General features: G+C 39.5%; 1 protein-coding gene across 1 annotated transcript; it reads right to left on the bottom strand.

The window, feature by feature from the left end:
- Positions 1–54339: 54339 nt before the first annotated feature.
- On the bottom strand, positions 54340–55047 carry LOC132524403 (nuclear transcription factor Y subunit alpha-like). Its single transcript, XM_060156226.1, has one exon. It carries the CDS (start codon positions 55045–55047, stop codon positions 54340–54342), a length of 708 nt encoding a protein of 235 aa, XP_060012209.1.
- Positions 55048–72089: the final 17042 nt, after the last annotated feature.

Raw genomic sequence — 72089 nt, 5'->3', positions numbered from 1 at the left:
GTGCTTTCTCTCTTCTTTTGTCCTGGTCCAACTACAACTGTGTCCATCATCATATGCTCCATCTGTCACAGGAGTTATATGGGTAGCATGCTTCATGCAGCTCCCTCTTGCATTCTGAAATAGGTGTGTAACCTCTCTAGGGTTCTGGGAGTGAATGTTACAGGAGCTCTGTGGTGCCTCCACAGTAAGTTTCTATATTCTGATTTTTCATTTTTAACAGGCCATGATTATACTCATTTCTCTGATGCAGAATTCCCTATCTAGCTAGACTATTTGTAGATAAATTCCCAGGAACCAATGCCAGGATGGATTCCCCTCTAAATATGGAGGCCAGGGCTGCTTCCTTACATCCAGGGCAGTGAAATGATTTGGCACTGGTCATCAGAGATGATAAGGATGGAAGAAGGGCTGGCAACTGCAAAAGAAGGAAAAAACTCCCCTTTCTTGTTCACTCCAAGGGAATCAATGGAAGAAGAAAAAATAACGTTTAATTATGAAGTTACATTTTCCCATATGAGTTGGTGCTTTGGTTCAAAAGTTCTCCTTTTTGCTTTGGTGTCTACTTTCCTGGGGGAAAATTCAGAATTCACAAAACAGTAAAAGACCTGGGACTCTCTTGGTAGATTAATGTACAAGTTTAATGTATAAGATTTCAGTGCTCTGCCTCAAATAGTTTCCAGTTAGATACACACATATAACAGATGAAGAATCAACAACTAGGAAACTGGAATTATTTGAATTTTTAAAAGCTTTAGGTTGGATATGATCTTTCAGATGTTTGTAATTATTGAATAGTTTCAATCAATGGCAGAAATATTTATGACAAACTTGCTGTTATCTTTGTCTAAATATACTTTTTTAAAAATTTATTTTACTTTCCAAAGGAAACAGGTAAGTAGGGATTGCCAATACATAACATTTTTTAGACATGATCCCTCCAGAGAAATCTGATTCTTCGGTGCTAAAGGGAATTGAGGGAATTTGATGTGGATGATTGTCCTATTTCTCCAGTTCTACAACTGTAAGTTTCTTGTGCATAAAATGCTTGTCAAATGCATCTCTGTGTTCTCCTGGTGCCTTGCACTCTGTAGGTCTTTACCAATTAGAATAGAATTATGGATGTTTCCTACCTCATTGACGTCCAAACAAATGCTGAGGTGATACAAGTGATCTATGATGTAACTAAATAAGTGGCGTCATATGAGAATTAAAAGAAGAAGAAATGTCTCATTTTTAAACCATTTTTTTTTATAACACAGCGAGAATTGACAGTGTTCATTATTTCTGTCCTGTGTCAAAGATATTTTTTGAAATTTTATTTCATTTATTCTTTTATACAGCAGGTTCTTATTAGTTATCCATTTTATACGTATTAGTGTATATATGTCAATCCCAATCTCCCAATTCATCACACCAAAGCTATTCTTAAATATCCTTTGAGTAACACTCATGAAATAGATGACCTCACATAGTGTCAGTTTCCAGCTTACTTGAGCATTTATACCACAGATCCAGCCATATAGAGTGACTGACACAGCATGTTCTTTTCCTGCTCAGAATTCATGGAGGAGGGAGTGTGGTCAAGGTGATGGAGTAGGAAGGTTCTGAGCCTACCTTCTCCCATGGGCAAATCAAAATTGCAACTAATTGCAAAGCAGCTATCTACGAGAATGACCTGAAGATAAGCAGAAAAGATTTTCCACACTTAAAGATATAAAGAAAGAACAACAATGAGATGAGTAGGAGGGGCAGAGATGCAATAAAGACCCATACCCCTGGGTGGGTAACCCACAAACAGGAGGAAATCACAATTTCAGAGGTTCTCCCAAAGGAGTGAGTGTCTAATCCCCACATCGGGCTTCCTAGGCTGGAGATTCTGCACCAAGAGCATCTGGCTTTGAAGGACAGTGGGGCTTGCATATGGGAGAGCTGGGGGGTCGTAGGAAACAAAGACTTTGGTCTTGAAAGGCTCACACAGAAGCTCACATGCTTCAAGACCCAGCATAGAGGCAGTACTTTGAAAGAAAATTGGGTCAGACCCACTTGCTGACATTGGAGAGCCTCCTGGAGAGTCAGGAGGCAACTGGGACATCCCTGCGCCCTGCCCAGGAACATAAATGCTAGTGGCAGCCAAATTTGGGAGCTCGTTCTACCAGAAGGACACTGGTGTCAGCAAGCACCATTTTGGAATCCTCCCTTTGGTCTATTAGTGGTGAGGGTTTACCTGCCAATCTTCCAGTTAGTACCAGTCCTGGGACACACCAGGCAGAGTAGCCAGCCACCTGGAGACTCAGTCACACCCACAGTGTGCTGGCACCAGCCCTTGGACTACCTGAGCCCTGCAAGCAACCACCTTGGGAGCTGGTTCCAACCACCAGCAGGGATGCTCCAGGTAGCACAGCCAGACATACAAGAATGCATCCCAGCCCACCAGTGGGCCAGTAGCATCTTCACAAGGGAGAAGCTAGCAGCCAATCAGGCCAGGGACTAGCCCCACCTACCAGAGTGCCCATAGTAGTCAGCCTGGCCACTACAGAAGGTACCATGAAGTCCACATAAGAGGCACCCCTAAAGCATATAGCTCTGGTGAGCAGAGGGGAGTGTGCTGCTGGGACACATAGGACATGTCCTACATAAGGCCACTTCTCTAAAGTCAAGAAACATAACCACCCTACCTAATACAAATAAAATAAAACAAAACAGATAATTAGGTAAAATGAGGTGATAGAGGAATATGTTTCAAATGGAGAAACAAGGTAAAAAGAAGAACTAAGTGAAGTGGAGACAAGCAATCTACCAAATAAAGAATTCAGGGTAATGATCATAAAGGTGCTCAATGAACTTGGAACAAGAATGGATGAACACAGTGAGAAGTTTACCAAAGAGAAAACATAAAGGACCAAACATAGCTAAAGAATAAAATAACTGAAAAAAAAAATAGGATACCACTCTCACCACTTTATTCAACATAGTACTGGAAGTCCTAGCCACAGCAATCAGGCAAGAAAAATAAATAAAAGGAATTCAAATTGGAAAGGAAGAAGTAAAACTGTCACTGTTTGCAGGTAAACACTATATATAAAAAAAAATCCTAAAAATGCCACCAAAACCTATTAGAAGTAATAAGTGAATTCAGTAGTTTCAGGACACAAAATTAATATACAGAAATCTGTTGCTTTTCTATACATGAACAATGGACTATCAGAAAGAGAAACTGAGAAAAAATCCTATTTACTATTGCATAAAAATAAAACACTGAGGAATAAATTTAACCAAGGAGGTGAACAATCTGTACTCTGAAAACTATAAGACATTGATGAAAGAAATTGAAGACAACACAAAGATATGGAATCATATACCATGCCCACTATGTTGACACATTTTTAAAGCAAGTTAATTGACAATTCTTTTCTGTGTAATAATTTATCTACTTCAACTCATTTTTAATTCCCCTAACCTAGTTGGTATCCCAGAAAATCCCTGACACAGGGATTCATTCTGTTACAAAAGTTACTTTGCAAGTCTTTTCCTGGTTCTTAGATTGTTTTGAAAATTAGTCATGCTAGAAAGCTTGATGATGTAAGAGAGAAAAAATGGTGGAGGAAAATTCCAGAGGAAAGTCAAGGTGATGAGATGAAGAATGCATGCACATAGAAAACTCTAAACAATAGGAGAAATTTGACCTTTATGAGATGAAAGAGAAGGTGTTGATGGAAATGATGAAGTGTGTGTGTGTGTGTGTGTGTGTGTGTGTGTGTGTGTCTGTGTGTGCCTGTTGTGTGTGTTGGAGGTTGGTGAGAAGAAATTAATGCCAGACTCAGAATTGCACAAATTACAAAAAATCATCTCATCTGGGTGGACCAATTGCCAAAGAACTCCATCTCACATCAGACAAATTAAACAAAATGTGGAAACCGTGTGCCTCAGTCCAGACTGGATTGTAGTTTCTGCTCTGACCCTCAGCCAGTTGCTGTTGTGCAGTTCACATACTGCACATCTGTATGCAGGAGTCCCTTGATACTCTATTTTATTTTTAAAATTAAAAATGTGGATCTGCATCTCAGATAAAGAAATTGATAGATGGTTGGAGGGAAATTTTATATATTTAATATAGCTAGTGAGTCAAATAGGGGAGTGGTACCTTATTAGGGAGATGCAAATGAAATTGTGGCTACTCTTCAATTTGGAAGAAAAGGGTCTCTTGTGGCAGCATTTGTGTCTGTCTCTGCCATGTTAGACACCTGAGTCATGGGGCAAACAGTGGATGATTAAATGATGAATGTGAAGACATGTGGGGGAAGGACAAATGGAAAACAGTTAAGTGTTGGACAGAGGGTGGTTCATGCAATGGACTATGAGGGGAAGATAAGTCAGTGAGGATTGTAGAGATTGCAAACACAGAGGGGTCACTGGCTGGCAGATGTGATGAACCCAGAGAGTAGAAGCTGTGGAAGCATGGAGGAAAGCAAGCTGGAAGTTCAGAGCTTGTGGTGGGAGCACAACAACACTGGGCCTTGGGACTCCAGGTGTTGGTTACTTGTGGGTGATGACAAATCATGGGCCCCTGAGTGACCACTGTGTTGTGAGTTGGAGGGTCACTGGAGCAGAGTGTTGGGGAACCAAGATCACATTAGTTGGATCAATCTAGTTTGCATAGATACCAGTCTTCCAGCATGATTTCCAGAGATGAAGTAGAGGAAGGCTGAAGGGGGTTTGTGGGGGGAGAGGGGAGGCCAGGGAGTATGTATCCATGTGTCTTTGTGTCATGTATCTCCACAGAGGAGAAAAGTGAACTAAGAAAATCACCCCTCCTCAGTAGCCTTATTGGCTTAGCTGGAGAGGTCAGCTCTTCCTCCTTCTCCCCTCCCATCCCCCTTTTCCTCCCCTTCTTCCTCTTCTCCTTCTTCTGTCCACAGCTGCTTTAATCATAATAGCCCCAAACTGGAAACAACCCAAATAGCCAAATAAATAGGTGAATAGGTAAACAAATTGTGGAATATCCTTAAATGAAATCCACAATCATGATAAAGAGGAATCAACTCTTGATATATATATATACTTAAATGTGGATAATTCTCAAAATAATTATGCTGAGTGAAAAAAGCCAGACATAAAAGAATATACTGCATGAAGTTACAGAAAATGCAAACTAATCTACAGTGACAGAGGAAAGCAGATCACAGATTGCTGGGGTGGAGGGTCAAGGTAGCCTAGAAGGGAGGAATTACAGGAATTACACAAAAAATCTTTGGGAGGGTGATGGATATATTCATTATCTTGGTTGTGGTAATGGCTTCACAGGCATATACATATGTCAAAACTTATTAAATTATACAATTTAGACATGTGCAGTTTATGATAAATCAATTATACATCAAAAAGTTGTTAAAATAATACTCCCTGCCTCCATAATATTAATAAACCCTTTTGAAATCTTATTTTCCAGCCTTGGTTTTCTTCTTTCAACAGTAAATATTTCTCTCCATTCTCTTGCTTGCGTGATTTCTGATGAGAAGTCTGCTATAATACTTACCCTTGATCCTCTATAAGTGAGATTTTTTTTTTCCTTTTGGCTTCTTTCAAGACTTTGTCTTGGTTTTTGTTTTCTGTAGTTTGAATATGATATGCCTCAGTGTAAATTTTTTTCAGTATTTATCCTGCTTGATGTGCTCTGAACTTCCTGGATGTGTGGTTGGATGTCTGTCATTAATTTTGGAAAATTCTTAACCATGATTCCTTCAAATATTTAGCAACAACCTTCTTCAGGGAAAAGACGCTTCCAGTGAGGTTTAGGAGGAGGAGAGTGTACATTTGACAGGACTGGGGTTCCAGTGTCAGCCCCCCAGAACCTAAAGCCCTCAGACAGGTTTATTCCTGAAGGAATCCCTCTCCCTCTGCCTTCTCAGCAGCATCAAGAGTGTAGCTAACATTTTCTTTTTCAATGCTCTTGCTTGCTTTCCTTTGTCTCAGAATATTCTACCAGATTTCCAGAGCAAAATCTCCTGCTCTCAAGGTTTCTGACTATTTCTAAGCACAATAAAGTTGTTTCAATGACAACTGTAGCTAAAGTAATGTCTCTGCCCTGAGCCTGGAAATTTTGTACAGCTGACTGTCTTATTGGGAACAAAAACACTGGGAATAGCTGGGTGGGTGCCTGAGCAGTGCCAGGCTGGATTGGGCATGGGTAAATGGTTGGGTTCTTTGCTTCTGTTGTGGTATAAAAATAAAATCTGCATTGTATATTTTTAGTAATTTAAAACACAATAAAAGTGATCAGAGTCCTTTAAAAAATCTCCAATGGCTCTTTGTTTCCTGGTGCACGAGGAGAGGGGATTAAGAACGCTGCTTGAGAGAGCTCCAGGGACAGGCGCGAGCCGCGGCTAAGAGTGCGGAGCCCAGAGACGGACGTGGGACACTAAGGCCGCTGCTGCCGCAGCCAGGAGGCCTGTGTGCGAACACAGGTCACTAGCCACACGCCCTTCCGGGGAGCCTGTGCAGCCCGCCACTGCCAGGGTCCCGGGATCCGGGGACGGCTCCCCCGGGAGAGCGCTCGGCTCGCCTCAGGCTGCAGCGTCACGCCGGCCTCTGCTGCTGCAGGCCCGCCCCGCACTCCGTGACCCTCCCTACCCCCCGGCCTGGGTGAGCCAGAGCCTCGGAATCAGCGGCTCCTTTAACCCCGTCCTGTCTGAGCAAAGAACAGACGCCCTCCGGCGACCTACACACACAGGCAGGGCCAAATCTAAAGCTGAGCCCCTGGGAACTGTGAGAACAAAGAAGAGAAAGGGAAATCTCTCCCAGCTGCCTCAGAAGCAGCGGATTAAAGCTCCACAATCAACTTGATATACCCTGCATCTGTGGAATACTTGAATAGACAACGAATCATCCCTAATTAAGGAGCCCTGTGGATGAAAGGCTCTTGGTGCTGCAGACAGGAGTCAGTGCTGTGCCTCTGAGGTGGGAGAGCCAACTTCAGGACACTGGTCCACAAGAGGCCTCCCAGCTGCACATAATATCAAAAGCAAAAATCTCGGAGAGATCTCCATCTCAACGCCAGCACCCAGCTTCACTCAACGACCAGCAAGCTACAGTGCTGGACATCCTATGCCAAACAACTAGCAAGACAGGAACACAACCCCACCCATTAGCAGAGAGGCTGCCCAAAATCACAATAAGTCTACAGACACCCCAAAACACACCACCAGACGTGGACCTGCCCACCAGAAAGACAAGATCCAGCCTCATCCACCAGAACACAGGCACTAGTACCCTCCACCAGGAAGCCTACACAACCCACTGAACCAAACTTAGCCACTGGGGACAGACACAAAAAACAACAGGAACTACGAACCTTCAGCCTGCAAAAAAGGAGACCCCAAACACAGTAAGATAAGCAAAATGAAAAGACAGAAAAACACACAGCAGATGAAGGAGCAAGATAAAAACCCACCAGACCTAATAAATGAAGAGGAAATAGGCAGTCTACCTGAAAAAGAATTCAGAATAATGATAGTAAGCTTGATCCGAAATCTTGGAGATAGAATGGACAATAGAATGGACAAATTGCAAGAATCAGTTAACAAGGACCTAGAAGAACTAAAGATGAAACAAGCAACGATGAACAACACAATAAATGAAATTAAAAGTACTCTAGATGGGATCAATAGCAGAATAACTGAGGCAGAAGAACGGATAAGTGACCTGGAAGATAAAATAGTGGAAATAACTACTGCAGAGCAGAATAAAGAAAAAAGAATGAAAAGAACTGAGGACAGTCTCAGAGACCTCTGGGACAACATTAAACGCACCAACATTCGAATTATAGGGGTTCCAGAAGAAGAAGAGAAAAAGAAAGGGACTGAGAAAATATTTGAAGAGATTATAGTTGAAAACTTCCCTAATATGGGAAAGGAAATAGTTAATCAAGTCCAGGAAGCACAGAGAGTCCCATACAGGAAAAATCCAAGGAGAAATACGCCAAGACACATATTAATCAAACTGTCAAAAATTAAATACAAAGAAAACATATTAAAAGCAGCAAGGGAAAAACAACAAATAACACACAAGGGAATCCCCATAAGGTTAACAGCTGATCTTTCAGCAGAAACTCTGCAAGCCAGAAGGGAGTGGCAGGACATATTGAAAGTGTTGAAGGAGAAAAACCTGCAACCAAGATTACTCTACCCAGCAAGGATCTCATTCAGATTTGATGGAGAAATTAAAACCTTTACAGACAAGCAAAAGCTGAGAGAGTTCAGCACCACCAAACCAGCTCTACAACAACTGCTAAAGGAACTTCTCTAGGCAAGAAACACAAAAGAAGGAAAGGACCTACAATAACGAACCCAAAACAATTAAGAAAATGGGAATAGGAACACACATATCGATAATTACCTTAAATGTAAATGGACTAAATGCTCCCACCAAAAGACACAGATTGGCTGAATGGATACAAAAACAAGACCCATATATTTGCTGTCTACAAGAGACCCACTTCAGACCTAGAGACACATACAGACTGAAAGTAAGGGGATGGAAAAAGGTATTTCATGCAAATGGAAACCAAAAGAAAGCTGGAGTAGCAATTCTCATATCAGACAAAATAGACTTTAAAACAAAGACTATTAGAAGAGACAAAGAAGGACACTACATAATGATCAAGGGATTGATCCAAGAGGAAGATATAACAATTGTAAATATTTATGCACCCAACATAGGTGCACCTCAATACATAAGGCAAATACTGACAACCATAAAGGGGAAATCGACAGTAACACATTCATAGTAGGGGACTTTAACACCCCACTTTCACCAATGGACAGATCATCCAAAATGAAAATAAATAAGGAAACACAAGCTTTAAATGATACATTAAACGAGATGGAGTTAATTGATATTTATAGGACATTCCATCCAAAAACAACAGAATACACATTTTTCTCAAGTGCTCATGGAACATTCTCCAGGATAGATCATATCTTGGGCCACAAATCAAGCCTTGGTAAATTTAAGAAAATTGAAATTGTATCAAGTATCTTTTCTGACCACAACGCCATGAGACTAGATATCAATTACAGGAAAAGATCTGTAAAAAATACAAACACATGGAGGATAAACAATACACTACTTAATAATGAAGTGATCACTGAAGAAATCAAAGAGGAAATCAAAAAATACCTAGAAACAAATGACAATGGAGACACAACGACCCAAAACCTGTGGGATGCAGCAAAAGCCGTTCTAAGGGGGAAGTTTATAGCAATACAAGCCCACCTTAAGAAGCAGGAAACATCTCGAATAAACAACCTAACCTTGCACCTCAAGCAATTGGAGAAAGAAGAACAAAAAAACCCCAAAGTTAGCAGAAGGAAAGAAATCATAAAAATCAGATCAGAAATAAATGAAAAAGAAATGAAGGAAACAATAGCAAAGATCAATAAAACTAAAAGCTGGTTCTTTGAGAAGATAAACAAAATAGATAAACCACTAGCCAGACTCATCAAGAAAAAAAGGGAGAAGACTCAAATCAATAGTATTAGAAATGAAAAAGGAGAGGTAACAACTGACACTGCAGAAATAAAAGAGATCATGAGAGATTACTACAAGCAACTCTATGCCAATAAAATGGACAATCTGGAAGAAATGGACAAATTCTTAGAAATGCACAACCTGCCAAGACTGAATCAGGAAGAAATAGAAAATATGAACAGACCAATCACAAGCACTGAAATTGAAACTGTGATTAAAAATCTTCCAACAAAGAAAAGCCCAGGACCAGATGGCTTCACAGGCGAATTCTATCAAACATTTAGAGAAGAGCTAACACCTATCCTTCTGAAACTCTTCCAAAATATAGCAGAGGGAGGAAAACTCCCAAACTCCTTCTACGAGGCCACCATCACCTTGATACCAAAACCAGACAAGGATGTCACAAAGAAAGAAAACTACAGGCCAATATCACTGATGAACATAGATGCAAAAATCCTCAACAAAATACTAGCAAACAGAATCCAACAGCACATTAAAAGGATCATACACCATGATCAAGTGGGGTTTATTCCAGGAATGCAAGGATTCTTCAATATACACAAATCTATCAATGTGATAAACCATATTAACAAACTGAAGGAGAAAAACCATATGATCATCTCAATAGATGCAGAGAAAGCTTTTGACAAAATTCAACACCCATTTATGATAAAAAACCCTGCAGAAAGTAGGCATAGAGGGAACTTTCCTCAACATAATAAGGGCCATATATGACAAGCCCACAGCAAACATCATCCTCAATGGTGAAAAACTGAAACCATTTCCACTAAGATCAGGAACAAGACAAGGTTGCCCACTCTCACCACTCTTATTCAACATAGTTTTGGAAGTTTTAGCCACAGCAATCAGAGAAGAAAAGGAAATAAAAGGAATCCAAATCGGAAAAGAAGAAGTAAAGCTGTCACTGTTTGCAGATGACATGATCCTATACATAGAGAACCCTAAAGATGCTACCAGAAAACTACTAGAGCTAATCAATGAATTTGGTAAAGTGGCAGGATACAAAATTAATGCACAGAAATCTCTGGCATTCCTATATACTAATGATGAAAAATCTGAAAGTGAAATCAAGAAAACACTCCCATTTACCATTGCAACAAAAAGAATAAAATATCTAGGAATAAACCTACCTAAGGAGACAAAAGATCTGTATGCAGAAAATTATAAGACACTGATGAAAGAAATTAAAGATGATACAAATAGATGGAGAGATATACCATGTTCTTGGATTGGAAGAATCAACATTGTGAAAATGACTCTACTACCGAAAGCAATCTATAGATTCAATGCAATCCCTATCAAACTACCACTGGCATTTTTCACAGAACTAGAACAAAAAATTTCGCAATTTGTATGGAAACACAAAAGACCCCGAATAGCCAAAGCAATCTTGAGAACGAAAGAAGGAACTGGAGGAATCAGGCTCCCAGACTTCAGACTATACTACAAAGCTACAGTTATCAAGACGGTATGGTACTGGCACAAAAACAGAAAGATAGATCAATGGAACAGGATAGAAAGCCCAGAGATAAACCCACGCACATATGGTCACCTTATCTTTGACAAAGGAGGCAGAAATGTACAGTGGAGAAAGGACAGCCTATTCAATAAGTGGTGCTGGGAAAACTGGACAGCTACATGTAAAAGTATGAGATTAGATCACTCCCTAACACCATACACAAAAATAAGCTCAAAATGGATTAAAGACCTAAATGTAAGGCCAGAAACTATCAAACTCTTAGAGGAAAACATAGGCAGAACACTCTATGACATAAATCACAGCAAGGTCCTTTTTGACCCACCTCTTAGAGAAATGGAAATAAAAACAAAAGTAAACAAATGGGACCTAATGAAACTTAAAAGCTTTTGCGCAGCAAAGGAAACCATAAAGAAGACCAAAAGACAACCCTCAGAATGGGAGAAAATATTTGCAAATGAAGCAACGGACAAAGGATTGATCTCCAAAATTTATAAGCAGCTCATGCAGCTTAATAACAAAAAAACAAACAACCCAATCCAAAAATGGACAGAAGACCTAAATAGACATTTCTCCAAAGAAGATATACAGAGTGCCAACAAACACATGAAAGAATGCTCAACATCACTAATCATTAGAGAAATGCAAATCAGAACTACAATGAGATATCATCTCACACCAGTCAGAATGGCCATCATCAAAAAATCTAGAAACAATAAATGCTGGAGAGGGTGTGGAGAAAAGGGAACCCTCTTACACTGTTGGTGGGAATGTAAATTGATACAGCCACTGTGGAGAACAGTATGGAGGTTCCTTAAAAAGCTACAAATAGAACTACCATATGACCCAGCAATCCCACTACTGGGCATATACCCTGAGAAAACCATAATTCAAAAAGAGTCATGTACCAAAATGTTCATTGCAGCTCTATTTACAATAGCCCAGAGATGGAAACAACCTAAGTGTCCATCATCGGATGAATGGATAAAGAAGATGTGGCACATATATACAATGGAATATTACTCAGCCATAAAAAGAGACGAAATTGAGCTATTTGTAATGAGGTGGATAGACCTAGAGTCTGTCATACAGAGTGAAGTAAGTCAGAAAGAGAGAGACAAATACCGTATGCTAACACATATATATGGAATTTAAAAAAAAATGTCATGAAAAACCTAGGGGTGAAACAGGAATAAAGACACAGACTTACTAGAGAATGGACTTGAGGTTATGGGGAGGGGGAAGGGTAAACGGTGACAAAGCGATAAAGAGGCATGGACATATATACACTACCAAAAGTAAGGTAGTTAGCTAGTGGGAAGCAGCCGCATAGCACAGGGAGATCAGCTCGGTGCTTTGTGACCGCCTGGAGGGGTGGGATAGGGAGGGTGGGAGGGAGGGAGACGCAAGCGGGAAGAGATATGGGAATATATGTATATATATATAACTGATTCATTTTGTTGTGAAGCTGAAACTAACATACCATTGTAAAGCAATTATACTCCAATAAAGATGTTAAAAAAAAAAAATCTCCAATGGCGTAACCAGGATAGAAATTTGCATAAATAGGTTACAGCAACACAGAAACTGCATTTTCTGTCTCAAAAAGGAGGAAATAAAATGCAGATATAACTAAGAAAATAATATATACAATTCTGTAGTGTTTCATATGTAAAATATGAGTGTATAAGTGTAAGGAGAGGTAATAGTTCTCTAGAAAATATTATCACCCTGCTAAAGGGAAGGAATTATGGTTAAACTGCTATTAATTCTCTGATGAAATATTTAGAATGGCAAAATGTCTTTGAGAGATATGCACATTTTGTTTTATTTTTTTCTAAATCTAACTTCTGAATATGTCCACTTCCATTCAGACTAACTCAAAGGATAATACAATGCAGTTTGAAGGGCAGTGAAGAACAAAGTATTGGAGTGACAAAGAAAATGATCCCACAATGTTCTATAGATAGCACAAAAGAGTACCATTCACTGCTGCTTTTTCAACTCATCACAACTTGTACAACCCAACTCTGTTAGCTAATATCTTCAAGAGGAAAAAAAAACCCTTATAAAATGCATTTCTAACAGTATTTTCTAATCATAAAATAGATTCCAGAGAAGATTCAGAAGGTGTTTAAAAAACTGAAAATGCATCATTTACAACAAGAGGAGTATAAATAAACAAAGGCCTCTAGATTCAAGAAACACAACCGCATCTCGTGGATGAAATTTTTTGGAGTGGGGAGAAGATTGTTCCAGAGGATGTTACATTGAGTTCATTCACAGCCTAGCACACAAGGAACATTATCTTTCTAAGAATTCAGGAACTACTGCTCTAAATCTATATATTTTTCCCTTTCATTTCCCTTATCATTTTTTTAATTAAAAATTTTAAATTGAAGTCTAGTTAATTTACAATGTTGTTTCAACTGTACAGCAAAGTGATTCAGTTATATATATACGTGTATGTATATACATATTCATTTTCAGATTTTTTTCCATTATAGGTTATTACATGATACTGAGTATAGTTCCCTGTACTATACACTATGTCCTTGTTGTTTATCTGTTAAATATATGGTAGTGTGCATATATTAATAGCAAACTCCTAATTTATGCCCCCCCCCGCCCGCAGCTATCCCCTTTGGTAACAATAAGTTTGTTTTCTGTGTCTGTGAGTCTGTTTTCCAGCAGTATAAGAACAACTGACAGTGTGAATACACCCTACATCATGACACAGTACTCACACATATGTGTGTATCTATGAGATGAATGCTCATAATTTCATTTTTTTCTAGTCTTTTCTCTTCTCTTCCATTCTTTCATTTTAAAAATGATGATCTTGACCCCACTTCATTGATTTCACAATCCATGAATATGCGGCCACTGTAGGTGGAATACTGACCTGCTTATGATATGTTCTTAATGCTGATTTTGTTTTCTATGTCCCACCTTTTCCTTCCCCTTTTTGAAGGTCTTTTTCCCCTGCCATGATTCAGAAGTGTTTCTCTACCTTTATCTTTGGAACTCTATTGTCTCTGACCACCAGTGAGGGCAGGTCCATGGGCCACGTGTGGATAAAACCCCCTTGCATCTCTGAAGGGCTACCTTCTGGGATGGGGTGGGAGAAAGGAGCCTCTGAAAACTTTTCACTTCATTTGAACACAGCTGGGCCCAGAACCCAGGATTCACAGCTCGAGGGGTTGAATCTACTTACATAAGACTCTCCAAAAGTGCCATGTTATAGCTAATGGTCCTGCCTCACACTTTATGGAGAGAAGAAATGATGGGTAGAAGCTTATTTTCCTGCCATCAAGTCCTCCGATTCCACACATCTGCATCTACAGTCTGGATGCTCTGTCCTGGACAATGGCAAAGTGCCCTTTCTCTACCCAAAGGCTACTGCTGCTCTACTACTTAGGGTACTAATCCTGCCCGTGTTGGTGACTATTTTGCAGCTGCAACTAATCTCTTTTCCCCTTGATTACTGAATTCTCTCTTCCCTTAGACAACAGACATGCCAACACTCCACACTGAAACTAAACGGCACACCTACTCCTGAGTGTGGGTCCTCACCAGGTGATGCCTCATTTCTTTGCTTCTCTGCACAGCACAGCTTGAAAGGGTTGCACGTATTTGCTGTACCCACTTAACCTCATCTCTTCACAGTCAGTCTTCTGGGCACTGGTTCCTGCAATCCCAGGGAATCTGCTCTTGATGGGTTACTATGACATCATAGTACACTGCTGACGTCACTCCCTTGGTCCCCATTCTGTTCACTTAGCAGCATTTGACATCTCTGACCACCTTCTTTATGAAAATCTCTCCTCAGAATCTTCTGATTTCCCTCCCTTCTCACTGGATGCTGCTGCTTAATCTTTGTTTGTTCAGCCCTTTCCTGCTCTTTTATTCCCTGTAGTCCTTATACTTTCTGTCATTTACTAATTTAGTTAGTTTATTGTCAGTTTCCACCACTAAAGTGTATGTTCTGATAGGACAAGGGTTTTTTTTTCTGTTTTGTTCCTTGATAATCTCCAACACTTAGGACAATGTGTGATCTATAATTGTCATTCAATGCTTTGTTGAATGAATCTCGCAGTGTCTTGGATGTATACGTTTTAAAATTTTATAAGTGCTATTGTGCTGTAGACGTTCTTCTGTCTTTTCTTTTTTTAATACATAACCCTAAGCATTTAAGATCACCAGTGTTGCCTTATGTAGATAGAATATATCTGTTTTAATATTTCAAGGTATTCTCTTCATGAAAACATCATATTTTATTTGTCTATTTTCTTAGGAATTAACATTTAAGTTGCTCCAAACTTGTTATACCACAAATATTGAAGCCAAGATTAGTCCCATGAATGTTGCCTTGTGGACATGTGAATTTCTCTGGGAGAGGTATACTCAGGAGAAGAGCTTGTGAATCATAGGTTATATGTCTTCATTATCTCTACATAATAAGTACTGCCATATTGCTTCCCAAAAATGATGTACAAATTTGCATTCTTACCTAAGGTATGTGGATGCTTATTTTCCCATATATTCCACCACATTTATAATTACCTTTCTTGTTTTTATCAAGCTGATTGGTGTAGAATATCCTTTTAAAAATAATTTAAAAAAATTTACATTCATACCACTTTATATGGACACTGAACTATGAATTTCAGTAATTTTCACTTTATGAAATATTATTCTTCTTTTGATTTTTCCTCCAACCATTTAAATACATAAATCACCCTTAGCTTGTGTACTGCAGAAAAACAAGCAGCCTGCTTGTTTTTGCTACCAAGCCATGAGCTAGGTGTTTGGCAGAATGATATTTTACTGTTGCTTTTCTTTGAAAATATCTACCTACTAATGAATTTAACCATCTTTTTCTGAACTTGTTAGCTTTTTAGGTTTCCCTTTTATTATTAACTTATTTTCTGTCTTTGATGAATTGCATTTTTATTAGTTTTCCTGTATTTCTTTACATTTTTAAGACTCTGATATATTCTTAAATATTAGTCTTGTCAAGTTTTTACATTTCAATTAATCTTCTCTCAGTTTATCATCTGTCAGGTGGCCTCCTATTTGTCTCTCTTTGTTGAACAGATATTTCAAAGTTTGGTAGAGTAAGCTCCAGTAAGTTTTTGATTTTCATGGTTTGTGAATGTTTAATATTACCAAAGAGGCAATTCCTTACTTCTATATCACAAAGATATTTTTCTATATTTTCATCTCTTAGTTTTATGTTATCTTTCACTTTCAAGTCCTTAATTCTGCATCCATCTTGTAGTTAATGAAAGATACAGACCCAGCTTAAATTTCATGTGAGGTGAACAGTCTCCCCCAAGAAAGCTAGTTAATATTTTTTCTTTATTATTGATTTGTTGGTACCACTCTTATATCAAGTTGTATCTGTTTTATGAGCATTTATTTCTGAGCTTGCTTTTCTGTTGTGAGTCTATATTTTAAGTGGTATCATAGTATCATGTTATTTTATTATTATTAACATTAGTATTAGCATTATTACATTACATTCTATCTTAAATTCTTGTATGACAATTCTCTCTTTTATTTTCTCAAGACTAATTTATTGATGGAACTTTATTCTTTCCTATAAAGTTTTAGACAACTTCTTTTCAAAAAAGCACTTGAAAAAAATCCAACTGAGTTTTTAATTTGATTTCATTAAATTATAAATTTATATGTGAATTTGTGGTTAAATAATATATTTTTCTTTCTTTGTACTCTAATGTTTTAAGAATTTTCTTCAGAGAGTAGTTGTGCTTTCTCTGTGGGCTTAGGTCCTAGGTATGTATTTTTGCTCTTGCCAGTGTAAAGGAATGGTCTAGATTATTTTAAAATCTGTGCTAGAAAATTTGTTGTAGTCTTTTTACTTTTAGTAGTATATCCGATATGTTTTCTGTACTTGCCCATAAGAATCTATAAATAATGGACATTCTACTTAATTTTTTTAAAAAAACATACATGCTTTTTCTCTTTTGCTGATCTGCAAGTGTTATCCAGAACTTCTAGTGCCATGCATAACAGCAGTGAAATCAGGCATCTTGTCTTTTTTCTTGCATTTAAAGAAGTACATGGAGATTTCTGGGTTTTGGTCTCACATGTAAGGAGCTTGAAGGTCAAAACTCTTGTTCTACAAATAAAATAAAATAAAATAAAATAAAATAAAAACATAAAAAGCTGAACAAACTGAACATCAAGAATTCATCTTAGATCCTTAGAGAACTGAGGACACAGGGCAGATGACTGCCCACAACACTGAGAGATGGGCAGGTGGAAACAGAGAATCATAACTCAGTAGCACAAAAGTCCAGGAGAACAATGTAAATTGTGATTAACAAATTTATGGAGGCACCATATGGAAGAGTTTAAAAGCTAAAAACCCACAGGCCCAGTGTGAGGGGAGTCCCCACAATTGGTGAGTTTTATCCCCAAGGAACCTGACCAGGTTTTCCAAGTAAAGGGCAGAGAAAACCCCATTTATGCTTTTGGCCAGGGGAGGGAAAATTTGCCATTTAGAAGTATGCCCAGAGCATTCTGACTTTCTTACCAAGGCCTGGCCTCAGAGAAACTATTTTACCAGAACCTAACCAGCCCGGTGAAGGGAACTATCCAACTCCAGCCTTTTCTAGATTTCCTGTCTCATCTAAGAAAGAATAAACAAAAACCCAGAGCTGAGAAGCGCAGGCTCACTAAAAGACTGATACACAGTTATATAAATAAATAGTTTCCCTGCTTGCCCTTTTTAGCCAGGCCAAAAAAAAAATGTTTCTGGGGAAAAAGTTAACATATAAAGTGGTTTTATATAAAATATCAATTGTCTTCTATATTTTGAAAAGCATCAGTACCAGTTCTTTCATTTGAAAAACAATTTGTGGCATTGGAGGAAAAGGATTCTGTGATTGTTGAAGTGAATTTTGTCATAAATGCAAAGAAAAGATACAATATAGAAAAAATACTTTCTAAAAAACCCCACCATATCACCATATAAATAGAGATACTATGTGATACAATGAAAAGAGCTGTGCATCTCAGACACTGTTAAAGAAAAAAAATATCTAAAGGAAACCTGAGGACAGCCAGAGAGACAAAAATAAGGGCACAAGGGAAAATATTAGCCTCTGATACCTACATGTAGAGCAGGCAGTAAACACTGCATATCCCCACCATGTAAAAGAAAACCTCCCACAAAAGGATTTTAAAACTTATTTTCTCTTACCCAGGACTTCATGTCCAGATTTCAGCAGTTACCAGACACACTAAAAGACAAAAAACATAGTTGTAAGAGACAGAGTAAGCAAGAAAACCAGACTAAGATATGGCAGAAATTTTGGAATTATCTGGGAATATAAAGCAACTACTATTATAAGCTAAAGGCTATAACAGAAAAACTGGGCAATATGTAAGAACAGATGGGTAATGTAGGCAGAGTGATGTAAACTCTAAGAAATAATCAAAAGGAACCTATAGCAATCAAAAACACTGTCACAGAAATGAAGAATGTGCCTTTTTTTGATTGGGTTGTTTATATTGATGACATAAAGTCACATGAGCTGTTTCTAAATTTTGGAGACTAATCCCTTGTAAGTCACATAATTTGCAAATATTTTCTCCCATTCTGTGGGTTATGTTTTCATTTGGTTTATGGTTTCCTTCACTATGTAAAAGCTTTTGAGTTTAATTAGGCCCCATTTGTTTATTTTTGTTTTCATTTCCATTACTCTGGGAGACAGATTGAGAAAGATATTGCTGTGATTTATGTCAGAGTGTTCTGCCTGTGTTTTCCTCAAAGAGTTTTATAGTATCCGGTCTCACATTTAGGTCTTCAATCCATTTTTTGTTTTAACATCTTTATTGGAGTATAATTGCTTTACAATGGTGTGTTAATTTCTGCTGTATAACAAAGTGAATCAGCTATACATATACATACAACCCCATAGCTCCTCCCTCTTGTGTCTCCGTCCCACCCTCCCTATCCAACCTCTCTACGTGGACACAAAGATGATGACTTCATCCCAGCTTACAATTCCCCCTCTGCATGTCCTCAACTCCATTCTCTACGTCTGCATCTTTATTCCTGTCCTGCCCCTAGGGTCTTCAGAACCCTTTTTTTTTTTAAGATTCAATATATATGTGTTAGCATGTGCTATTTGTTTTCCTCTTTCTGACTTAATTCACTCTGTATGACAGTCTCTAGGCCCATCCACCTCACTACAAATAACTCAATTTCATTTCTTTTTATGGCTGAGTAATATTCCATTGTATATATGTGCCACATCTTCTTTATCCATTCATCTGTAGATGGACACTTAGGTTGTTTCCATGTCCTGGCTATAGTAAATAGAGCTGCAATGAAAATTGTGGTACATGACTCTTTGAATTATGGTTTTCTCAGGGTATATGCCCAATAGTGGGATTGCTGGGTCGTATAGTAGTTCTATTTGTAGTTTTTTAAAGAACCTCCATACTGTTCTCCATAGTGGCTGTATCAATTCACATTCCCACCAACAGTGTAAGAGGGTTCCCTTTTCTCCACACCCTCCCTGGCATTTATTGTCTGTAGATTTTTTGATGATGGCCATTCTGACAGGTGTGAGGTGATACCTCATTGTAGTTTGATTTGCATTTCTCTAATGATTAATGATGTTGAGCATCCTTTTATGTGTTTGTTGGCACTCTGTATATCTTCTTTGGAGAAATGTCTGTTTAGGTCTTCTGACCATTTTTGGATTGGGTTGTTTGTTTTTTTGATAATGAGCTATATGAGCTGCTTGTAAATTTTGGAGATTAATCCTTTGTCAGTTGCTTCATTTGCAAATATTTTCTCCCATTCTGAGGGTTGTCTTTTGGTCTTGTTTATGGTTTCCTTTGCTGTGCAAAAGCTTTGAAGTTGGAAGATTTTTAATCACAGTTTCAATTTCAGTGCTTGTGATTAATCTCTTTGTATTTTCTATTTGTTCCTGGTTCAGTGTCAGAAGATTGTGCTTTTCTAAGAATTTGTCCATTTCTTCCAGGTTATCCATCTTATTGGCATATAGTTGCTTGTTGTAACCTCTCATGATCCTTTGTATTTCTGCAGTGTCAGTTGTTACTTCTCCTTTTTCATTTATAATTCTATTGATTTGAGTTCTCTCCTTTTTTTTCTGGATGAGTCTTGTTAATGGATTATCAATTTTGTTTATCTTCTCAAAGAGCCAGCTTTTAGTTTTATTGATCTTTGCTATTGTTTTCTTCATTTCTTTTTCACTTATTTCTGATCTGATTTTTATGATTTCTTGCTTTCTGATAACTTTGGGGTTTCTTCTTTCTTCTTCTTTCTCTAATCCCTTTGGGTGTAAGGTTAGGTTGTTTTTTGAGATATTACTTGTTTTTTGAGGTAGGATTGTACTGCTATAAACTTCCCTCTTAGAACTGCTTTTGCTGAACCCCATAGGTTTGGGGTCATGATTCCATTGTCATTTGTTTCTACATATTTTTTATTTCCTCTTTAATTTCTTCAGTGATCTCTTGGTTATTTAATAGGGTATTGTTTAGCCTCCATATGTTTGTATTTTTTACAGATTTTTTCCTGTAATTGATATCTAGTCTTACAGTGTTGTTGTCGGAAAAGATATTTGATACGATTTCAATTTTCCTAAATTTTCCAGGGCTTGATTTGTGACCCAAGATATGATCTATCTTGGAGAATGTTCCATGAGCACTTGAGAAAAAAGTGTATCCTGCTGCTTTTGGATGGAATGTCTTATAAATACCAGTTAAGTCCATCTTGTTTAATTTATCATTTAAAGCTTGTGTTTCCTTATTTATTTTCATTTTGGATGATCTCTCCATTGGTGAAAGTGGGGTGGTAACATCCCCTACATTTATTGTGTTACTATAAATTCCCCTTTTATGTCTGTTAGCATTTGCCTTATGTACTGATGTGCTCCTATGTTGGGTGCATAAATATTTACATTGTTATATCTTCTTCTTGGATTGATATCTTGATCATTATGTAGTGTGCTTCTTTGTCTCTTGTAACAGTCTTTATTTTAAAGTCTATTTTCTCTGATATGAGAATTGCTACTCGAGCTTTCTGTTGATTTCCATTTGAATGGAATATCTTTTTCCATCCCTTCACTTCAGCCTGTATGTGTCCCTAGGTCTTAAGTGGGTCTCTTGTGGACAGCATATGTAAGGGTCTTGTTTTTGTATCCATTCAGCTAGTCTATGTCTTTTGGTTGGAGCATTTAATCCATTTACATTTAAGGTAGTTATCAATATGTATGTTCCTATTACCATTTTCTTAATTATTTTTAGTTAGTTATTGTAAGTCTTTTCTTTCTCTTGTGTTTCCTGCCTAGAGAAGTTCCTTTAGCATTTGTTGTAGAGCTGGTTTGGTGGTGCCGAATTCTGTCATTTTTGCTTATCTGTAAAGATTTCAATTTCTCCATCAAATCTGAATGAGATCCTTGTTGTGTAGAGTAATCTTGGTTGTAGCCTTTTCCCTTTCATCACTTTAAATATGTCTTGCCACCCCCTTCTGGCTTGCAGAGTTTCTGCTGAAAGGTCAGCTGTTAACCTTATGGGGATTCCCTTGTATGTTAATTGTTGCTTTTCCCTTGTTGCTTTTAATATTTTTTCTTTGTACTTAATTTTTAATAGTTTGATTAATATATGTCTTGACATGTTTCTCCTTGGATTTATCCTGTATGGGACTCTCTGTGCTTCCTGGACTAGACTGTTTCCTTACCCATATTAGGGAACTTTTCAACTATAACCTCTTCAAATGTTTTCTCAGTCCCTTTTTTTTTTCTCTTCTTCTTCTGAGACTCCTATAATTCGAATGTTGTTTCATTCAATGTTGTCCCAGAGGTCTCTGAGATTGTCCTCAATTCTTTTCATTCTTTTTTTTCTTTTTTCTGCTCTGTGGTAGCTATTTCCACTCTTTTGTCTTCCGGGTCACTTATGCGTTCTTCTGCCTCACTTATTCTGCTACTGATTCCTTCTAGAGAATTTTTAATTTCATTTATTGTGTTGTTCATTATTATTTGTTTGCTCTTTAGTTTTTCTAGGTCCTTGTTAATCATTTCTTGATTTTCTCCATTCTATTTCCAAGATTTTGGATCATCTTTACTATCATTACTCTGAATTCATTTTTAGGTAGACTGCCTATTTCCTCTTCTTATGTTTCATCTGATGGGTTTTTACTTTGTTCCTTCATCTGCTGTGTATTTCTCTGTCTTCTCATTTAGCTTAAGTTACTGTGTTTAGGGTCTCCATTTTGCAGGTTGCAGGTTCATAGTTCCCGTTGTTTTTGGTGTCTGCTCCTAGTGGGTAAGGTTGGTTCAGTGAGTTGTGTAGGCTTCCTGGTGGAGAGGACTGGTGCCTATTTTCTGTGGATGAGGCTATATCTTGTCTTTCTGGTGGGCAGGACCACCTCTGGTGGTGTGTTTTGGGGTGTCTGTGAACTTATTATGATTTTAGGCAGCCTCTCTGCTAATGGGTGGGTTTGTGTTCCTGTCTTGCTAGTTGTTTGGCATAGGGTGTCCAGCACTGTAGCTTGCCAGTCAGTGAATGGAACTCAATATTAACATTGGGATGGACATATCTAGGAGAGCTTTCACCATTTGATAGTACAGGGGGCTGGGAGTTGTCTGGTGGACCAATTTCCTGAACTCAGCTCTCCCACCCCAGAGGCTCAGGTCTGACACCCAGCCAGAGCACCCAGACCCTGTCAGCCACATGGCTCAGAAGAAAAGGGGGGAAAAAAGAAAGAGAGAAAGAATAATAACATAAAATAAAGTTATTAAAATAAAAAATATTAAAAATAAAAAATATAAGAGTAAAAAAAAAGAAAGAGAGAAAGAAAGAAGAGAGCAACCAAACCAAAAAACATATCCTCCAATTATAACAAGTGTTAAAAACTATATTAAAAGAAAACACAAAACAAAAATGGACAGTCAGAGCCCTAGGACAAATTGCAAAAGCAAAGCTATATAGATAAAACCATACAAAGAAATGTACACATACGTGCTCATAAGAAGAGAAAAAGGAAAAAAAGAGAAAAAATATATATATATAAAAATTAGAAAGGAAGAGAGCAACCAAATCAATAAAGAAATCTACTAATGATAATAAGCTCTAAATACTAAACTAAGATAAACATCAAACCAGAAAGTAATTAGATGCAGATAGCACACCCCAAGCCTACAGTTGTTCCCAAAATCCACTGCCTCAATTTTGGGATAATTAATTGTTTATTCAGGTATTCCACAGATGCAGGGTACATCAAGTTGGTTTTGGAGATTTAATCTGCTGCTCCTGAGGCTGCTGGGAGAAATTTCCATTTCTCTTCTATGTTCGCACAGCTCCTGGTGTTCAGCTTTGGATTTGGCCCTGCATTTGCCTGTAAGTCAGCTGAAGGCATATTTAAGGAAGTCTGAGGTCTTCTGCCAGTGTTCAGTAGGTGTTCTGTAGGAGTTATTCCAGTTTTAGATGTTGTCTTGATGTATTTGTGGGGAGGAAGGTGATCTCCACGTCTTACTCCTCCATCATCTTGAAGGCACCCCCCTTCAATCCATTTTGAGTTTATTTTTGTGTATGGTGTTAAAGAATGTTCTAATTTCATTTTTTTTTACATGTAGCTGTCCAGTTTTCCCAGCACCATTTATTGAAGAGACTGTCTTTCTTCCATTGTATAATCTTGCCTCCCTTGTCATAGACTAATTGTCCGTAGGTGTGAAGGTTTATCTCTGGGCTTTCTATCCTGTTCCATTGATCTATGTTTTTGTGTCAGAACCATACTGTTCTGATTACTGTAGCTTTGTAGTATAGTCTGAAGTCAGGGAACCCTAGTCCTCCAGCTCCATTTTTCTTTCTCAAGATTACTTTGGCTATTGGAGGTCTTTTGTGTTTACATACAAATTTTTGTATTTTTTTGTTCTAATTTTGTGAAAAATGCCATTGGTAGTTTGATAAGGATTGCACTGAATCTGTAGATTGCCTTGTGTAGTATAGTCATTTTGTCAGTAATGATTCTTCCAGTGCAAGGACATGGTATATCTTTCTATCTGTTTGTGTCATCTTTGATTTCTCTAAGCAAGAAAGAGACCAGCAACTTAAAACATCTTTGTACATATATACACTGCTACATCTAAACCTGATGGGAACAGCAAAGCCCCAGACTACAATAGATACACACACACAAAATAAAAAGCAACCAAAACACAACACTAAAGATAGTCATCAAACCACAAGAGAAGAGAATAAGAGAGGAAGGGAAAAAAAAAAGACCTATGAAAACAAACCCCAAACAATTAAGAAAATAGCAATAGGAACATATATATGGATAATTACCTTAAATGTAAATAGATTAAATGATCCAACCAAAAGACAGAGACTGGCTGAATGGATGCATAAACAAACCTGTATATATACTGTGTATAAGAGACAAACTTCAGACCTAGGGACACATACAAACTGAAAGTGAGAGGATGGAAAAAGTATTCCATGCAAATGGAAGTCAAAAGAAAGCTGGATAGCAATACTCATATCATACAAAATAGACTTTAAAATAAAGCCTGTGATAAGAGACAAAAAAGGACAGTACATAACAATCAAGGGATCAATCCAGGAAGAAGATATAGAATTTGTAAATATATATGCACCTAACATAGGGGTCCCTCAATATATAAGGCAAATACTAACAGCCATAAAGGGAGAAATCGACATTAACACAATAACAGTGGGGGACTTTAACACCCCATTTTCATCAATGGACAGATCACCCAGACAGAACATCAATAAGGAAACACAGGTTTTAAATGACACATTAGATGAGACTCACTTAATTCATATTTATAGAGCATTCCATCCAAAAGCAGAAGAATACAATTTTTTCTCAAGTGCACATGGATCATTGTCCAGGATAGGTCACATCTTGGGCCACAAATCAAGCCTCAGTAAATTTAAGAAAATCAAAATCTTATCAAGCATCTTTTCCAACCACAACTCTGAGATTAGAAATAAACTACCAAAAAAAAAAAACCTATAAAAAACACAAATAGGTGGAGGCTAAACAATATGCTACTGAACTACCAATGGATCACTGAAGAAATCAAAGAGGAAATAAAAAATTCCTAGAGACAAATGAAAACAAAAGCACAATGATCCAAAACCTATGGGATGCAGCAAAAGCAATTCTAAGTGTGAAGTTTATAGCAATACAGTCTCTCCTCAGGAAACAAGAAAAATCTCAAATAAACAACCTAACTTTACACCTAAAGCAACTAGAGAAAGAAGAACAAACAAAACTTAAAGTGAGTTGAAGAAAAGAAATCATAAAGATCAGAGTAGAAATAAATAGAGATAAAGAAAACAATAGCAAAGATCAATGAAACTAAAAGCTTGTTCCTTGAAAAGATAAATAAAAGATAAAACTTCAGCCAGACTCATGAAGAAAAAAAGGGTGAGGACTCAAATCAATAAAATTAGAAATGAAAAAGGGGAAGTTACAACTGACACCACAGAAATACAAAGGGTCATAACAATCTTCTCTTTAGAAATTATGCAAGCAATAAGAGAGTGGAGTGAAATATTTAAAGTGTTGAAATAAAAGAACCACCAAACTAGAATTCTGTATCCAGCAAGATTATTCTTCAGGGTGAAGGATGAATAGAGGTTTTCTCAGATGAACAAAAATTAAGGAAATTTGTCCGCAATAGACTTGGTTTGAATAAAATGTTAAACTAAATTCTTCAGAAGGAAGGAAAACTGTGTAGGTCAGATATACAAAAAGAAAAGAAGAGTATTAGAAAAGAAATAAATGAAAATAAAACAAATCTTTTATTTTTCTTATTAATTCATCTAACAGATAACTGTTCAATATAATAGCAAAAATATATTCTGTGATTATAGCTTATGGATAAGTGAAATAAATTACTATAATGTTGAAAGAAAGAGGAGGGAGGAATTGGGAATACATTATTATCAGGTATATGAACTGCCTAGGAAGTAGGATGGTGCAATTTGAAAGGGGATTTGGATTAGTTATAAATGTATATAGCAAATTCAGGAACAACTACTAAAAAGTTAAAAAAAACAAGTAGTTGTATGCTAAGATAGGAGGAAAAAGTGGAAGCAGAAAAAATTTTGAATTAAAATTAGAGAAGATAGAAAAATAATGAAACACACACACACACACACACACACAACAAAGACCAAAGGCAAATAATTTTAAAAAGTAACAAATACAGGAGCTATTAATCAAACCATATAAATAATTAAGTTAAATATCAGTAGTCTAAATACACCAATTAAAAGACAAGGACGGGGGCTTCCCTGGTGGCGCAGTGGTTGAGAGTCCGCCTGCCGATGCAGGGGACACGGGTTCGTGCCCCGGTCTGGGAAGATCCCACATGCCGCGGAGCGGCTGGGCCCGTGAGCCATGGCCGCTGAGCCTGCGCGTCCGGAGCCTGTGCTCCACAACGGGGGAGGCCACAAAAGTGAGAGGCCCGCGTACAGCAAAAAAAAAAAAAAAAAAAAAAAAAGACAAGGACTGTCAAAGTAAATTTAAAAAACAAGTTCCCACTGTATATTTTCTGCAAGAATCTCACTTGAATATAAAGACTTAGATATATGAAATGGGTTGGAGAAAAATATACCATAATAACACTCAGTGAAAGATATATCAGTTTCAGACAAAGCAGAATTAAGAGCAAGGAAAATTATCAGGGGATATAGAGAGACATAACACAATGATAAAGGAGTTTTAACTACTATTACAGTTGGGAAACTCAACATCTCTGCATTAGTAATAGATCTGCTGGGCAGATCAATAGTGACATAGATGAATTGAACAACATCAGCAATCAACAAGATTTAATTCACATCTATGGAATATTTCATCCAATAACAACAGAGTACATTCTTCTCAAGCTCACATGAAACATTCACCAAATTAGACAAAATTCTGGGCAATAAAACATACTTTAACATATTAAAAAGAATAGAAACTATTCAATGTCTGCTTTCAGACCACAAAGGAATTAAACTAGTAATCAATAACAGAAAGACAGCTGGAAAATCCCCCACTACTTCTAAATAACACAAGGGTTAAAGAAAAAAATCTCAAGATAAATGTAAAAATCTTTTTGAATTAATAAAAATAAAAATATAACTTATCAACATTTATCATATGCAGTAAAAGTAGTGCCTAGAGGGAAATTTATAGCATTCAGTGCATATGATAGAAAAGAAGAAAAATTTAAAATCAAAATGTAGATTTCCAACTTATGAAACTAGGAAAAGAAGAATAAATTATTTACAAAGTAAGAAGAAGCAAAGGAACAATAAAATTTAGAGCAGAACTTATTGAACTTAAATAAGAAATCAGTAGAGAAAATCAAAGAAACCAAAAACTGGTTCTTTGAAATGATCAATAAATTGATAAAACTCTAGCCATGTTAACTAAGAAAAAAAGAAAGAAGACATAAACAATGAATTGAATTCTAAACCTCCACTAACTCTCTTCTGGAGAGCAAAGGCATTGAGTGGGAAGCAGGGAGAAAACTGTACTTTGGATAAAGACACTTGCAAAGCCCCTAACCAGTTATTATCAGTCTGCTCCACTGAGGATATTATTCTTTATCTGATAAGCAGAATAACACTTAACTCATACCCCTTAAGTAAAACACATAGATGTCAGAAGGTGGGTGATAAGCTGGCATTTAAAAAAATATATTTTACTATAGCAAAATTGACATTTTTGTTTTGGTGTACACTTCTACGCATTTTAACACATGCATAAATTTATAGAATCACACCAGAATTAGAATACAGAATAGTTCCATTATCCAAAAATTTCCCTTAGGAATTTTATAGTCACATTTACCTCCAACTCCTAACCACTGGCAACCTCTGTTCTGTTCTATGTGTCTATAGTCTTGCTTTTTTTCAGAATATCCAAGAAATGGAATCAAGCAATACATAGCCTTGTAAGACTTCTGTCATGCAACGGAATGCCTTTGGGATTCATTCAAGGTTGTGTGTGTATCAAGAGTAGGTTCATTTTTATTACATTGTATGGATGTATCCCAGATAGTCTATCTATTCACATAATGAAGGCATTTGAGTAGTTTCTAGTTTTTAACTTTTACAAATAAAGCCACTATAAACATTTGTGTACAGGTTTTACTGTAAGCATAATTTCTGAATGCTATTCTGTCTCATTGATCCATTTTTTTTAATCTCTTTTCCAACAACCACCATTTATTGTAGCTTTACAGTAAATCTTTTTTTTTTTTTTTTTTTTTTTGCGGTACGTGGGCCTCTCACTGTTGTGGCCCCTCCCGTTGCGGAGCACAGGCTCCGGACGCGCAGGCTCAGCGGCCATGGCTCACGGGCCCAGCTGCTCCGCGGCATGTGGGATCTTCCCGGACCGGGGCACGAACCCGTGTCCCCTGCATTGACAGGCGGACTCTCAACCAATGCACCACCAGGGAAGCCCTACAGTACATTTTTACAGTAAATCAGAGAGTTTGATTCTCCCATCTTTATGCTGACTTTTTCAAATCTATCATTTATCTATTTTTAATTAATTTACACATTTTGGTTATTGTAATTTTCAGTTCCAGTCTTTTCATTTGGTTCTTCTTTATAACTTCTGTTTTGTTGCTGAAGCATTCTGTATTTCCATTTGTCTCAACAGTTTTCACAACTGACTGTTAGATAATTCCAGTGTCTTAGTTTTAGTCTTGGGGTCGTTGTCCTCTCCCATGTGAGCTGAGATTTTCCTAACTCTTTGTATGCCAAGTAATTTTGGTTTGTATTCTGGACATTTGGATGACTAGCTACTATGTAAAACATATTTTAATCTTTATATTGAGAGTTTTTCATTATTTTATGTTGCAAAACTATTAGGAAATTTGTTATATTTAAATTTTTCAAGTTAATCATCCTTGAATAAAGACTCTGTGTATGATCATGAAAAGGGAGGGCACATTCTCTTGGGATTTCTTTGTTGTCAACGTTGTTTCTTTTTGAGGTCTCTTCTTTGGTAGCTAAAATAAGAATTGAGTTAGATTTATGTAATTTGTTTAGTTTTCTCCCAGTTTGATGAACTAAGGATATAGCTAGAAACAATTGTTCTCCTAGCAGGAAACTTAAACTTATGTAGAGTCAGCCCTCTGTATCTGCAGGTTTTGCATCCATGGATTCAACCAATTGTGGATCAAAAATACTTGAAAAATAAACTTCAGAAAGTTCCAAAAAACAAAATTTGAATTTGCTGCTCACTGGCCACTATCTACGTAGCATTTACATTGTAATAGATATTATAAGTAATCTAGAGATGATTTAAAGTATACCAGAGGATGTGCATTGGTTATATGCAAGTATTGTGACATTTTATATAAATGTCTTGAGCATCTGTGGATTTTGTTATTGCAGGTGTCCTGGAACTAATCCCCCAGGGATACTGAGAGACTACTGCAGTTTATTCTTTGTATTTGTTATAGGTATGGTGGAAACTAGATTTCCATTCCCAGTTCTATATTTAGACTGACTTTCATGTGTTGCTTCCAGTGTGCCTAGCCAAGGTCGTTTTTCTTACAAGATGCCTAACCTGATGGTGAGAAGTCCTTTGATCTGACTTCCTTTTGGTGCAGCTATGGAAGGGGATGTGGCATGACTCCCAGCATGACTGCTTTCAGATGATGTCGATCCTGAACAGTTTAGAGAGTTCTGTGTACCTTGTACTTAGATGTAGTATGCCTTGATTTTGCTATCACAACTCGGTAGAGAGGTGGGATCTTGCCACTAGCAAGAGGATTGGGCAAGCAGGAGTTAATTGGCTGGGCCAAGATGCAATTTCACTGCAGAGGATGCCTTATATGTATTCTTCTTGCCTTTTCCTCTAACTGTATCCACCACACTACTCATTTGGTTAGAATTGAAGTAGTCTAGGTACAGACAGCGTTTACCACCAAGTTGTTTGACCCTTTGTATCCCCAAAACCCTGCATCCTCACAACCAAACCCACACAACCACTGCTGCAGCTTCAGGCACACGCTGGCCCCAGACCCGCATGGATGCAGTGTGAGCGTGGATGTCATCAGCTGAGGTGGGTGCCATCAGCTGGGATGGGTGCACTGGAACCCCTGCTCCCTGGCTCTGCTTGTTTCCTGATGATTTGGCTTCTCTCTCATTCCTGTGTCTGAACATTTACTTTGGAGCTCCTTCTGTTTCCTTGGACTTTGTCTTTCTCCCTGATAACGACATGTGGGATGATAACCTGGCTAAGAGGATGGGGGCATTGCCTTCCCAGCCCACCAAACCCACAACACTGATACCTGCTGACCTACCTCTGCCTCACAGCCATGTGGAGGTGGCTGGACCTTCGGCTCTTGATGGCCTTGCTTGTCAGGAAGTCAGCCCTTCTCCTGACCACTTTTCTGCTTCCTCCCTGCAGGACTGGCAATCATTTTGTCATCTGTGTTCACTCCTCCATTCTCCAGGGCTGACCCCGTCCCAGAAGGCACACCCATTTCTGGGTTTCTGATTACTGTCTTCTCCTGAGAACCATTTCCATTAACCCCTTTGCAGCTGGCTGGTCTTAAGTTCAAACTGAGTCTTTACTCAGTATAATAGCACTTTCCCAATTCTTGGCTAAATGTGGGTCCATTTTACTGGCTTTTTCAAGCTAACATAGCAATGCATGGCCCCGTGGTGCTTAAGATTCAGCCTGCCTCTTTCTACATCCATTATTGCCCTGAAAATGAGAGTTCAGAGCACGTCATTTTATAAATGGCATAGATTTTCTTTTTAGATGCATTTTCTTCCCCTCCTTCCCAGTGGAGATCATTTGTCAGGTTTTGCTCACTCACTCACGGAACTTTGTGAGTTTTCTTCTTCCTGCAATTTATCCTTGTCCACTTGGCATTTCACTACCTCTGAGATCTGCAAAATAGGGCATTTCATGGTATATTCCATTCTTGTACCATTTATAAAGGTGTGAAAGCTAGACCTAGCAGCACTGTGGGAGAAACCAAACTGTTCACTTTTATTTATCATATTCTTCCAAGAAAAAAATATTAAAAATGTGAAAATGCATGCTATGCTAGAAGAGGGGATGGTAAGGAGAAGACGGTGGGAGCTATGGTTATAAAGATGAAGGATCCATAGTTCCTGCCTCTGGAAGAGAAGGTACCCACACTGACTGTGGTGTCTGCTGTAACCAGGACTATGAACATGACCAGCAGGTGGCTCAGTACTGAGGCAGCCACGCCAGTTATTATCCATCTGATTGTGAGTGAGCCAACACGGGCTACCATATCAATAGGGCCCTTCCCTACCTGACATGCTGTGTCTCCAGGACTTTTAGTTGGGGGACCACCGAAAATCGGTGCAAAAGGAATTCTTATCCAAGAGGTTTCAGAGGATGTTGGTTGCTGCTCTACATAGACAGCATATGCTTTGGAGATACAGGATGTATAATCAGCGAATATGTGGAAGGGAAGAAGAATCAAATTAGTGGTTCTGAAATGGAGCAGGACCCTGTAGTACCCCCGGCACACCAGAGTCCTCTGCCTGACTTTTGTCAGGCAGGTAGGTAGAGAAACCTTAGCCAAAAAATAAGTTTAATCAGAGAAGTGAGAAAATGCAGAAACAAAGGAAAACAGTCAAATGAGACCAAATAATAATAGTTTAGTCATTAAGCAAAGTCAAGAACCTTTAGTTCCTTCTCAAGGGCTATAGATAATATTCTGAGCCACATCCTGTGAGCTGTCTTGTAGATACTGAAACCCCCAGCAGGTGAAAGAAGTTAACTACATGATGACCAGACTGTAGCCATGATATAAGCTGCCACAAGTCTGAGAACTGGCCTCAGGAAATGGGAACAAACCTAGCCCCCTCCCTCTGTCTATAAAAGTTCTTGGCCACTGACTGCCCAGGGATGGGAGGAGTCAGCCTTTGAACATGAGTCTGCCGCACCAACCTGGCCTCTTTATTGGCTTTTGAGGGGTGAGCAGCCCGGCCCCACTTTTGTTAACAGTTCAAGCAGGTCTTCACTGCTCACCGTGGTAGACACTGGTCACATGTGCTACTGAACACTCAAAATGTGGCTGTTCTGAACTGAGATGTGCTCTAAGTGTAAAATGCATACCAGATATAGAAGACTTAGTATAAACATTTAAAGTATGTCATTAATTTTTTTTATATTGATCACCTGTTGAAGCAATTATATTTTGGATATACTGGGTTAAATAAAAGTGATTTATATCATCTGTTTCTTTTTACTTTTTTAACATGGCTACTAGAATATAAAAATGACACGTGTGGCTTATATTTCCATTGAGCAGTGCTGGACTAGAGCACGAGAGGATTTTAGGGAGAGAGGAATTAGAGTTAGTACATCAAGGACATTAAATGCCTGACTAATTAATTCACATAGTATTTGCCAGGTGGTGAGATTGCATTGATTTTTGAGTAGAGGAATAAAATAGAATACCAAGGGAAGATTAATCTAGTGGCAGGGGCATATTTCAATTTCCAGTTCCTTATTCATGATAAAACATTGCTCCCAACCTTAATGATAATTTATTTTATAGCTTTCCAGTTGAAATTTTGCCAAAGGAAAACAATGACTTGTGTCACCATGCTTATTTACTCATTTTCAGATAGATTCCAGGTAGATTAATGCACCATGTTTCCCCTTATAGAAACCCTGTTAACTTCCTCCGAATTACTTATGTTGGCATAATTGCATAGTGGGCTCTTTTTAATAACTCTTACATGATTGTAGAGAAGGAAAGCGATGCTTATTCTTTTACCGCTCACACGACAGTCCTTCTCACCCTGCACGGTAGGCAGGCAAGAGACATTTGAAGGAAACCAGTCACATTCTCTGGCACAGTGAGGGATAACTTGGGAGATTGGGATTGACATATACACACTACTATACATAAAATAGATAACTAATAAGAACCTGCTGTATAGCACAGGGAACTCTACTCAATACTCTGTAATGGCTTATATGCGAAAATAATCTAAAAAAAAAGTGGATATATGTATATGTATGACTGATTCACTTTGCTGTACACCTGAAACTAACACAACATTGTAAATCAACTCTACTCCAATAAAAATTAAACAAAAAAACAGTGGTGATATTTTAACCTCCAAATTCAGATGAGAGCTTCAATAATTAAAAAAATCTATTCTAGACACATTAAACATCTATTCTAACCTTAGGATGTTGGTATTATTATTATTCTCATTGACAGATGAGAAAATGGAGGATTGAAGAGGTAAAGTAACTCATCCAAGGTCACGTAACTAATAAATGTAGAAGGTTGTGTTTCAAACCTTAAAAAAAAAAGTATCATGAATGTTTCCAAAATTTATACCTATGTCTCCAAGCTGATTTTTTTTTTTTTCGGTACGCGGGCCTCTCACTGTTGTTGCCTCTCCCGTTGCGGAGCACAGGCTCCGGACGCGCAAGCTCAGCGGCCATGGCTCACGGACCCAGCCACTCTGCGGCACGTGGGATTTTCCCGGACCGGGGCACGAACCCGTGTCCCCTGCGTCGGCAGGCAGACTCTCAACCACTGCACCACCAGGGAAGCCCTGATTTTTTTGATATGGGTATTTTTTGAGATGAGGTGCCGTATTCTTAAAAAAATGTTTTATCTAAGTTTTAATATTGAAGTGACAAATTAAAGTGTGAATACTGGTGGGCTTAATCTGATATTCTTCTTTTCAATTTAAATAAAAGATTGTGGCATTTTAATCACTTGCCCTCTGTCCTTGCTGCTGTTGTTGTTGTTAATTTTCCTATGGGATCATGGGGTTCTGTGCCTACCTGTGATCAATTCAACATGAGCAAAACCTAACTCTCATTCCATCCTCCCCAGTCTTTCTTACAGATGACATCTAGAACAACCTTGACATGTTGCAGAATAATCTTAATGTGATTTTATCAAAGTGTTGTTAAAATTGCAGCATTTTAAATCCTTACTCTGGAAAAATCACATTTTGGAACCTGATATGTCTACCCATCTAATCTACTTTTATTTCCCGCAGTCATGTTGTATAATTTTGTTTGCATAAGCTCTGCACATTTCCTATTGAATTATATTTGTAAGTATTTTAAATTTTTGGAAACATTTTGAAAAGAACGTTTTGTATTTGCAAAACGCATCTTGCTGTAATGAATAACAGTTACTTTAATATTTGTTTAGTATATGACCTCATTAATGAACTCATTATTTCTAAGAGCCCTCAGTTTGTTCTTTTGTGTGCTTAAATCTATAAGTAATGGTTATTGTTTACCTTCTTAATAGTTATGCCTCTTATTTATATTTTGACTTCTAAAGAGCTGATATCCAAAACAGTATTAGCCAACAGTGGTGGTAGAAATAATTTTAGTGCTGTCTAACACTTGCAGATGATGCCTCTATTAATTATGATTTCTGTTTTTTCTACATGAGTTGTATTTATTCTGTTAAGGTTGTATGAATTTATTACTGATTTAGTAAATACTTGCAAGTAATAGACATAATTTTATGAGGTCCCATTCAGAATTAAAGCCACCAAATGCTTTTTTTCTCCCTTTAATTATTAGTCTGATGATACATATTAGTTTTCTGATAATATTAAAACATTCTAGAATTATTATATCATGGTCTTCATACATTTCCATTTTTAAATAAAGCTAAAATAATTTTTTTCAAATTATAGGCATGATGCCAGCATGTGTATTTGAAGATACAGTGTTCTTTGAACTGCTTTGACTAGGTTTGATGCCAGTCGGATTTATAAAAGAGAATGGAGGACATTCAACTTTTATTTTTTAATTCCCTTTCATGATTTGGAATGGGAATCATCTATTCTTTGTAAGCTTGAAAGGGCTTGTCTTTAACTTCACTATAGACTTACTACCTTTTCATGTATTTGTGTTCAATTTTATTGTTGTTCTTGTTGTTGTTAGTGACTTTTGTATTATAGTGTTTATTTAAGGGAACAAAATTTGATTTATTTGTTAACTAGAATGTTCTAAATTTAAAAAGTCATTAATTTCATATTTTCTCTAATTTGTTTTTTATGGTACTGTATTGCTCTATTTTATTGAAATAATATTTTCTATAGTTTTATTGAGGTAGAAGAGCTATAGAGTAATCTGCATGTATTTAATATATACTATTTGATGAGTCTGGACAAACGAATCCACCCATGATATCATCCCCCCAATCAACATAATAGACACATTCAACACAACCAAAAGATCCTTGTGTCCCTCTGCTTTTTCTTTTTCTGCTAAGAACACAGCATGCATCTACCCTCTTAACACATTTTGAAGTACACGATATTGTACCATTAACTACAGGCACAATGCTGTACAGCAAACCTCTGGGGTTTATTCCTATGGTTATCTAGTGTAACTATAACTCTGTTCCCACTGAGCAACAGCTCTCACTTCTCCCTCTTTCCCTCGCAGCCATCATTCTGGGATCTGTTTCTATAAGGTTGACTATGTTAGATATCTCGTATAAGGGGAATTACACAGTATTCATCCTTTTGTGACTGACTTATTGCACTGAGCATAATGTCCTCCAGGTGCATCCACGTTGCCACAAATAGTAGGATTTCTTTATAGCAAAGGGAACAGTAGAGTAAAAGGTAGCTTACAGAAAGGGAGAAAGTATTTGCAAATCATCTGTCTCATAAGGGGTTAATTTCTAAAATATATAAGGAACGCATACAACTCAACTCAAACACAAAATAGGCTGATTTAAAAATGGGCAAAAAGGACTTGAATAGACATACCAATGGCCAACAGATATACCAAATGTCACTCAACGTCACTAATGATCAGAGAAATGCAAATTCAAACAACATTGAGATACCACCTCACCTGTTAGGTTGGCTATTATTAAAAAAAAAAGAAAAAAGATAATAAGTGTTGGTGAGGATGTGAAGAAATTGAAACCCTGTGCACCATTGGTAGAAATGAAAATTGGTGCAGCCACTATAGAAAACCGTATGGAGACTTCGGGGTCTAGGATGTGGACATCTTTGGGGGTGGGGAACATTATTCTGTCTACCACACAATTTTTTTTGTTGTTGTTGTTGGCTGCATTGGGTTTTCATTGCTGTGCGCGGGCTTTCTCTAGTTGCCGCTAGTGAGGGCCACTCTTCATTGCGGTGCATGGGCTTCTCGTTGTGGTGGCCTCTCTTGTTGCAGATCATGGGCTCTAGGTGCGTGGGCTTCAGTAGATGTGGCACGTGGGCTCAGTAGTTGTGATGCACGGACTTAGTTTCTCCGCAGCATGTGGGATCTTCCCGGACCACAGCTCGAAACCTTGCCTGTGCTGGCAGGCGGGTTCTTAACCACTGAGCCACCAGGGAAGTCCTCAAAACATTAAAAATAGAACTACCATGTAATCCAACAATCCCACTACTCTGTCTATATCCCAAAGAATTGAAATCAGCATGTGGAAGATAATTCTGCCCTCCCATGGCCACTGCAGCACTATTTACAGTAGCCAAGACATGGAGATGATCAAAGTGTCCATAGGCAGATGAATGGTTAAAAGACTGGTGTGTACATACAATGGAACATTATACATTAGTTTGTTTCTGTTGTTTTTATTATATTTTTCTTGATATTCAATGACTTGTTTGGATTAGGGTGTTTAGGTCTTTCCTCAGCTTGAGAATATGTTCCTTTACTCAATCTTTTTTTTTGTTTTTGCGGTATGGGGGCCTCTCACTGCTGTGGCCTCTCCCGTCTTGGAGCACAGGCTCTGGACGTGCAGGCTCAGCAGCCATGGCTCATGGGCCTAGCTGCTCCGCGGCACGTGGGATCTTCGTGGACCAGGGCACGAACCCGTGTCCCCTGCATCGGCAGGCGGACTCTCAACCACTGCGCCACCAGGGAAGCCCTATTAAATCTTTATTAGTTTTTCTCTTCATTTATGTCATGCACTTTTCAGAGGCACAATGAGGAGATTACAACTCTCACCTCAGGGCTCCTTTTCATCGTTTCTCCTCTAATTACTACACATATCGCCTTTTGTCTTTATTCAGTAAGAGACTCCCAGACTTGACTTTGTCTGCATCACCGATTATAATTTGTACCACTTTTTACAAGAATCTTAAATTATGGTGTGACAACATTTACTTATTTTTTCCTTAAGTCACTCTCCTCTTTTTTAAAAATCTCTTGTCTCTTGTCCTAACATCTCATTCATCTATTTTTCACTTTCAAGGATCCATATTTTTTTAATATTCCTTCAGAGAACAAGTAGATACTTTCTATCAATTAATTCTTAAAATAATTCTCTTCAAAAGTTAAAAAAAATATTTATGTCCTGGTATATTGATTACAAAACTCACTTTTTCCTGTGTCCACAACCTCTGCAATGTTACCTTGTAGCTCCTACCATTAAACTGTGGGATCTACTCTCCACCCTTTGAATCTGGATGGGGCTTGTAACTTGCTTTGGTGAGTAGAAGTAAAAGCAAAAGTGGTCTGTGTTGTCCTGAGTCTATGCCTCAAGGGGCCTTGGTCTTCTCTCTCAGAGCTCTGCCTCTTCCAGAGAAAAGGCCCATTGTCGCTGGCTAAGTGATTAGCCATATATGGCAAATTGCCTCCATCATCCCAAAGGACAGCCAGCCAACTCCTAGATGTGTGAATGCACCTGCTAATCTTAGAAACAGAGCCTAGCCTCTCTCACTCACCAACAGGACCCATGAACTGAATAAATGCTTTTGTTTTAAGCCATGACATTTGGGATAGTTCCTTTTGCTGCCCCTTGAGGTGTTAGTTAACTGATAATAATGATATGTTTATCTCCCTTTCTTGATTCATAGCTTTTTATAGATACCATAATGAATTACTTTGGGGTAAGAATTCTTAAAAAGGTGTTTCTTTCTTCATGTCCCATGTCCCATTGGTCCCACAGTCATAAGAATGGATTCTTCTTGGACGTCGTCTTTATTTACCTGCCCTCTTCTGCTCCTGCCCTTGGCCACAGGAGTCAGGTGGGCTGTCATGGCATTTGGAGGATACGCCTTTCAATGTTTTTCAATGAGAAAAGACTTCCCATGCTCAAGACATTCTATCCTAGAATATTTCCCATACTCACATGCTTTCTGTTGGTACATCTGCACCTCAACTTCATATAGCCATTTCTAGCTATTGATGATCTCTGGAGAACAAAGTGGGCTCATATAAAATAATAACTTTAAACCTGTCTTCTGCTCCCACCTCTGGTCTTTCCCATTGGGGATTCCACTGGGATTTCCTCTCAAAATTCACCAGGAAAATTTAACCCCGTGGTCCCATCTGTGCCACCTGGGAGGAAATATATTGATGTTTAGCATTCCCTTTCCTCATTTCAGCCCTTGGCGAGCTTCTTCCTCTTTCTGATATTCTTTCTTCATTTCAACTGTTTTGTGTTAGGGGAAGAGGGAAATTGGGTATAGTCATAGCCAGGTCACCATCTTCTGCAGAAACAACTTCTATTTGGAGTTTGGTAAGTGAGCTTCTTGAGTAATGAGATCACTTGTGGTCACAATCTCTGTTTCTGGGAGAGAAATGGATGCAGGGTGAGGTTGCCAGTCTCCCCCGCCCCGTGGAGCCCATGGTGAGGGGTAAGCTTAAGACTGGACTCTGCACTGGAGCCAACCACATCAGAATCCCTTCCTGGGACCATGATCTGTAGCCTGCAGTCTGCAGTCTCAGCCTGGGCTGGCATTTTTTGTTGTTTGCATAGAAAATACATAAAATGTAACCATCAAATTTTCCACCATTTGATGTGGGATCCTCTCAAAATCTATTCAATTAAAAAAAAACTATTCTGAAGAAGGAGAGAAGAATAATCAGATGCACAGAAAGAAGGAGAGGTAACAGTAAGAAGGAGGAAGCTGTTTGGGTTCTTTGTGGCCTTTAGGCTGCCTGTGCGCTGAGATACACATTATTATAAAAAATCCATCCATTTTGCATTTCCAGGCCTGTGTTGGGTTAACAAAGAGTCCAAATATACGTTCCAAATATATGTTCATCTCTACTTAGTTAATATCAGGTTTCCCTGTGCTCAGTCTGGCAGTTATAATGCCTGCTCTCTCTGCTCTGGAACTTTCAGAGGACTGAAGGATCCAGAAAATATTAATGCAGTGAAACACCATAACTCACTGTGAAATATCACTGAAGGCTTAAAACATTGTGATCATTCATAAAATAATTACATCCATGAAAAGTCAATACCACCCTGAAGACTTTCACGGCTCCAAGATTTATATGTTTTCCATATTACACGAGCAAAGTCAACCCACCCACAGAGCAGAGTAAGTCCAGAAGGGCCCAGGGGAGAAATAAGGTTTCAAGCACACTCTGCATTTCTATTAGCCTTTCAGCTCACCATCTCTGCAAGATGGATATACAATAAAGTAAAACATCTACATTATTAGAACGGTGTTTCATAACTTGCGGGTTGAAGTATACCTTCAGATTCTTTGAGACGTGGGTGGGAACACTTCTGATTCCTGGACTGAAAGATTTTCTCTGAGAAAAATAGGCTGAAGTCTGCATTTCATGCCTTTATTTTATTCCACTATCTCAGCATCTGCTTACTACAAGTGATGTGGTCTGTGTAATTATTTTATTTAATTCTTTTCTTTTGGCCACACCATGTGGCATGCATGATCTTAGTACCCTGACCAGAGATTGAAACTCTGCCACCTGCAGTGGGAGCATGGAGTCTTAACTACTGGACTGCCAGGGAAGTCCCTGTTTTATTTAATTCTTAAGCCACGTTTTTTCCTTTCTTCTCCATCTATCTTCCCCAGATCCTTTGGAACTGCAGAGTCCTTGCCATTGAATTCGATAAATATTATAATCGTTAAGTTAAAACCTCTTTAAGGCACCATATGCCAATTTGGACATTGGAAATGATCATATTTGCCTTACTGGACTGTTAAAAGGATTGAATGAGCTTTATGGAAATAGGATTGTCAAATTCTGCAAGTCAGTTTCTCTCTCCCTTCACTTGTGAGAAGCTTTTCTGACCACTGGGGGGTGTCAATTCCAGGCCAAGTTTCTCTGCTGGCTGTGTGGAACCCAGTTACCACAGCCCAGCTGAGCACCTGCAATGTTCCCTGAAGCAGCCCATGTTGGACACCATACTTTCAGTTTCAGTTAAAGGGCGATGGGTGATGGGTAGGTTCTTTATGAAATGAACTAGAGGTCAGACTAGTGAGCAACATTTTATTTTCGTTAAACTAGTGGAAGGTTGGTCTGGCTGTTCTGAATTGGGTTTTGACCTTTTGTCTTGGGGACTTGGGGAACCTACATCTGAGGTTAGTGTCTTGCGTAAATGGAAGCTTTGCTTAATGCCTAATTGTGGAGAGGAGTCAACTCGTGTTTGGGGCTTCCTAAAATCTTATTTAGCTACATGTGCGCTGTGACATTAGGATTTCTTTCCAGGAATAACTTACTTTCTTGTCCTTTTCTCTGAACCATGAGCTCAACTAGTCACAAAAGCTTACATGGTATTTTATTGAAGACTCCTTTCAAGGTGGATACAACTTAGAAAGTTTATCATTAAACTGGAGAACTGCATTCACCATCTGAAGAATCTCAACCCCTTTCAGCAAAAGCTCTATGAGTTCTCCAGATCCTGCTCAACTCTCCAGGAAGGAAGCTGCAATGAAAGGAAATCAAGCCTCTTGTGGATGGACGGCAGGTGGAAGGGTGGTCCTCTCTGTGGCCTGCTTTCATTGTGGCCACTGCTATCATCCGGCTCAGCGAGAGAGTACTGGGCATGGGGTGTGCCTTGTTTATAAGTTACAGTCAGTGGTTTGGCAAAGGGTCCCAGGGGTCAGCCACTAAAAACACCAATTTGAACACTGCATGATTACAATCATTATTGATGTTTTCACTTAATGTTTATATAACATTGGCTAAGCCTTTCGCCCTTTACAAAGCATAAAGCTTGACAGTGCCATTTATTATCCTCTCTAAGTAAAGAACGATTTTCTAAATAGAAATGCAACTTCATTTTAACCTAAAGGCCAATCTCATCACTGAGGCAGAATTATAACTGAGGCCATCTTAAAAGAGAAAATAATCAACTGTTAATTATTTATAGTGCCTAATGATGCATGAAATTTGTCACATTTCCAAGTGCATTTTTAGCTAAATATGCACAGATGATAAAAGCCCTGGGATCTAAATCAGTAATTAATTTCAAACCAAAATGTGTTTGAAATTTAGCACTCTACACTTGCGTTTTTCAAAACCTAAAGATTTAGAAGAATCTCTGCCTTGCCTTCACCATTTTATTTATAGCTGAGAGTTTCAATAAAATGCACCTGTTTATATTCGAAAGGAAATAGCATATTCTTGCAAAAGCTTTAGAATTTCAAAATAAATTTAAGTCAATATCATTTGAAAGCAGCCGAGTTAGATTTGGGAACATTATGTTCAACTCTCAGTAACAAGATTAGAATAAATGCTAGTAAAATATGGAAAAGAATGAGGTCACTAAGTTGAAATATTGTACTCTGCAAGTTAGGAGAAAAGTAGATATTTGAAAACACAATTAACCTTTGAAAAGGAAAACACACCACATTCACATTAGGGAATGGGTAAACTTAACTAATGAAAATTTATAGCCCTGTAATGTTGGCAAAGAAAAAATCTCTCTCATTTAAAATGTCAGAATAGTCTCAGATCTCCCATTAAGCAATTTGTTAAACTTTCCATGGTAATAAATATTAGATTTGATCATTGAAAAAAGCTCAAGTAGAACGAGAATACTGAAGGGCACTTGCAAAGTGTCTGTTTTTAAGTTTCAAACATCTGTTTGTTGATTAAATTATTTATTCATCCTTATTCACTCCTTCAGTACACAGAATGTCTCGTAGGTGCCAAGGCATTGAATTAGACTCTCCTGATACTAAAAATAGTGTCCTCAAGGTCCTCACAGTCTTGAAGGTAAGACTCCTGTAAGCAAATAGAAGTGATGTGCTGTCAGTCGAGTGACATTGACTACTAGCTGCTTCCTGTATCAGTTACACATTCTTCAGTTAAGATAACCATGCTTTTACTCAAAATCGATCCCATCTTCTCCCAGACTCAGTTGCTGCGGGTGTGACCACAGAAAAGGTTTTGCCACATAAAAGTTAGGGAAGACGTGTAAGAATTCTTGGAAATTCCCATAAAGGTATAGGGCGATGTCCTTCCTGCTCAGAGGAATGCAGTCATGATGGCTGAGCACCCACAGCCATCTTGGGCTATGAAGTCACCTTGGAAACCCATGCCATGTTCTGGGATGATGGAGCAGAAAGACAGAAGGACTCTGAGCCACTGATTATTGTGGAACCTCCAAAACAACCCTGGGCAGATCATCTCTGAACTTTGTTTTGTGAAATACAGAAACATACTTCTACCTTATTTTGAGGTATCATGTTGCAGAAAACTGAACCCAGCGCTGATGTGATGGTATATTCAATTATAATAAACTGAAATCTTATAACGTACCCTCATCACGATTTCAGTACACAGGAAAGATAATAGCAAAGAAAGCAGTCTTTGCTTGCTTTATATGCCATGGAGAAATAGAACAAATAAATAAAGATAACAACGTTAAAAATATATAATAGTGAGATACATTCTCTGAAAAATTATAGTGGTGTCTACAAACTCGGGGCACTAATCCAGAGGAAGACATGAGAAAAGCTTTCATTGTGGAGTCATGACTGAGCAGAATTTTAATTAAGGACTATTTTGGAGGCTGCTGTTGGGGAGAGGAATAATCCAGGCAGAGAGGGCAGCGTAGATGAAGGCAGAGGGACACAGGAGAGTAGTGCATTTTCTGGGGTATGTAAATGCTTTATGTTTGGGGTAGAGGGTAGCTGGGGCTGTGCTGAGTTTGGGGAAAGAGGCTGGAGTGAGAAGAAGAAGATACAAGGGATACATCCCATGAGGTCCTATTACTTTTCTTTTGATTCCAGAACTCATAGTTACAGGAAGGTCATGGAGATGCTTGGAAAATTTGGCATCAGAGTGAGATTTAAAGAGCTATTATTTAGATTCACAGAATGAAATGTGCTTTGGAACAATCCTTTTGAAGGATTGTTTTTGTTTTGTTTTGCGTAAAACCCTGAGAAGTTTTTCAATTGTTCCATAATGATAACAACAGACACTTGTGTGGTGCTTATCTGTGCCAGGCACTTACAAGTACTTTGTACTTAGTAGTTAATCTCATTCTAAAAACACTGCTGTAGGCTAATAAAAGCACCTATAGGCTAGGTGCTTTTATTAACCCCGTTTCACAGATGAGGAAACTGAGCTCAGAAAGGAAAAGGAAGAGCTAGGACTCGAGTCTGAAACAGATTCCTGTCCCCCTTTAGAGTTAGGTGATAGTCAAGCAAGAAGACTTACATGTGGATAGCACCTGAGATTTTGGAAGATGAATTTGCAGCAACATGGATGGACCTAGAGATGATCATACTAAGTGAAGTATATATCACTTATACATGGAATCTAAAAAAAAATGATACAAACGAACTTATTCACAAGACAGAAACAGACTCATAGACATAAAAAACAAACATGGTTACTGAAGCGGAAAGGGAGGGTGGGAGGAGAGATAAATTAGGAGTTTGGGCTTAACAGAATTGCATTACTGTGTATAAAATAAACAACGAGGACCTACTGTATAGCACAGGGAACTATATTCAACATCTTGTATTAACCTATAATGGGCAAGAATCTGAAAAAGAATATATATATATATACACATATATAAAACTGAATCACTTTGCTGTACACCTGAAACTAACACACCATTGTAAATCAACTATACTTCAATAAAATAAATGTATTTATTTATTTTTTCATGGAAAGGCATTTTATTTTAAATATAGCAGTGTGTGCATGTCAATCCCAAACTCCCTAAATATCCGTCACCCCCACCCTTCCTCCCTAGTAACCACAAGTTCATTCTCTAGGTCTGTGAGTCTGTTTCTGTTTTGTAAATAAGTTCCTTTGTAACATTTTTTTTTGGTTCTGCATATAAGCGATATCATATGATATTTGTCTTTCTCTGTCTTAGTTCACTTAGTATGATAATTTTAAAAAAGATTTTGGAAGACGAGGGTCATGTCTAATTTTTACTACCATCCTGTGACTTTGTTCTTCCCATGTCCATTCCACAAAGAAGCTGTGCTTCAGAGGGTAGAACTGGGGACCGTGTTGGGAACCCAGCCCCAGGCAGGTCTACAGGTCAGATCAGCCATCCACAGTTACCCCTCTATTAAGAATTATTCTCTTCCCAGAATGGACAAAGCTTTGTATTAAGGTAGCATAAGTCCCCGTTTGGTCTCCAAATGGGAGCCAAAAGGCAGCCTTACCAAGGGCAGGCAGCAACTGGCCATTTCCAGGGACCAACCTTGGGCAGCTTCCCAGGAGAGAGCCCAAAGTGGAAGGCTGCTGGGATTTGGGGCTCATCCTGCCTTTGCTGGGATGAACAGGAAGGTGTTCAGTAAGGTCCTTTTGAAGTTCTTTTCTTGGGGTCAACTCTCTATTTTCCTGGTAATCCTTTGGAAATTCTGCCTGAGTTGGGAGGACTTTGGAGATTTGACCATCTGGTTATGTCAGGAGGCATCTGTGCTTGCAAAATAACTATTGTCTATCTTCCACTTGAAAGTAACTTATTTTAAAGTGCAAGTAGAGATTTCAAGTTGCATTATTAAAACCACTCTGGAAAGGGAAATTTATTAATCATTTATCAGTTAGAGGCAAATCGCTTAATATTATTTAAATGAAAATGTTTAAACATAGTTGTCTTTTCCCCCTTGATTGTTAAGCTGGTGCTGAAGCAATTCCAAAGTTTATGACAAGTTTTCCCACTAAGCTGGAGTCTGTATGAGCCTCTGGGGACCAATAGCTTCTCATCAAAACGGTGAGCTCTGGCAGGGCATTTGTAATTAAGTATCCACAGGGGCCAGGCAGCTCCTTCTAGGGGAAGAAGAGTCAGGGTCAACAGGAGTGGGGAGTGGGGGTGGCTGGAGCTAATTGGAACTGCAGGATCTCAGAGCAGAACATCAGGGGTCATCTGATGTGTCACCTGTATGTCACCTTCCTGGCCTCCTAAAAGAGAGAGTGGATGGGACTCTGGAGCTGCCTTGGAGCCCTAATCTCTGGTGGCTGTTGGAGGACTTATCTGTTCCTTCAGCACACGTTACTGACCGCCAACGATACGTCAGGGGCTGTTCTGGTCACTGAGAACACACGACCCATGAACACTAGTCTCCGTCACCAAGGAAATGAACGCATAATCTCAGAGTAGACAAGTAGCAGGAGGGAAGGAACACATGGCATGTCATAGACGGTGACTTACGGCAGGAAAGGGGGTGGGCACTTCCCAGCCTGGGTTCCCCAGAGAAGGCGGCCAAGAGTAAGGAGAAGGTGCTGCCCCTTTATTTAAGGAGGTCAGTCCCGCGGAGGTGAGAGTGAAGCAAGGAGGAGGTGGCAGAGCATAGAGGTCCCCTCCAGGGGAGAACGCTGGAAAAGCCTGTCCACCACTGCCCTCTCCCATGAATTACACCCTAGGAGAGCTTTACCCCATGTGCTTGCGAGCTTGCACACGGGGCTGCAGAGCTGGGCGCTCAGGGGTCGCCGGCGGTCTGAGCAGGAGCAGGGTGAGCTGCTGTCACGATCCTCCAGGGACTGCCTGGTGCATGCGCAGTGGCCCGAGGGGGGTGCTGCGCGGCTGGGTGTACCCCGCACCGCTCTCCAGTCTGCGGGTGGCCTCTGGGACAGCTGGTGCCAGTAATGCCACTCAGGCTTCCATTTTTGTGAAGAGTCCTCACTTCTTTCCTGAAAGGAGAGGTGGCAGCCAATCAGTTGTTTTGTTCTTGGTTGGCCACTGAAGCTGCAATGATCCTGCAATGACCTATTTCCTGTTACTACCGGGCAAGGAATCTCCGAAAGGTGTTCCCACCTTTCAGTCCATTCAGTGACTTCCCCAACCCTTCCTGTCATTGATCTTTGACCTGTGCTCCTTTCTTGTCTCTCACCAACTAGCCATGACTTTAATCGCTGCCCACGACTCTGCATTTACAGAGCTTAGACCGGTTCATGTGAACCTCTCTGGACACTGTCTCTGGGAGGATTGCCCTTAGCTTTAGGGCCACCACTGAGCATGGTTTTAATGTGTCAGAGTCCATCTTCCACTGACACCAACGTCTTATGTCAAGACATCTGTGAGTAGGTCAGGTGGGCATTGAAAATCTCCCCAGATAAGTGTCTGTTGAAGCAGAGGTGTCAGTGCAAAAGAAGGCGATGCCCTGGGCCTCTGGACTACCTGTTAATGAAATTTACTCATTATTCCTGGACTTGCATGGACCTTATTCCAAATACAACATTTTCATGAAACAGTGCATTGCTACATCCAGTTTCCTGTATGGCTCAGTGTCTTTGAAGAGACTTAGATATTGGTGGGCAGCTATTATCACACCGTCCCTGGAAGGTCAGGTTCCACTGGACTGTCTTCATCCTTTACTCAATGCCATGTTAAGACAGATCCAGAATGTCCTCTTCTTTTGTTACAGGTTGATATAGGGTCCCAGTTTCAAGGAGCCATTCCAGTGGTACAATAAGATCAGTGCTGGGGGTCTTGGTTGGAACTTTGAATTCCACATCCTGAGTGATATATCACATGCCGTTATATTCTCCTGATCCAGATTTATGTTCTGATTTCTCCACACAAGTACATGAGCCTCAAAATTCACTTCCACATATGCTTCTCTAGGGGTGAAATGTCTTTGTCATTTAAGTTACTTCCTCCAGCGGTGGGTTATGCTGAGACTTGACTGTGGTTTCCATCCTAGGGTGACATGCGGTGATGTATTAATTATCTATCATTGCAAAACAAATGACCTCCCAAACTTAGTGGCTTAAAGCAATACATGCCTATTATCTTATTGAGTGTTTTTGTGAATCAGGAATCAAGTCATGCTTAGTGAGTGACTCTGATTCAGAGTTTCTCAAAAGATGTGATTTAGGTGCTGGCTAGGGCTGTGGTCTCTTGTGAGCGCTTGTGTGGGGAGGATCCTATTTCAAGCTCACTTGTGTGTTTGTCAGCAGGATTCAGCTCACCCCTGTTGTTGGCCAGAGTGTCTTATTTCCCTGCTGGATGTTTGCTGGTGGCCTCTCTCAGGTACTTGCCTTGTGCTCCCCTCCGTGGGGCACCTCATGACATGGCAGTTGCCCTTCCTCAGAGTGAGAGAGGCCAGTCCAAGATGACCCAACCTCACAAGGAACATCCATCACTTTTGCCATATTCTCTTCCTTGGAAGCTAGACACTGTTTCCAGCACACACCCAAGGACAGGTTATCACACGAATGAGAATACTGAGAGGTGAGGATTAGAGACAACAGAAAGATGTGATTCTTTCATCCCATCCTGAGCATGAGAATCTTCAAGCATCCATGGTTCTAACAAGTCAGCAGTGAGAAGAGACTCAATTACTTTGAGAGTCAAGGTTCATTAGCTCACTTCTCTGTTTTAATGGGTCTAATTGTATTCTAGTACAAAGTCCAATATTCTGGGTTTGCCCCAGACGGTTTCCTGTTTAAATGCATTTGCTTGTTTAAGTCACAAAACAAATGACACAGAGGATGGAAGCCATATTATGAATTCAATGGATCCCAGGCACTTTTGCCTTGTTAGACCACTATTGTATACACACATATATGCACACACACACACACACACACACACACAGACAAATGCACTATCTATCTATCTATCTATTGTATATGCGTTTGTTATAATTGTTTTATGGTGGGTGTTGTTTACTATATGATACATTCCCATCCCTTCTTTGCATTCTAAGTCACTGTATGGCTCAGACCCACTGCCCTTCTCAACTTCACTATTTCAAAAGTCCATGCATTAGTGTCCCTAACCCCAGTCTGTATTACTTCAATCTTGATAAACTGTGAGGTCCCTGAGGCAGAGATCATGTCTGTTTTATTTATTTCTGTAAATCCAGCCCTTACCACAGCAAGTGCACAATGTATGTTTGCTGGAAGTATCCCTGAGTGAATAGATTCTTTCTATGCTATACTCTGCTTACAGGTTTATTGCATAAAACCCACTTCTGATAGTGTCACTTCCCCTCTGAAAATAATCAAAATGGTTCCTCATTACCCATAGAATTTAGCCCTAATGCCTTATTAGGACCTGTAGTACTATCCTCACTCTGACCTCTATTATTTTGCCCAATTCTCCTGCAACAAGGCTCTGTGAACCTCATCTCTCACTGACCCATCTTGGAGGTAATGGATGGATATCTTTAAGGTTTTGGGAGGGATGTTGTAATTACAGTAGTTAACACCTCTTTGGGTATTTATAATTTACTGCATAAGGTGTTGAGGATATGGGAAATTTGCCCAGTAAGTCAACGTAGGTAGTAATAGGAGGAAACAGAATATAAACCCAAGCAGTGTGATTCCAGTCCCCAGCCTAAGCTCCTATATCAAAAGGTCTTGTTCTCGACGATTTTCATAAAGCTCAAAATTCACAGCCTGGTCACCAAACTTATATGTCCTTAATGCTTATTCAAGCCACTAAAATACGGACTTTGATCATCATCGTTTTATTGCTGGAGATACTCTTCGTTGTCGGTACTCCTGAGCATGCATCCCCATGTGTGCATTCAAAGCTGCCCATGATCTGGCTGCTTTTGAGCTTGTCCATCTCCACTTCCTCCGTTTCCCCTCAAATGCTCTCCTGCTTGAGGCAAACCAAGCGAATGTGCTATAGCTGCTCCAGCCCTCTGCCTTCCCTATCACACCCTCCACGCGGTACAACTTGACCAGCTCCCCTGGGCCCACCTTCAGCGCTATATCCCCTAGAAAACTTCCTCAGCACGCCCTTCCCCACCTCCCCTTAGAAGGAGTCTGTGAAATGTTATCCATTTAGTTAATTTTTTTACAGTCTCTGTTTTATTTATTCAAATACATCAATAAATATTTCATATTAGGATGAAAGCTATGTGAAGTCAAGGACGATATAGTCAGAGACCCTAAGAACTCCAACCTGCAGGACAGAAGGCACATCAAATTGAAGGGGTTAGGACCCTCCCTGGGTCCCTGCAGGTCCTTCTATTGCTTTGCTCTCTGTTCACAGGAAAGCTTCCCACCTGAGTGTCTATACTTCCTCAATTCATATTGCTTCTTCTACCTATTAAAATTTCTTCCATTTATCCCGAACTATTTTTGTCCAAAATGCAGTGGATTTTACTTTCTTAAGCCAAAGACCACTTCTCTTTGCAAATTGTATTCAACCTGTTACCAACATTTGAAGCAACTGCCTACACTTTCCATCCTGAAGTGCAGTCTGGGTTCAGCGTGGGTAATGCCACGTTCTCTTTGGGCTTTCTTCCTGCCAAATTAGATGTTCCTTTTTTTGGTGTCCTTTGCTTGTTGCTTCTCCTGGAGTCCCAGGGATCAGTTCAAAATCATATTCTGTGCTATATCCACACTCTTTTCTAAGTTGATTTCATCCAATCCAGTGACACTAAACAATGAAGATGAGAACTATATTATTCTAAACACACAAGACCACATTCCATCAGTAAAACCTAGGAAACTTTTCTAAGACCTGAACCACGGTCTCTGCTTCCTCCTGAGAAGTGTAACGTGAATGATTCATAAAGCCACGCTCTCTATAATTCAGGAGATAAAGTTCCTGTTTGATGGCAGACCTAGATAGATCTAACTGGAGAAGTAAATGGCGTGTGATACTTGTCTCTGTTAGCTAGACCAACAGAGCATGACATATTTGTCCTCCTGGGTTTCCCCAGGGTCCCTTGTCCACAGAATAGTCTGTGAGTTGCTCCTGACAACAGCCCAACTCCCTGAAGCTCCACGCTTGGCACATCCTAAAAAAATCTGCTTCAGACAAATGACTGGGCTTTCTAGATCATGCAAATTAAATAAAATGCTCTTCGCATTCGTAGCATTTTCACAGCTTCTAAAAGTTGTGTGATTGCCTGTGCAGAGCTGATTGTACTTATCCTCTTCAGGAATATAACTGTCAGTTCACCCAGCATTTGGGCTTATAAAGCAGATTATCGTTTTGCAATTTTAAAGCTAACTATTAGCATGTGTTTAGGAGAGATTGTTATGTTTTACAATATCAAGCAAGAGAAATGAATTCATAATTGCAAATTAAACTATTATTTAAGGAATTTGTTATTTTAATAAAGCTCTATTGCTACATAAGGATGAGGAGTTTTTGAGGAATTAAGTAAAACAAAGAATATTTTACAGATTTTTAATTGCCAGTTTAATCAATTATTATTTTAATTAATTAATTTATTTTTGGTTGCACTGCGTGGCATGTGGGGTCTTAGTTCCCCAACCAGAGATCTAACCCACACCCCCTGCAGTGGAAGCGTGGAGTCTTAACTGCTGGACCGCCAGGGAAGTCCTTAATCAATTATTTCAAACATATTCTATCTCAGAATTCTCCAAAGACTTCATGTTTATCCTATTCCCATGGATTAGAGAGAAAGCCTTTAAGGCAAAGTCAGGGAACAGTATTCCAAGGTCCAGAAAAGAAAGTAAAAGAATGCCAGATGCCCTTCATTTCAACAGGCAATATTCATCTGGCATTTGTGGGTATAGAGTATGCAAATCCAGGTGCCACCTGTCACCTGTGAGTAGAGCTGTTGTGGCCGGGGCGGAGGGTGATGTAGGCACTTTGCTCAATCAGTAACCCACGGTAGTCCCTCTTGCGATGAATACTCGAGTGCTGCGGTGTAAACCGAGAACTTGCTGGTTACTGTTTCTGTAGAAGGATTTTAGCTGTGATGAGGAAGCAGTCTGGAAAAGATGTGGGATTTGGAATTAGGTGAGTTGTTTGGATCTTAGCTCCACGTTAACATTTTAATCTTTCCCCCAATTTTAAATTTCTCTGAACCAGAATTTTCTCTAGTATGAAATAGGGATGTAGCACCCTGAGTGGGTCCCTGGTGCCGTATGAGGTGCAGGAATAGAGCCTGAGAGGAAAGAACAGCTTGCCCTGTACCACAGTAGCTAGAGAAAGCCTGCCTAATCAAGAATGAGCAGAGTGAAGTGGAGAGAGGGTTGGACAAGGTCGTGAAAGCACTGAAGGACACCCGCTAATTTACACTGCCTTGAGCATGTTTTAATCTCTGAAAAAGCGGGTAGATTACTGTTTCTCAAACCCTTTCATTCAAATACCTAAAGCCATAGAGGAATGAATGGATGACAGAAGACGTCCTACTAAATTAACCAATGCAAATTCAGACTTCTTTGAAATGTTCTGATTAACTAATGTCAATTTGGCATTCTAATTCATAGTATATACATTATTTAAAATATAAAATTATTTTAAAGTTAGTTGCAAACAAAATGACTTGACTTCCTGCCCTGCAAACTTTGGGGAAAATTGATATTTCACAGAGATTTTTCTTATCACTTTTCAGATGCCCCCGCCCTCCTGCCCCACCGGCACACAACCATGTGTCCATGGGGTTTATATTTTTAAGTTTAAGAAACACTATTTGAGATGATTTCTAAGTTCCTTCTCAGCTCTAAATTCTGCTCACATCATGAATGGAGAAAACATTAAAATGAAACCTACTGGAAGATTAATGCATTTGTGGAAAGGTGTAATTGAAAGGATCACTTAAGCAGGAAAAAAAGGTGGATAGGGAATAATTAACATCAACAGATTACATCCTTCTTATGGTCCATCTGAGGAATATTCCTGCAAGTCTGATTACAATTAATACGTCCTGATGAAGTAACACATGACTGCATTTTTGTTTTGTTTTGTTTTGTTGCCAATAAACCCCAGGAAGATAGGTAATCTTTTTCTTTTAAAGCATCTTATAAATTTATTTTAAAAAATAACAAATGAAATGACATCAATGATCAATCACCTGTGCTCCCCCTACAGCTGAGGGGAAAAAATCTTAGGTATAGTTGAGTCCCAAAGGAAAATTAAGACATTATTATCAGGCACCAATTAGCCAGAATAGTGCTGTTGGTCCAGTGGTATAGACACTGACATGTTCAATGTACCAGTGCAATTAAAATATATACATTTACAATTATCCTGCAAAAAAAAAACACTCAAGAAGTGAAATAACTATGCATTAAAACAGTTATTCACTCACCCATTCACCCATTTCGCATCTATGAAGCCATCACTACAGTCACAAGGATAAATGAATAAAAGAACTTCTAGTAACAAAAAAATCCAAACCTCACCCCCACTTTGTGGGTTATTATGTGTTAAAATGACCACAATAAAAGGGCCATGAGCTACCTGAAATGGCAATGACAAAATGACAACTGAAGCATTTCATTTCAAATAAAACCAAACTCAAACTCGTGAAAAAAAAATCCGCAACAATATGAGGTTGGTATTACTATGTACAAACTTACAGACACAAACAAATAGCATCTTAGAACGGTTGTTGGCTTAAGTACTAGAAATTAGGTCTGAGGAATTTCTTTCTGAACTCTGCATCTTGAAGATTCCTAAACAAACCAAAAGATAGAAACTTTTCATTGCTTTCAGTAATCTATCATCTGAAGAACTTGGGGCTTACTGAATAAAGTTAACACCTGAAACTCACATAAAGAGCCAGGCTTTTCTAGTGAGTCTACAGGTCAACCCCTCCTAACATCTGCAAGCCAGGACAGATGACTAGATTCAAGGTACTAGGGAGATACTTCACTTCCTGCTTTCTTTGCATAGCTCTGTACCTCTATGTTGTACCATTACAATGATTTCCCTTTGTGATGTTTTCTTTAGAGGGTTTGAGTGAAATCAAAGAAAGAGCTAATCTCTACTCTTGGTATTTAAATCAAACCCAAATGTTCTTCAAAAGAATTACATTTTCCTTCTTTGTTTCCAAGAAAACAGCAACTCTTCTGAAGTATCATCTTAATTCTCCCAGGGTTCCACATCTAGAAAAGAAACAGATGACTGAGGCACAACCCACTCTGGGAGTTGTGGCCCTGTTCCTGACCCTGCAGGAATCTCTATTTCCAGTCCGCAGTTTATCCCCAGAACATGGATGCAATGTGAAAACCTTTCCGCACAAGGTCTATGGAGAAAAGGGGAAACAAACGGAAACTAGCACCAAAGAATCAGCTGCCTTGGGAAGAATGAGAATGCTCACTCTCCAGGGCCAGCACAAAGCACAGGAGTGAAGCCAACATCCACCTCAAGCTCTAGGAGGCAACATGGAATATGTCCAGGATAGCTTGATTGAACAGTGCTTTCCAGAAATTGTCAAGGACCAAACCTCAACTACAAACGTCCCAGCACTTCAGCACAGAAGCTCTATAATTTTGTTCTCTACTTAAGAAAGGCAGTGTCAAGGTCCAGTACACTCTAAATTGTCTTAAAAGTAACCACAGCAAGAACTACAGTCCATATGACCTGTCAACAGACAAGCAGACCACAATTTGTCAAAGCTAAGAGATTCAGCAATTTATATTTTTAGTGCTTGAGTCCTTTATCAGTCTATCTCCAGAGTTAGCTTTTTCTTGGCTGGAGTCCAAAAACACCAACCTATCATCTGGGTAGAAGAGATTTTTATTATTACCACAGATTAGATGAATATATCTCAGAGAATTTATTGTTTCCGTATCATGAGATGGAGCTTCCTTGCCTAGAAACCATCTCTGAATACAAAGTGTCCATTCGTCAGCCTGAGATCCCCCATCAGAGGGATGGGTGCTGTTTGGAATCCATGGGAAGGAGTGGGCTGCAGCTTCCCTGACTGCAGTTTAGGTTGAGAAAGTCGTTCTCCTCTGCTGAGATGGCTGGCTGGCATCACCAATTAACATTAAGTTCTAGGTGTGGTGCTGCTGGGCTGGCATGGGTCCCCTGCATCATCCTTATCCATGAAATGTCAATATCACCAACAGTCTGAAATAAGTCCTGACTGATAAGGGTGAGACAAAGCCTTGCAACTTCAATTTGCCAGACATCCTTGCAATTATAATATTGAGCTACTTATTGAAAGCTAAGTGTCCTGTAGAAAAGGGCAGGATGTAATTGTCAGTGTCCCATTGGAAGAGTTGATCAGTTTCCTTGGAACAGTGGGAAGTAGTGTGAGGAACATGACCTTGATCAGCTCCATCACATGGCCTGGGGTTAGGACACTCAGATTATCTGTGTCATAGCCTCTTCATCTGCTTGATTTGGATCTTGAATATGGGGACTATCTTTTTCCTTTGGAGAGAAAAATCATCCACCTTCACCACGCTTCCGTGCCATGGCGTGACGGTGCCGAGACTCATGCAGGTATTTCCTTCTTTCCCTTGGAGTTTTCCCTTCTGCCTCTAATTTAGCCCAGGCTTGCCCCCTCTTAAGTATATGGTGGTACTGTTTGGCATTCACATAGAGAGGCTCTTCTTCAAGCATCTCTGCCCCAGGGAGAGGGATGCTCTGGATAGCAGGCACAGAGCCAGCACCAGGTACCCTCATGACCATCACTCCTGAATTGACCACATTGCCTGCCACTGGTAGTGTCAGAGTGACAGTCGCTTGCCCACCACTGGTTGTGTTGGTATTGGCTCTGGCCTGAACAATCTGTGTTCCTGCCAAACTGGCTACAGGGATGGTGATCGTGCCTTGCTGGAGCATGGTGCCATGTGCAGTAACTGGCTGACGGACGATGGTCTGCCCTTTGGCAGTGTGTGCCATTTGCTGCCCCTGGACAGCAATCTGCTTCTGCGTCTGTGTCTGGCCAGCGGTGACATCTGTCTGGGGCTGCTGGATGATGATCTGCTGGGTCTGGATCCGTCCGGGTGGGACCAACTGTATCTGCTGCAAACCCTGTGTCCCAGATACAGGTACTTGCATGATGGTTTGACCTTGTCCACCAGGAACAGCCTGGACCATGATGGGTTGGCCAGTTGATGTGATTAACTGGCCTCCACTGACCTGTACCATTAATGGCTGTCCCTGGACCTGCTGCTGAACCTGTCCAGCCTGTACAACAATCTACTCTGTTGAGCTGTCGCTGTTTGCTGTATACTGGTCCCTCCAAGTTAGAGTCTTGACCGCAGTGAGTTTCACTCTGGAGATCCTAGAAGATTTCAAGATGCACTCCTTGGAAACATGGGGGAGGTACAGCTGTATATAAGCAAAACATAGATAAATCTTTCCCCAGACTTCTCTCCAGGGCTTCATGAATTCTGAATGCAGGGGACTTCATGTCAGGCAAACCCAACACCCCCCCGTCTGGGGCCTGAGAAGCTGTGCCTAAGGGTCCGGGGAACGGGGACGCATCGCATTCCCAACTGGCTCTGGCACCCTTCGAGGGTCTGGACCCCAAGACGCCTGCTCCCCAGGGTGCCTTCCCCGCATGGGGTGGCCCCGTGCAGGCCTTGGCTAGGAGTGCCCCAGGGTGCTCGCAGGCTCCAACCGGGGCTGTCAGCTGCACAGCTCGGCTAGGCTCAGCTCAACTCCAAGATAGATAATCTTGAAAGAAATGTAAAAATTACCTTACAGCAAATTCCAACATAAAGAGAAATGAAAGTGACATAGCAGGTAAATATTTTGAAATTAATTCTGTCTTATTTATGAATAAGTCAAAACTAGTAATTGGATGAGACTGATACATTTGTCAAGGGCCTTTCTGTGTTCTATACCAATTTTCTATTGCCTTAACAATGAATTAGGGAATGGACCAGGCTCTGTGCTATCTGCAAAAGAAAGAGAAATGAAAGTGATGCAGTCCCTGGATATATTTCTGTTTTGGAAGATAAACCAGGAGACGCTAGGTAAGAGGGCCAGGCTATGGTGGAGAATGCATAACGTGTGACAGAAGCCCTCATTTAGTCTAGATTGCTTCACTTAGGAGAGGGGTTGGTTGTTCAGAAAAGAAAGACTATGAGTTGAAATTTGAAAAACAATTTTAGAAGGTAAACACATAGTGAACTATTGTTATGGATAAAAAGCTTTCCGATAACAGGGAAAAGAATGTGCAAATATAAGAAATGTTTTTCAAAAATAATAGAAAGCGTGTTGTACTTGGTAAAGTTTAACTGAATATGATTGGTATAAAGTGCTTGTAAAAAAAAAAAACAATGAAGGGGCTTCCCTGGTGGCAAAATGGTTAAGAATTCTCCTGTACAGGGGACACGGGTTCGAGCCCTGGTCAGGGAAGATCCCACACATCGTGGAGCAACTAAGCCCATGCACCACAACTATGGAGTCTGCATTCTAGAGCCCGTGCTTTGCAACAAGAGGAGCCACCACAATGAGAAGCCCGTGCACAGCAAACAAGAGTAGCCCCCGCTTGCCGCAACTAGAGAAAAGCCCACGTGCAGCAAAGAAGACCCAAGGCAGCCAAAAATAAAATAAATATAATAAATCAATTTATAAAAGAAAAAAAAAACAATGAAAATGGAGCCAGAAAGATAAGCAGGAACGGGCTAAATCACATAGACTCTTATAGATCAACTAATTATTTAATTTTATCCTTAAGTCAATAATGGAGAGTAATTGAATGATTTAGAAAATGGAAGTAGTATGGTGTTATTTATCTCTAGAAAGATCACTTTGGGAAAGAGGAGAGGGGATTAGAGGTTTAGAGAAGACATTTTCAGTGTCTACACAAGATACACCAATGCTCAGAATTAAACAGGTATGAGAGTATAAAAACGCGGACCAACTTCAGAGTTCTTTCAACTTGAATCAACAAAACTTTATGATTAGATCAAGTAAGGGATGAGGTCAAAGAAAATTAAGCCCCACGTTCCAACAGTGTGTCTGACTCGCTCACTTTATTTTTATTTTATTTTTTTTGCAGTACACGGGCCTCTCACTGCTGTGGCGTCTCCCGTTGCGGAGCACAGGCTCTGGACGCGCAGGCTCAGCGGCCATGGCTCACGGGCGCAGCCGCTCCGCGGCGTGTGGAATCTTCCCAGACCGGGGCACGAACCCGTGTCCCGTGCATCGGCAGGCGGACTCCCAACCACTGCGCCACCAGGGAAGCCCTCGCTCACTTTTATAGCTTCATAATTTCAGACAGTTTTTGACTCATTTAGGCACTTAGTATGTGTTAATTAAATTAAAGAATAAGTAAATAAATGGTTTGTGTAATTGTGATATTTACTGAAGGCATATGGGGGAGAAAAGATGCCGTGTGGACATGTGAGGTGAAGAGTATGAGTCATCCCGAAGAAACTGTTCAAGAGGCAGGTTAGAAATAATGACCCGGAGGATTCCAATTTCACAGTGCAGTGATCTGCATTAGACACACCCTACAGCAGATAAATATAATAAAGTCTGAACAAATATATAAAAAACCCAACTATTTGTAAGTACTTGAAAGTGAACCAAGAAGAATACTGAGATGATTTGACCATTGAAAGAAGGAAATGGCATGTTCCCCTGAAGAGACTTTTCAGTGAGGACAGAGTTGAGAAACTAGAGGTCAAGCAGAAAGTGATGGTCATTACAGCGTGCAATGCAAAAGGAAGGAGATTAGGACTATCAGAGGAGCTGAAAATTGAAGGTTGGCATCCCAGAAAGAAGATAATGAGAGAAGGAGTGTCTACAAATCTACTTATAAACTCTTAAAGCATCGGCTAACCACCAACATTGGAGGGGATCTCCAAGGACATAGCTAGAGCTGAAAGGTTGAAATATTGAAGCAAATATGGCAGCTGCTGCCCATCATGAGGGAGACAGAGTTTGGAGTTTGGGTTCTAACAAATTAGAAGAGCTTAGTAAAGACTGAAGGTTCACCACTAATACAGGCCTATTCTGACCAAAGTATGATTTATTGCAAAGTATGAATCTTGCAAACAAACTGTTGAGCAAAGGGAGCCTGAGAGAAAAGATGACATACTGTATGGTTTCAATTATATGAAGTATAAAATCGGACAAAGGTCATATGTGTTAGAACCCTTGTGGGAGATGGCGGTCACTGGCTGAACGAGACATGAGAGGACTTCTGGGGTGCTGGCCCTGCTCTGTTTTGCCATTGAGCGCTGGCTACCCAGGTATGTTCAGTTTCTGGATATCATCTGGCTCCACACGAATGGAATGAACACTCTTCTTGTGTGCACATTAGATTTCAAATTATTTGAGAAAGAGAAACCTAAGAAGCACAGACTGAGAGCTGAGTAGCCGAGGAGCTAACAGGAACCATTTATTGTGGACAGGTGGCCAAATGGATGTACGTGTTAACCATGAATCTTTGCATATAATTATGTTGTTGATCTACATGATCAATGTTAAAGACATTTAAATTGTATAAACCTATGAGCAATTCTAGAAATAATTTCTCTACAAGCCTGAGGGAGAATCACAGCAAGTAAATCCTTGAGGAAGAGCAGGAGGAAGTAGACGTTTTGCTGTACTAGTTGCTCTGCCTTTGCTGCCTGGTTTACTCATCAGAAGGTGGTGTCACCCTGTCCATTATGTAGATGAGGAAATGGGGCTTAAAGAGATGAAGCATTTTGGCAAGCATCCTGGAGGCTGATGAGTGGTGAGACCAGCATGTGATCTTGGCTGTGATGTCAAATCCTGTTCTTGATTCATCTTCTCAATGCAAAATATATTTCTTGGTTATTTTGTTTTCTTTTTTTTTTAACACTTAGGAATAAAAACTAAATGGGTATGTGAGGACATTTAAAGTGTGGAATATTGAAGTAAACTTACATTCTTAAAGATAGGGCATTTTATAGCCATTCCTTTTCATTTTTAATGAATTTGAGATCTGTAATATTCTAATAATTCAGAGGGTACTTTGCATATACTTATTGTTCACATATTTTCATACAGAAAATAGTTTCTTGATGGAATTATCTGGATGGAATATTCTCTTTTCATATGATTATATTCCATCTAAATAATAATATCTACCCTAATATAAAGTACCTTAACTGCCAAACCTTACCATTCTTTCTATTTTATGTCAGTAGTTCTCGACTTCAGCTGCACAGCCAAATAACCTGAGGGTTTTTAAAAATACTGTTTCTTAGACCCAGCATTAGATATTTCTGATGTAATTTCAGGGAAGGGAGCAGACAGCCAGGTCTGAGGCCCACTAGTTTATACGCTAAAAGGGAGGACTCTAAGCACCTCCCTGTTGTCAGCTGATATACAAACACTTCATTAGGTTTACTCTCTAGAGAATCCCTGAGGTGGGTATTTTGTCCTCAGGTCCCACACGCTTCTTTTTCACTGTACAAAAATCTCCATCACTTGTACTTCCCCTTAGGGTTAGGGTTAGGGTTAGGGTTATTTATCCCCTCCAATCATTACACAGCTGGTGTCTTCGTGTCTCTACATCCCTGTGAAGTGTGGCTGTGGACCATCATGCATTTATGTCGTATGTGCAGAAAAACACAGGGCCTCTTTTTTTTTTTAACATCTTTATTGGAGTATACTTGCTTTACAATGGAGTGTTAGTTTCTGCTTTATAACAAAGTGGATCAGCTATACATATACATATATCCTCATATCTCCTCCCTCTTGCATCTCCCTCCCTCCCACACTCCCTATCCCACCCCTCTAGGTGGTCACAAAGCACCGAGCTGATCTCCTTGTGCTATGTGGCTGCTTCCCACTAGCTATCTATTTTACGTTTGGTAGTGTATATATGTCCATGCCACTCTCTCACTTCGTCCCAGCTTACCCTTCCCCCTCCCCGTGTCCCCAAGTCCATTCTCGAGTAGGTCTGCGTCTTTATTCCCATCATTGCAGCTCTATCTACAATAGCCAGGACATGGAAGCAACCTAAGTGTCCATCGACAGATGAATGGATAAAGAAGATGTGGCACATATATATAATGGGATATTACTCAGCCATAAAAAGAAAGAGGAAAACACAGGGCTTCTTTTGCCCACCGCTGTACACACCAAATCCCTTTTTCTCTCTCTCTATGGAAGGTCAGTCCTCCACTTGTGTTTGTCTCTTCCCATCCATGTCCTCCTGGACATCAGTCTCTTCTCCCTGCATAGGGCTTGTCGCCTCTGCTTAAGAATAAAGCAGACATTGAGCTGTCAGTGCAAATGCCGGGTCCCCCAGTGCGCTAATCTTGGCTTAGTCACAACAGACAGAATTAATTTTAAAGTGATTCTAAACTTTATTCAGATCTCTCTATGAATTCCATCTCTACAAGGGAAGTCACAGCCACTGCAACATCTCCCTGAATTCTTTTCCTCTCCTCGCCAATCCTGAATGGTTCTTCTTCCCCTGGCCCAGCATGGCCTCCACCTACCAGGCACCCCAGGCCCTGGCACCTGCACCCTACCTTGGCTCCCACCACAGGAGATCTCCCCTTTAACTTGTGTGGGGGGGTGTGGCTGTGAGAAGGAGGGGCTCTTGTTCTTTGTCTTACTGCTTTGCTGTGCAATGGAGGTTTGAAGAATTAATTTCTCCTCCTCCTTCTATAAGAGAATCTTCCCTCAAACCTTCTACAAGTCTGACTGCTAAGCACTTTACTCTTCACTGTCAGCAGCAGCTCTGGCCCCCTTTATCCTGACCCCTTCCCGATGTCCCTGCACATTTTCTGCAGTTACTGTCCTCTCCAGGCACCAACCTGGTCCTGCCTGTCATGCACCTGGTTGATGCATCTGCCTGCAGCCTCCTCGTTAGATACCGTGGATCTCATTTGCCCTCCTGGCTTCTGGGACACTGGCTCTCCCAGTCTTTTCCTTTTCCTGCCCCTCTTCCTCCTCTTGCTTCCTAAATGCAAAAATCCCCAAAGAGCTGGTCTTCTCTCACACGTGTTGCTCCCTTTTCTGCAAAATCAAATATTATCATTTTTGAGAATGGCACTCTTATTTTTTGTCTCTGCCTTATTCTCCTTCCCAGTTTAGCCTCCTTGTTCCACCGACTAACAGACACCTGCTTGTGGATGTGCCTCCAGCATTGCTAGGTCACCGTGACTGCTGTGATGCCCTCACATCCCTGCTCTGTCCTTTCCTCTGTTTCTCATTTTCTCCTGATGGCACCATGTCCAGCACACACGTTGAACACTTCCAGATCCTCCCCTGTTTTCTCCAAACCAGTCACAGAGCCTTCTGAGGATTCAATTTTGGGATATTCTTCCTGTTTGATTCTTTTTTTGCACATTACCCTCACGTGGCATCACATTACCTCTTGTCAGATTTAAGAAGTAAATCTCATGTTCGTAACCCTCATAATCCCACTCTTCATTGACACTGTAATATTTCTTTATAAAACTTCTAATCGTGTTGCACCTCAGCTCTCAACATTTGCAGCAGGTCAGGCCCACCGGGAAGCAAGCTCTGAGGTGTAGTCTAGGGTGCAGGATGTCTATTAGGGGTGGCCTTTAGGATCTGTGCCTGTGGAGGTGGGGAAGCAGGAGAGAATGCAGGGAGAGGCTGAGATGTGAGCAGGTCCAATGCAGCTTTGGTGGACCCCTAGGAGCTCTGGGTCTAGAATGGCCCTTGAGAGTTACCTCCCAGGGCACTGAGTGGCCAGACCTTTTAATCCCCACCCTGGTTAGTCACCAATGCCGGGCAAGGAATCTCCCTGTGTAACCAAGTAGGACCCTATGGGGCCTTCCCTGGGCAGACATCACTTCACCCACGTCCTCCTCCTGCCTCTTCTTTGTAGAAAAACTTTAGCCTCTGAGGCCTTATTCTCTGAGTTCCAAAGAGTAAATTTAATCAGAGAAGTGAGAAAATGCAGCAGCTAAGGAAAATACTCAAGCAAGACAAAATAATGATAGTTTAGTTCCTTCTCAAAGGCTATAGATAATATTCTGAGCCATGTCCTTTGAGTTGTTTTGCAAATACTGAAATCCCCACAAGTTGGGAGAAGTTAACTGCATGCTGCCCACAAGCACGTAGACCCCAGACTGGTTGGAACCAGAAGGTTGATGATGTTGACTCCTGGTTACCTCACCACTAACCAATCAGAAGAATGTCCACGAGCTGATCACACACACTGCAACCTCCTCCCTTACATTGTCTTTAAAAACCTTTCCCTGAAACCCAGTGGGGAGTTCGGGTCCTTTCAGCGCTAACTGCCTGGACTCTTTGCTTGGCACCTGCAGTAAACACTGCACTTTCCTTCACCACAACCCAGTGTCAGTAGATTGGCTTTACTGCACATGGGCAAGCAGACCCAAGTTTGCTTTGGTAACACCTGCAGTTGAGGCAACCCCTGGAAGGGCTGATGGCTGGAGAATCTCTGTTGACAGCCCTCCTTGGCAAGTCTCCTGCTGAAAGGGGTCCTGGGCAGCTCATCACACAGGCTACTAGAGTCCTCAATGGCTCCCTATTACATCCAGGACCTAATTTAAGCTCCTCAGCCTGGAGTTCATGGGCATCCAGCCTGCTTCTAGTGCCCTCCCATTTCCCTCCTTCAAGCCTCTGCCTTCAAGGCCATTGCTGTCATCACATTGAGGAATTCAGTATCAGGTCCATGAGACACGCACTTTTTCATCTCAGTGACTTACACATTTTTGCCCATTTTGCTAAAACTCCCTATTCAACCCTTCCTTTATCATAGAAATCTTATCTTCCAAGTTCAAGTTCACATGACCCTTTATCTGAATTCTTCCCTGATGTTCACAGCTTGAAATGGTCTTTCTTTACTCTTTTCTCCAGTTAAAATGTGTATGATCTTAGTAAAATACTACTAATAATACTATTACTACTACTAATAATAATAATATTTAGGACCATTGCATTTCCTGCCATCACTGCCATTACAATTTAACAGGGGCCATCTGTTTCCCAATCCCTACACCCAGTGCTGGTCACTTTCTAGTTTTTATAACAGTTATCAATGTTCTATTTACCCTTGAGTGTACCCTGACATAACGTTACATCCTCAGTCAGATCCAGACCAATGCTTGGCTTAAAGAAGCCAGTCAACAGTAGTTTTCTGAGTGACTGAATGTAAAAATAAATGTGATTCAAGAATGTATCACAATATTGACCTCTTTACTGTTCTGTTACTGGCCTGGAAAAAAATAATCTTTGTCGACTGAGAAGCACAGGAAGGAGTAAATGAATTCTGCATGTCAAGTTTGTAATTTCATCACTGTAAGAGCATCATAACCTTTTATCACAGCCTATAAAGACAACCATAGTCTCAGAAATACAATTAAGTGCCTAATGAATCCCACCTTTGTCAACAGGAAGTAAATGTGGTCCGATGAGCAGGTGAGTTTTCTTTGCTGTGTCCTAGGACAATGACAGAGAGTTGGGGTGAGTGTAGATGGAGAAACAGGAGTAATTTAATTGTGCAGTACGGAATCATCCCAGCTTAATTTGTTGAAATGCTTTTTCAACATTTTTTTAAAACATCTTTATTGGAGTATAATTGCTTTACACTGTTATGTTAGTTTCTGCTGTATAACAAGGTGAATGAGCTATAGGTATAAATATATCCCCATATCCCCTCTCTCTTGCGTCTCCCTCCCACCCTCCCTATCCCACTCCTCTAGGGAGTCACAAAGCACCGAGCTGATCTCCCTGTGCTATGCAGCTTCTTCCCACTAGCTAGTTTACATTTGGTAGTGTATATATATCCATGTCACTCTCTCACTTTGTCCCAGCTTATCCTTCCCTCTCCCCATGTCCTCAATCCATTCTCTACTTCTGGATTTCCTTCCTGTGCTGCCCCAAGGTTCGTCAGAACCATTTTTTTTTTTTTAGATTCCATATATATGTGTTAGCATATGGTATTTGTTTTACTCTTTCTGACTTACTTCACCCTGTATGACAGACCTTAGGTCCATCCACCTCACTACAAATAACTCAAATTCATTTCTTTTTATGGCTGAGTAATATTCCATTGTATATATGTGTCACATCTTCTTTATCCATTCATCTGTTGATGGACACTTAGGTTGCTTCCATGTCCTGGCTATTGTAAATAGTGCTGCAATGAACATTGTGGTACATGACTCTATCTGAATTATGGTTATATCAGGGTATATGTCCAGTAGAGGGATTGTTGGGTCATATGGTAGTTCTATTTTTAGTTTTTTAAGGAAACTACATACTGTTCTCCATAGTGGCTGTATCAATTTACATTACCACCAACAGTGCAAGAGAGCTCCCTTTTCTCTACACCCTCTCCAGCATTTATTGTTTGTAAATTTTTTGATGATAGCCATTTTGACTGGTGTGAGGTGATACCTCATTGTAGTTTTGATTTGCATTTCTCTAATATTTAGTGTTGTTGAGCATCCTTTCATGTGTTTGTTAGCAATCTGTAGGTCTTCTTTGGAGAAATGTCTATGTAGGTCTTCTGTCCATTTTTGGATTGGGTTTAGTTATTTATTTTTTTGATAATCAGCTGCATGAGCTGCTTGTATATTTGGGAGATAAATCCTGTGTCAGATTCTTTGTTTGCAAATATTTTCTCCCATTCTGATGGTTGTCTTGTCATCCTGTTTATAGTTTCCTTTGCTGTGCAAAAGCTTTTAGGGTTCATTAGGTTCCATTTGTTTATTTTTGTTTTTATTTCTATTTCTCTAGGAGGTGGGAAAAAAGGATCTTGCTGTGATTTATGTCATAGAGTGTTCTGCCTATGTTTTCTTCTAAGAGATTTCTAGTGTCTGGCCTTACATTTAAGTCTCGAGTCCATTTTGAGTTTTTTTTTTTCTTTTTTTTTTCCTGTATGGTGTTAAGGAGCGTTCTAATTTCATTCTTCTACATGTGGCTGTTCAGTTTTCCCAACACCATTTATTGAAGAGGCTGTCTTTTGTCCACTGCATATTCTTGTCTCCTTTATGAAAGATAAGGTGACCATACGTGCATGGGTTTATCTCTGGGCTTTCTATCCTGTTCCATTGACCTATATTTCTGTTTTTGTGCCAGTGCCATACTGTCTTGATTACTGTAGCTTTGTAGTATAGTCTGAATCAGGGAGACTGATTCCTACAGCTCCATTTTTCTTTCTCAAGATTGCTTTGGCTATTTGGGGTCTTTTATGTTTCCATACAAATTGTGAAAAAAAATTTTTCTAGTTCTGTGAAAAATGCCTTTGGCAATTTGTTAGGGATTGCATTGAATCTGTAGATTGTTTTGGGTAGTATAGTCATTTTCACAATGTTGATTCTTCCAATCCAAGAACATCTCTCCATCTGTTTTTATCATTTTTAATTTCTTTCAACAGTGTCTTATAGTTTTCTGCACACAGGTCTTTTGTCTTCCTAGGTAGGTTTATTCCTAGGTATTTTATTCTTTTTGTTGCAATGGTAAATGGGAGTGTTTCCTTAATTTCTCTTTAAGATTTTTCATCATTAGTGTATAGGAATGCAAGAGATTTCTGTGCATTAATTTTGCATCCTTCTACTTTAACAAATTAACTGATTAGCTCTAGTAGTTTTCTTGTAGCATCTTTAGGATTCTCTATGTATAGTATCATGTCATCTGCAAACAGTGACAGCTTTACTTCTTCTTTTCCAATTTGGATTCTTTTTATTTCTTTTTCTCCTCTGATTGCTGTGGCTAACACTTCCAAAACTATGTTGAATAATAGTGGTGAGAGTGGGCAACCTTATCTTGCTCCTGATCTTAGTGGAAATGTTTTCAGTTTTTCACCATTGAGAATGATGTTGTCTGTGGGTTTGTCATATATGGCCTTTATTATGTTGAGGTAAATTCCCTTTATGCCTACTTTCTGGAAGGTTTTTATCATAAATGGGTTTTGAATTTTGTCGAATGCTTTTTCTGCATCTATTGAGATTATCATATGGTTTTTATCCTTCAAGTTGTTAATATGGTGTATCACATTGATTGATTTGTGTATATTGCAGAATCCTTGCCTTACTGGGATAAATTCCACTTGATCATGGTATGATCTTTTTAATGTGCTGCTGGATTCTGTTTGCTAGTATTTTGTTGAGGATTTTTGTATCTATGTTCATCAGTGATATTGGCCTGTAGTTTTCCTTTTTTGTAACAACTTGTCTGGTTTTGGTATCAAGGTGATGGTGGCCTTGTATAATGAATTTGGGAGTGTTCCTCCCTCTGCTATATTTTGCAAGAGTTTGAGAAGGATAGGTGTTAGCTCTTCTCTAAATGTTTGAAAGAATTCGCCTGTGAATCCATCTGGTCCTGGGCTTTTGATTGTTGGATGATTTTTAATCACAATTTCAATTTCAGTGCTTGTGATTGGTCTATTTATATTTTCTGTTTCTTCCTGGTTCATTCTCAGATGGTTGTGCTTTTCTAAACATTTGTGCTTTTCTTCCAGGTTGTCCAATTTATTGGCATAGAGTCGTTTGTAATAATCTCTCATGATCCTTTGTATTTCTGCAGTGTCAGTTGTGACGTCCCCTTTCTCATTTCTAATTCTGTTGATTTGAGTCTTCTCCCTTTTTTTCTTGATGAGTTTGGCTAATGGTTTATCAATTTTGTTTATCTTCTCAAAGAATCAGCTTTTAGTTATATTGATCTTTGCTATTGTTTCCTTCCATTTTCATTTATTTCTGATCTGATCTTTATGATTTCTTCGATAACTTTGGGGTTTTCTTGTTCTTCTTTCTCTAATTGCTTTAGATATAAGTTTAGGTGGTTGATTTGAGAGTTTTCTTGTTTCTTGAGCTAGGATTGTATTGCTATAGACTTCCCTCTTAGAACTGCTTTTGCTGCATCCCATAGGTTTTGGGGTGTCATGTTTTCATTGTCATTTTTCCAGGTATTTTTTGTTTTCCTCTGTGATTTCTTCAGTGATCTCTTGGTTATTTAGTAGTGTATTGTTTAGCCTCCATGTGTTTGTATTTTTTACAGTTTTTTTCCCTGTAATTGATATCTAATCTCAGAGCATTGTGGTCGAAAAAGATACTTGTTACAAATTAAATATTCTTAAAATTACCAAGGCTTGATTTGTTACCCAAGATATAATCTGTCCTGGAGAACGTTGTATGAACACTTGAGACAAAAGTGTATTCTATTGTTTGGGGATGGAATATCTTATAAATATCAATTAAATCCATCTTGTTTAATGTGTCCTTTAAAGCTTGTGTTTCCTTATTTCTTTTCATTTTGGATGTTCTGCCTCTTGGTGAAAGTGGGGTGTTAAACTCCCCTACTATTATTGTGTTACTGTCAAATTCCTCTTTTATGGCTGTTAGCATTTGCCTTATGTATTGAGGTGCTCCTGTGTTGGGTGCATAAATATTTACAATTGTTATACCTTCTTCTTGGATTGATCCCTTGATCATTATGTAGTGTCCTTCTTTGTCTCTTGTAATACTCTTTATTTTAAAGTCTATTTTTTCTGATATGAGAATTCCTACTCCAGCTTAATTTTGATATCCATTTGTATGGAATATCTTTTTCCATCCCCTCACATTCGGTCTGTATGAGTCTCTAGGTCTGATGTGGGTCTCTTGTATACAACATATATATAGGTCTTCTTTTTGTATCCATTCAGCCAGTCTATGTCTTTTGGTTGGAGCATTTAATCCATTTTCAGTTAAGGTAATTTATTGATATGTATGTTCCTATTACCATTTTCTTAATTGTTTTAGGTTTGTTTTTCAGGTCTTTTCCTTTTCTTGTGTTTCCTGCCTAGAGAAGTTCCTTTAACATTTGTTTTAAAATTGGTATGGTGGTGCTGAATTCTCTTAACTTTTGCTTGTCTGTAAAGGTTTTAATTTCTTCATCGAATCTGAATGAGATCCTTGCTGGGTAGAGTAATCTTGGTTTTAGGTTTTTCCCATTCATCACTTTAAATATGTCCTGCCACTCTAGTCTGGCTTGCAGAGTTTCTGCTGAAAGATCAGCTGTTAACCATATGGGGATTCCCTTGTATATTATTTGTTGCTTTTCCCTTGCTGCTTTTAATATTTTTTCTTTGTATTTAATTTTTGATAGTTTGATTAATATGTGTCTTGGTGTGTTTCTCCTTGGATTTATCCTGTATGGGACTCTCTGTACTTCCTGGACTTGATTGACTATTTCCTTTCTCATATTATGGAAGTTTTCAACTATAATCTCTTCAAATAATTTTCTCAGTCCTTTTGTTTTTCTTTTCTTCTTCTGGGACCCCAATAATTTGAATGTTGGTGCATTTAGTATTTTCCCAGAGGTCTCTGAGACTGTCTTCAATTCTTTTCATTCTTTTTTCTTTATTCTGCTCTGCAGTAGTTATTTCCATTCTTTTTTCTTCCATGTCACTTATTCTTTCTTTTGGCTCTGTTATTCTGCTATTGATTCCTTCTGGAGAATTTTTGATTTCATTTATGGTATTGTTCATCATTGTTTCTTTGCTCTTTAGTTGTTCTAGGTCCTTGTTAAACGTTTTTTGTACTTTTTCTATTTCCAAGATTTTGGATCTTCTTTTCTATCATTACTCTGAATTCTTTTTCAGGTAGACTGTCTATTTCCTCTTCATTTGTTTGGTTTGATGGGTGTTTACTTTGCTCCTTTATCTTCTGCATAGTTCTCTGTCTTCTCATTTTGCTTAACTTACTATGTTTGGGGTCTCCTTTTTGCAGGCTGCTGGTTCATAGTTCCTGTTGTTTTTGGTGTCTGCCCCCAATGGGTAAGGTTGTTTCAGTGGGTTGTATAGGCTTCCTGGTGGAGGGGACTGATGCCTATGTTTCAGTGGATGAGGCTGGATCTTTTCTTTCTGGTGGGCAGGACTGCATCTAGTAGTATTTGGTGTGTCTGTGAACTTAGTATTTTTTAAGGTAGCCTCTCTGCTAATGGTTGGGGTTGCGTATCTGTCTTGCTAGTTGTTTGGCGTGTGGTGTCCAGCAGTGGAGCTTGCTGGTTGTTGAGTGGAGCTGGTTCTTAGCCTTGAGATGGGGATCTCTGGGAGAGCTCTCACCAACTGATATAATGTGAGGCTAGGAAGTCTCTGGTGGTCCAATGTCTTCAACTCAGCTCTCCCACCTCAGAGGCTCAGGCCTGATGCCCAGCTTGAGCACTAAGACCCTGTCAGCCACACATCTCAGAAGAAAAGGGACAAAAAAAGAAAGAAAAAATAAATAAAATAAAGTTATTGAAATAAAAAAAATTAAAATAAAAATTAAAAAGTAATAAAAACAAGAGGAGAGCAACCAAACCAGTAAGCAAATCCACCAGTGATAAAGAGCCTTAAAATCTATACTAAGATAAGCATAAAAATAAGAAACTAGTCAGTTGCATACAACAAACCTCAGGTCTACAGTTGCTCCCAGAATCCACTGACTCAATTTTGGTATGATTCATTGTCTATTCGGGTATTCCACAGATGCAGGGTACATCAGGGTGATGTGAGGATTTAATCCCCTTCTCCTGAGCCTGCACGGAGAAATTTCCCTTTCTCTTCTTTGTTCGCACAGCTCCTGGGGTTCAACTTTGGATTTGGCCCCACTTCTGCATGTAGGTTGCCCTCTGGCATCTGTTCTTTGCCCAGACAGGAAGGGGTTAAAGGAGAGGCCTAATAGTGGGCTCTGGCTCACTCAGGCCTGGGGGAAGGAGTGGTATAGAATGCTGGGTAAACCTGCATCGGCAGATGCCAAGCGTGTTGTTGCAACAGCCTGAGGCATGCCTTGTGTTCTCCCATGGAAGTTGTCCCCGGATCACAGGACCCTGGCAGTGGTGGGCTGCACAGGCTTCTGGGAGGGGAGGTGCGGAGAGTGACCTATGCTTACACACAGGCTTCTTGGTGGCAACAACAGCAGCGTTGGCGTTTCATGCCCGTCTCTGGTGTCCATGCTGATAGCCGCGGCTCACGCCCGTCTGTGGAGCTCATTTAGGCGGTGCTCTGAATCCCCTCTCCTCAAGCACCCTGAAACAATGGTCTCTTGCCTCTTAGGCAGGTCCAGACTTTTTACCGGACTCCCTTCCGGCTAGCTGTGACGCACTAGCCCCCTTCAGGCTGTGTTCATGCAGCCAACCCCAGTCCTCTTCCTGGGATCTGACCTCTAAAGCCCCAGCTTCAGCTCTCAGCCCCCACCCACCCTGGAGGGAGAGCAGACAAGCCTCTCAGGCTAGTGAGTGCTTGTCGGCACTGATCCTCTGTGCGGGAATCTCTCCACTTTCCCCTCTGCACCCCTGTTGCTGTGCTTTCCTCTGTGGCTCTGAGGCTTCCCCTGCCCCCCGTCTCTGCTAGTGAAGGGCCTTCCTAGTGTGTGGAAACATTTCCTCCTTCACGGCTCCCTCCCACTGGTGTAGGTCCCGTCCCTATCCTTTTGTCTCTGTTTATTCTTTTTTCTTTTGCCCTACCCAGGTACGTGGGGAGTGTCTTGCCTTTTGGGAAGTCTGAGGTCTTCTGCCAGCGTTCAGTAGGTGTTCTGTAGGAGTTGTTCCACATGTAGATGTATTTCTGATGTATTTGTGGGGAAGAAAGTGATCTCCACGTCTTACTCCTCTGCCATCTTGAAGGTCCTTTTTCAACTTTTAATATTTAAGATCCTCTGATCTTGCTTGGAGGGTCTTTTCAACTTTCTTAAAAAAAAAAAAAAAAACAAGTAAGAGCTTAATTTCTTGAGCACAAGAAACACATTTTATTTGATGAAGCCTATTTTGTTTTACTCTTCTTTGCTTTTGAGACAGCAAGGTCTCCTGCTTTTTTCTCCAAGAAAGAAAACTTAGACAATGCAGGGTAAGATGTTAAGATTGTTTAGTAATGAGGAAGCATTGGAGGGGGATTTTGGGAGAAAATGAGCTTTAAGAGGGATGTGTTCAGAGTTAAGATTGGTAAGTTTATTTTGTGCTGTGCAGTGAAAAACAGTATGCATCAATTATGCGTGGATAATATTATTGCAGCAATAATCTTATCCACGTTTATACCATTGTAAAATGCAATAAATAGCTTATTTTTATGTGGGGGAAGAGTCACTGTTTCTCAAGGTGCCTAAAGTACAAAAAGATATTTAAAGTCTTGTTTGACCTCATGGAATCTTCCTTCATGTTCACAAGGAAAAGGTAGCCTTGCCATGACAGGCCCTATTTCCCAATTCTTCCTTTATAAAGGTCCTTTCTGTAATTCTGACTTACTCAAATAAGGTGCTGCCCATTTTTTCCATACGGCAAAAAATCCTGCAAATAATAGATCAAGGGAACAGCATGAGTCCACCTTTGTCAGTTAATGAATCATTCAGGGAAAAAGAAATACCCTAAATTTAATTTAATCAGTTTCTCATAGCATAATTTTTTATTGCCCTTTAATTTAATGCAACTATTATAAAAAATCTCTTTTAAAAATCACTTCATGTGTTTTCAAGCAGTCAAAACATCAGCAGTTTATAACATCCCTGCTCTTTAACAGTGTGAATGTTTAAAATAGCTACAGTTAATGTTATCATTAGGAAAGAAAAAGGGAAGTGAAGACTTGCACAGGCCAAATCCACCCCAATCTAGATTCTATTAAGCTGTGTGTGATTAGCATAGGGAATTGGCACTCTCAGAGGACCCTAATTACAGCCAATCCTATATCAGCAACCTCTTCCTACTTGTTGGGATACCCTTGTGGATATCACAATCCATGAATTAGCGAGTGCTTAAGGACAATGCCTATTTATCCCCTGCATTGTAAAATAAGGTTTACAATGGCAGTCTTGTTTTATTATTCAGAATTACAGGAGCGGTAACTTTAAATGGGATCCACTGCAATACTTAGTAGGTAGAAGACTTGATGTAATGCTGGCATTTTTCTTTTTAAGATGGGGATGCTAACTTTTACACTCTGTATATTATATTAAGTAAAAAATAGTATTAAAACATAAATAAATGACTTTACCACTAAATTTTGTAGATTTGTCTTGAGATGGGGTAAGATGAAGCAATATGAGTAAGACATACACACACATGTATATGCATATATACATATATTTATATTATAGCCACAAAAGTCACATTAATATGAAGTATATACGCTCTACCCTCTTCCTGGTGCCTTTTAAAGACAACCTTGTCCCTTATGCTGCACTAGCCACAAGGACCAGGTTCCTTCCTCTTTTTCTCCTGTCTTTTGCAGTCCATCTCCTGTTAGCTAAGCATATACTCTAACTTTAATGAGAATGGTACTATATACATTCTATCCT

This window comes from Lagenorhynchus albirostris, chromosome 8 (genome assembly GCF_949774975.1).
Source record: "Lagenorhynchus albirostris chromosome 8, mLagAlb1.1, whole genome shotgun sequence".
In the NCBI taxonomy this organism is placed as follows: Eukaryota; Metazoa; Chordata; class Mammalia; order Artiodactyla; family Delphinidae; genus Lagenorhynchus; species Lagenorhynchus albirostris.
This window is presented reverse-complemented; position numbering and strand designations above follow the sequence as displayed.

Bases quoted from the DNA above. Each gene is read 5' to 3' on its own strand.
- LOC132524403 (XM_060156226.1), bottom strand. From the start codon at position 55,047: ATGGTACAGGTCAGTGGAGGCCAGTTAATCACATCAACTGGCCAACCC.